Below are 72,089 nucleotides of genomic sequence, written 5' to 3' on the forward strand. Positions count from 1 at the left end.
ATTGTTGCTATTAAAAATTTAATGTCGCCACGGTTTTAACTAAAATTGGGACAGTATGGATCCTAATTTAAAATTGGACAAGTTAAGAGTGCTCTTATCAATCCTAGGAGTCCAATAGCATTATATTGCATGTATTAGACCCGACTTTAAGAGCACTATTAAAAGGGTTTCAGAACTTTTCAATATTTCTAAGGTTGTAAGAACTATTATGTGTGAAAATACGTACTTCTTCAAATTATAAACCAATAACGTTAAACTGAAAAAATGAAAAACATACCATTAAATAGTTGAATTCATGATTTCCAATCCATTAGCAAATATATTGAATATGTTAGAACTATCTTAATGATGTTTTGTCAAATGTCTTCACTGTTCCTTTCTTGGAAAGTTTCACGAAAAAGAAATTAAAAGAAAATGATAATCATCATTGTTTTCTCTTTTCTTAGTACATGTGTTTTAGCCTAACTGAACTTGTGATGGTTGGAGTCCTAGTTGAATTAGAATTGAGCTAGTGGTCTCACCCAGTAGACTGGGTGCAGTATCTCGTATTATTTGTAAATATCCAAGTGGAGAAGGATTTAAAACTCATCAATGTCCATGAAGAGAAAGAATTTCATATTTATTAATCTATTGAGTAATCTACTGTTATTTATTGGATATAATTATTATGCAAATTTCTTACGCCTTATTCTCCAAAACTTTCCGCATTCAAAATTCTCACCCCCAATAAACTGGTGATTTTCTTGTGTTGGCTATTTTGACAACGTTGTGATTAAATTTGTCTGGTATTTTGCAACTCACAACACTCCTATCTAGTTTGTCTTTTTTTTTCTCTTTTTTTTTTTCTGATGAGGAGGAACAATTGATTTTACTGCAGGGAGTAGCTGGGAGAGCTGGTAAATGTTCTTACAGAAGCTGAGTAATTTTTCCCTTCCTACTGCCCTTGTAAACTTTGCTACTCATTTCAAGGGAAAAAAAGAAAAGAAAAAGATAAGTGTGCTTTTCTTTTCTACTTATTTTTTATTTATAGGATTATAGAGGGAGGGAGGTAGCAGGATGGTTCTTTAAAGTGTCTCTGGTGTTTGATGTATAATTTCCCGAAGCTTGATGATACATAATCTTAAATCTGAAGCTGAACACAAGTCGATTATGTTGGGCCACCACCGAACATGTTTATTGGATGATCGCAAAGTTAAACTTGTCCGGAACTTTTGACTCACACTATTACAAAAATAGATAAAGATCACACTTTGATATATGAAAATATCTTACTTTTATTAGAAGTGTGATAAAAAAAATTAGATTGATATGTTAATCACACTTGATTTGATTGAGTGTGATAATATTTATTTTTTATCACACTTTTCAATTAAGTGTGATTATAGATATACATTTTTTAATCACACTTTTTAATTAACACGTGATATATTTATTTTTTATATCACTTTTCCATTAAGTGTGATTATATATATATATATATATATATTTTATCACACTTTTCAATTAAGTGTGATTATATATATACATTTTTAACCACACTTTTAAATTAACATGTGATATATTTATTTTTTATGTCACTTTTTAATTAAGTGTCATTATATATATTTTTTTAATCACACTTTCTAATTAAGTGTGATTATATATAAAAATATATATAAATGTGATTATATATATATATATATATATATATTTTTAATATATTTTTTTATTCAAAAATATATCCCAAAATTGTTGCCTTTTCCTCTTCCACTACTCCAGTAGACACGCCTTCTTCCAAAAAAGATCTAGAAGTTCCAAACATATACCAGACTCTTCCTTTTCCAATTCTGTTTTGCCTCTGTTCTTGATTCATTTTCCCTAATTCTATTTGCAGCTCCAAAATCCCCATTGTTGCTCACTCAAGTCTTCGTCTCTGTTGAATCTTGAAACTTTTGGTGAGTTCTGTTCTCTTTCTTTTTTTTATGCTCCTTTCGTATGTCATTCATAAGATATATTTGTATATGATTATGATTATTATTACTGGAATTATATAAATATAGTGTTTCATTTGGAATGAGGGTTTTGGGTGGGAATTTGATATTGTATTTGGGTTTTGTAAATCAGAGTTGGAATTTTTATTTTTTATTTTTTATACTATATGTTGATTCAGAATTTTGTATGTTGATACTCTATTTGTATCTGTATGTGTGGAAGATGTGGTCTAGGGTTGATGAAATGGTGGGGATTGTAGTGGGTTCATTTGAAGCTGGTTCTTTGTTTTTTGAAGTTGGTTCTCTGTTTTTCATCATTTGAAGCTGGTTCATTTGTTTCTGAACAAGCCCATTAGAACCTCTGCTAGTGACAATCATTTCTCAAAGGTTGGAAGTTTTTAAGTCAAACAAAATTTTGCATTTCATTGCAGTTGTGAATTTGTAATCAACATTGCATCTACCTTTTTCTAAGAAAAATTGATTTAAAGTATAGCGAAGTGGCTGGTGGGTTACTATTGTTGATTCTGATTGCAAAACTTGGAGGCTTGATTATTGAATTTAATTTCACAGAGCTACTATATAGGTATTGGGACATGGAAGAGCATCTCACCTTCAATTAATTTTCATTCAACCAGTGCTGCAGCTTAAGTAGTCTTTTGGTGCTTATTTATTTATTTTTTATTTTTTATTTTTTTGTATCTTTTACATCATGTCTATCTTGATAACAACACATTACAATGCTTTCCTTCCCTCTCTCTCTCTCTCTGTGACACCGATAACTCCAATAAACAAGTTATTGGTGTTAGTTGTAGTTTCCAATTTGTGGGTGGACTTAATCTTCTAACTATGGTGTTTGGATATTGTATTTGAGTAGGGATTTATGGATGGAAAGGAAATGAGAAGGGAAAAGTGATAAATTTAGACGTGATCTTTTGAAATTTAAAAAAGAAAAGGGAGACCAAGAAAGATTACACATTATGTTCACTAATCAAATTAGATTGATGAATTCTTAACGTAGAATTGTGTCAAAGAATGAGAACTGTTGAGGAGCATAATTTATGTGTATTTTTCTCGATAACCATGTAATGGGCTTGTGGTAAATTAAGGAATTCCCATTTCTAGAGTTTCAGATATTAGTTACCAAGTCTACCACAATGACCCAGCATAAAGACTATATGATATTTCATTTTTTCTCTCAAAATGTCACTTGATTTTGTCACGCTGATTTGATTTTGATTAGACAAATGGGACTGCTTAGCTGATTTATGAGTTGCAACGGGGCTCACTTTAAAAACTATGTAAGATGCAAACTGCAATTATAAAGGCATTGTGGTCATCTCAGTCTTTGTGCTTTTTATTTTTGTCGTATTTTTTTCCACTCTTAATAAAAGTTAGTAGATTGTTGGCATTTTAATTTTTTTAGTAACTTTTTGACTTCTAAACTAAAATATTAAGTTGCCAAACGAATCCTCCATTTATTTCCTCCAAAAATATTTTATCAATAAAAAAAACCCTTAAATATTGAATTATTTTAAAAAATAATTTTCTTATATTTAATTTTTTTTTATAAAATTAATATGCTAATAATTGTATCATTGAGGGGTAGGGTGATGGTGATAGTTGTAGTAGTGGTGGTGGAGTTTGTGGTTGTGATAATAGTGGTAGTGATGGTGGTGGCGGTGATAATGTGATGTAGTCATTACAAGGTTTGAAAGACAAAAATATAGTGAAAATTAGTTTTTAGAGATAAAATATTTTTGTTAGCAAAAGTGTCATCATTATATTTTTAACGGCAAAATTTGAACATTAGTGACGCAGCATTATACTTTTGAGATCTTTTTTTATTTTACTTTTTTTTTTGTATTTATTAACGACATTTTCAAATTTTGTTATTAAAAGTGTTTTTTTTTTTAAAAAAAAAGAAGACTTTTTGGGACATTTTAGCGATTATCATCGCTATGACAAATATCGGTCTCTAAAGATTTTTTATAACGAAATTTTCACTTTCAGGAATAAAAAGCTTTAGTTATTAAAACTCTTATATATTGTAAGGAGGGTTGATAAAGGCTTTGGTTCGATTTTATTTATTATTATTTTTTTAAACATTTCAAAAGTGTAGAACATTTGTCACACAAACAAATTTGTCTTCGGTTGATTTTTGTTTATGAAATATCAAATGTCAAAAATGCATTTTTTTATCATAACAAATCAAGCGTTAATTTTGAAAATTTTCATGTGTCAATTGAAGAATCGTGTTCTACAAGTTGATGGCCTCGAGTCGTAATTGTCTCTGGACCATGAAAATGGACTGGACAGTGCAGTTTAAATTTGTGAGCTTATTATATGATTATTTTGGTGATTCGAATAATTTATTTTGTAAAATTTTTTGAGTAAATCATTAATGTAAAAAAATCAGATTAATCAGATATTAATAACTAATTGATCGGGTCATAAAACTATACAAAAATAAATAAATATGTGCCAATAAATTCACTCAAAATGAATAATTTAAATTACCCAAACAAATCCACAAATTATGAACGGCACCCTTTCACTTCGATGGCCTCATACCGTGTATTTTTGGGCATTGTTGTTTAATAATTTCTACAGGTTTACATCGATTTGACCTTTGAAGCAAACTCCTAAAAGTCAAACATTATCCTTGGATTAAGTTTTCAAAAATAATATATGCACCAAAAATAAAAATAAAAAATAAAACTAACTTACAAATTAAATTTGTGAATCAAATTTATTATAATATTAACTGATAAGATTCTTCTGCAATATTCACCCTCTTTTAGAGTGCGTACTATATGCAAATTATCATAATTTGTGGTGTTAAACATGTTGAAAATTACGATTTTATAAGTTTATTTTGGGCCAACTTTGAGTTCAAATTTAATTAGGCCCACACGTCTTTTGGGGTGGTTCCAAGTGGTGACGTGTTCTTTACCGCATTGCAAGTCACACGGTGAAGATAGTTCGTCAAAACCATTTATGAGTGAATGGAAAGTTGATGTCGTTTTTGGGTTCGTGAAATAGAAAGTTGAAGAGTCAATTGTGGGCTTCCTTATATTGGTTATCCCACATTGAAATTTCAAGAGAGTTTGTGTAAGTATATAAGCTCTAGGTAGACATACTTGGGTCCCAACTTAAAGTTTAAATTTTTAATTCCTATTATATCTGATATGAATTTACTAATAAAGACATTACATAATAAATATTAAAATAAAATATTATTTTTTTCTCATGATACACCCTATCAATTTTATGTCTTCTTATTTAAATCTCTTCTTCTTCTTCTCCAAGTTTCAATTATTTTCTTTCATTCTTCTTTCTCACTCCAAAATTTCACTCCACCAAAACACACCATTATTATCAATATGATTATTTTTCATTATATTATTGGTTGCACTTACAAAACTTGCACAACCTTTCACAAAGCAGTTTGCTTTGTTCTCGAATAATATCGCCTCCCAAAGTGCAGTCCTTATATTCCCAGTTGCGTAGTAGATTGCTTGACAGATTATTGTTAAAAAAAAAAAAAAAATCCCTGCAGCTTTCATTGAACATTTGATTATATATATGTATATCTCAGTATATATAAATGGTCTTCAAGCAATCTATATGAGTAACGAATCTTCGGAAATTAATTCTGCTGTCACCAACATTGGAGCTTCTACATCAGAGGCTCGTGAGCTAGTTGCATACCAAGATGTTAAGGATGCCTTAGATAAGTGGACTATTCCTAAGGTAGATCCAAATACAATTTACAAACATAGAACTAAAACCTTTTTCAGCAAAACTTTAATCAAAACTTTTGAACATGCTGCTCCAGTTGATAATAATGATACACTCATGTATTTATTAAACATTCAGGATTTAATGCCTTTTTTCAAAGATTATAAATATGTTCATATAGGACTTGTCCAGATTGCCTTAAAACCTTTGACCCTCCTTGGTCAAAATACCAGCATGCAGTGTACACTCCGAGATGGTCGTTGCCTCAACTGGCGTGCATCTCTTATGGGAGCTATGGAAACTAGTCTGTCCCATGGACCAGTCTACTTTGACATTTATCCTAATTTGAGTATTGCTCTTTCAGACCAAAATTTATCTAAGGTTCTCGAATTCAGAATTCTTACAAATGGTTATGAATATATGTCTGGATCTCCTCCTTTTTCTGTCATATCTTGAATTTATCTGAAAGTTCTAACTACTTTAAATCCATATGTAAGAAGAAAAGGAACCGATGGTGAAACTGTTTTAATTGACACCAACCTTTACAGTAGCCAGGTTGCCGTACCCAAATTGTTAGAATGGGATAAAATTACTTTCCCTGAACAATGGAAAATAACAAATGTTGTTCCTTCCCGTCCTCTTATCAAACATAATTTAGATGAAATAATCCAAACTAGGCAAGGAGATGTCTTTCTTCAATTCCAGAAACCACCAGTAAAATTACATCGTAGTATGTCTAGTACCAGTTTCCGAACTGCCCCTAGCCATCAACACTACAGAGTTGATTATCCCGAATCCTCCAGAAAATCTTTTACTGAACCTCCAGAGGCTATACTTCAAGGTAATCCTTCCAGATCTTATTCTAGGCCTACTTCAGATGAACCTAACGAACCGGATCAGGATCCAATTGTTAGAGGTGTTCAATATTCTGAACAACGGATTCCACATGGAATTTATGAACCATTAATCCCTCCAGTTCAACGAGAATCTCGAAGAGGCTCATTAAGCCCTACCGCCAGTGATATGGATTTTAGAATTTAATGGATTTTACACCTGGTAGTATAAATCGAAAATTCTTAAATCAAGAATTTTTACAGGAAAAGTATTCTGATTTTCGAAAATGGTATTTTGCAAATCATAATTCAGACCAATTACAAGAATATAAATTACAGTATTATGCATACTTAGAAGAAATTCAGGTTTTATATCCCTTTCCGCTTTGGTATAAATCCATTATCCAGCAGTCTGCCGCCCATATACAGGTTCTTGAAGAATTTCAGCAAAAATGGGTTACAACTGATGGACGAACTATTGTAAATATTCATCCTCCAACCCAACCATTAGAACTCCAACCAATTAATACTCAGACTTCCACCTCTAATGGTAAGCCCATGGTGATTGCTGCCTTTTCTGACATGCCACACCGAACACAAAATAAAGATCCCGTCTTAATCCAAGATTTTACTACTATTTGAAAACAAAATAATTATACCAATTTATTCTGCCAAACTGCTGGAAAGCAGCTTACTCGTATTGAGGAAATGGTATCTCATGTTAAGAAAAGCTGCAAATTGGAACCTAAACCTCCTGTTCCTACAGATCCAGTTTTTATCAAACCATCTCCAGTTTTGCAAAATTTTAATTTAAAATCTAAAGCTGATACTGATTTTATGGAAACTATTTTATCACAAATTCGTGATCTAAAAATTTCTGATTCTTCCTCTAAATCTAAAGCCCAAATCCTTATGCTATCCAGTAACCCTTCTCATCTTCCTGAAGATCCCTATCAAAACTTGAGTCTCCCTCAAATTCTTCAAATTGAGACTAATTTTACATCTCCTGAACCATCCACTGTTAATCGTGTTTATACGCCCAACATCCAGAAAATGGTCCCTGTTGGTAGTTCTCGTCACTATTACCCTCGACCAACTCCTATGGATATCTTGTATGAAGAAGATTTCCTCCAGACTCAACGCTCTTATAATAGTACTGCTATTTATGAATGGAATATTGATGGCCTTTCAGAATATCAACTTTATGAACTCCTTCATCATATGCTCATGTTTGCTACTGTTTGTAAGCAAAACCATAATACTGACCACCAAGTTGTCCGCATGCTTGTTAGTGGTTTTACTGGTGCGCTGAAAGGATGGTGGGATAATTATCTCACTAATAATCAATGCGCTGAAATCCTTTCTGCGACCAAAACTGTCACTACAATTCCTGATAGGACACCAGCAAACCCGAATCCTGACCCTATTGAGACTGAAGAAGACGATGCTGTTTACACCCTTATTAATACAATTGTTGCTCACTTTGTTGGTAACACTATTGGTATTGCCGACCGCAATAGGGAATTACTTATGAAATTAAGATGCCCTACTTTATCTCATTTTCGTTGGTATAAGGATGTTTTTCTGATGAAAGTTATGCAGAGAACAGATGGAAGTGATGAACATTGGAAAGCCAAATTCATTGATGGCCTTCCTCATCTCTTTGCTGAACGTGTTCGTAAAAAAATACGAGACATACATCGCTCTGTTGATATTCCATACTATCAATACACTTACGGTCAGTTGATAAATATTGTGACTAGTGAAGGTCTTGCTTTATGTAATGACCTTAAACTCCAGCAACAACTCAAACAACAACATTTAATAGGAAAAAGAGAGGTAGGCGATTTATAGCGATCCCGGGTTTACCCTTGTTGTACAGTGATCCGGACATGTGTCCGTGGATGTTGGTAGTTGTTTATTTCCTAGTTTGCATCCTTTTTACTTTGTATTTTGAGTTATGGGATGTGTTGGGCAGGTTTGTTACAGGTTGGTTGTGCTTGGGAGCCTAGTGTTGCTGCCCAGATTTTTGGTCCTTCGCTCGAGCGAGGAGTCTGTCGCTCGAGCGAGAGTAGTGTTGCCCCGGTTCTGGACCTGAGAGTTGTAGTTTCTGGCTCGAGCGAGCTTTTCGTGGCTCGAGCGGTCTGGGTTTTTCTTCGCTCAATCGAGAACTTCTTAGCTCGAGCGAGAGTTTTCTGTGTCTGGTCGCTCGAGCGACCAATCCTTCGCTCAAGCGAGAGTGTTTTATATCAGCGGACAGCAGCGATTTTAAACTTAACTTTTTCACTTTCTTTTGCATCCAAAACCTAAATCCGAGACCCTCTCACTCTAAACTTACACTCTCTCTAAGATTTCATCTCCCTAGAGTGTGAATCTAGCCTAGGGCCTTTGTTAAAAAGATAGAGGGTGTTGAGAGCTTCGTTTTAATCTGAAAAAGTTTGGATTTGGAGCAAGTTGATCTTGGAGTCTTCATCTCCTTTTGGGCTGAAACTTCGAGGTAGGGATATCCTACTCCTCTCTATGGGTTTTGTCTTTAAATTTTGGTATTTTGAGATGTTGGGCTTGGTTTGGTAATTTTGTGAAAGTTTGGGGCTTTTGTGTAATTTTACAAAAGTTGGGGGTTTTATTCATAATAAACCTAGATGCATGTTTGGCATAGAAAAATAGAATGATTGTTGAATCATTGATGAAAATGGGACCTAAGGGTTGAAATGGTAATTATGGAAAATGGCCTAATTACATTGTTTAATTAATTGGGATAATTAATTGGTGAGAAATGAGGAAATGAAATGTTGATTGAATATCCATTTGTGCATTTATTTTCTGTTTTAGAAATAACTGCTTTGGGCTATCGGTGGAGGATAGTCGTGATTGTTGTAGACAATGTATGTTGATTAGGCAAACTGAAACTAATCAATGGAATGTGTTATGGAACTTGACAGTTGCTAGAATACATTAATTGTTTGTATTGTGTGATTGTATATAGAACCAATGTGTTTATATACGTTATGTGTAGAGGAGGAGATAGGGGATGTACTCCGCGGTTTAGGGGAAGATAGGGGATGGACCTCTAAACCGGATAGGTATTTGGAGGAGATAGGGGATGTACTCCGTAGACAGAGCTCATATGCTTGTCTAGAGAAGTGAAGATAGAGCTCATATGCTTATCTTTGTGAAGTGAAGTGTGGATACAGCTTGTATGCTTATCTGTGGATATTGTTGATATACATATCTGTTGTAGAGTGTGGATACAGCTTGTATGCTTATCTATGGATATTGTCGATATACATATCTGTTGAGAATGTGGATATAGCTTTTATGCTTATCTGAATGTGAGATATAGTTTTTTTATACATATCTGTGGAAATGATAATAGAGCTAGCATGCTTATCTATTGAAAAGGGAAAATGAAAAGTAATTGGGACTTGTAAGTCGTTGACATAAATATGTAATTTATGTGATTGTATCAGTGTTGACCAACTATCAATTGCTAATGTTTTAGTCATTGTCCATGGTTGGTTTAGTGTATTTCTACTGGGCTGTGGCTCACCCTATATGGGAATATCATTTTCAGGTACAGGAAGCATGCCACCTCCAAGGACATAGCTGGGAGGCTAGTGGCGGGCATAGTTTTGTCGTTTTACTTTTGATGTATTACATGTAATTTCAAGCCAAGGGCTTAATGTGTAAACGAGTTAGAACTCTTTGTTGTAACCAAGTGTTAACTTGGAAAGCTGTAAGCCCGTAGGGCATTTCGTTATGAGGTTAACATGTAATACTTATGTCTTGGAATTCTAATGAATGAAAGGAATGCGGTTAGTTTATATGTAAATGCATGTCTTATCTGATGGGTTTAATGTTATTATTTTGAGGGCGTTACAACTTGGTATCAGAGCGTACCGGGTTCGAATACTTTGGGTACGTGGGAAGTGATTAGGATCACAATGGGTTTGTCTCGCTTGATAGAGACTTAGATGTGGTATCATATGCTATGTGCTTAAGTGATAACATGCTTATGTGACTATGTGGGTATGGGATTTAATTTCTAGGATATTGATTGGATCCTTGAGTTTCTGGGAGTCTTGTTGGAAAAGCACTTGATCAATGCTGTTTCTAACCGGAACTCTAGTAACGCCTTGGGACTATCATTATCCGGAAATGAAATTCGTAAGTGCTTATGTGTTTATGTGCTTATGTGGAGTGAATTACAGTTGTCCACGCATTAGGACGTGAGTGTTTAGTTTCGGCACACCTATGAATGTGCTAACGTTCTGTGTTACCTTTATTAGGATGTCAGGACGAGGAAGAGGTGCTAGGCGTGGTAGACCTGCGAGGCAGGAAGTACCGTTACAGGGTGAGATTCCGGCAGTGCAGGAGGGAGTTGGGCAGGCCAATGTGGCCGAGCCAGTGGGTCAGCAGGCTATGGGTGCCTTGGCCAGAGAGATAGCGGGAGCTTTGGGTATTCTTAGAGCTGGGAATCAGGCAGCTGAGACAGGGCCTTCCTTCTTGAAGAGGGAGTTCTTTCGGTGTAATCCGGACGAGTTTATCGGGGATCCTAAAGAGCCGCTTAAGGCAGATGAATGGCTCGAACAGACAACGAAGACGTTTGAGATGCTTGGCATCGAGGACGGAGCACTGAAAGTGACCTTGGCATCCTTCCAGCTGAAGGGAGATGCGGGTCAATGGTGGAAGTACGAGAAAGCTCGTGTTGGTGGTACTTGGGAGGCGTTTATAAATGCTTTTCAGGAGAGGTTTTTATCAGCAGCAGCTAAGGAGAAGCTGAGGGATCAGTTTAGTCGGCTTAATCAGCAGGGCTTGTCAGTGGCCGAGTTTGAGGCTACTTTTACCAGTCTGTCTAGGTTTGCACCTGAACTAGTGGCGTCTGAGGAACGCCGTTGCTATGAGTTTGAGCGGAAGTTGAGGCGGGGCCTCAAGTTGAGAGTTGGTGGGTCTTATATTCGAGAGTATAGACACCTAGTGGATGCTGCAGCTCATATGGAGCTTATGATGCAGGAGGAGGATGAGGGTCAGAGAGGCTCCAAGAGGAGCCAGGATAGTCAGAGTGATGGCAGGAGGCAGGGGGGTTCTAACCCTCAGCAGTCTCAGGGTGCAGTCTCTAGATCGACCTTTCCAGTGCCTAGTGTAGGCTCGGGGAGAGGCAGTCAAGGAGAATTCACTTGTTACAAGTGTGGCCAGCTGGGTCACAAGGTTTCTGTTTGCCCGCAGAAGGGTGGGGGTCAGAAAGCTGCTTCTTCTTCAGCTAGACCGCCGAGTCAGAGTTTGGGCAGGGGGCAGCTCTTGATTTGTTATCAGTGTGGACAACCTGGGCACATGAAGAGGTTTTGCCCACAGTTGAGTGCCACTTCGGGAGCGTCTGGTTCTAGGCAGACGCAGGGTTTCCAGCCAGCTCAGTCTGTGCAGGCCTCGAGGGCCAATCCGGGAGCTTCGTCATCCCAGTCTGTGCAGCAGTCTTTTGCTCCGAGAGGTGAGCAGGTAGACCAGGGGCCTACGGGGCGCGTGTATGCTGTTACCGCGCAGGATTTAGTACCGGCTCCATCAGTAGTGAGAGGTACTTTTCTGTTTTGCAACTCGGTTGCTAATGTGTTGATAGACACGGGTGCATCTCATTCTTTTGTATCTGCTGCATTTGCATCTGTTTTGGAATTGGAGTTAGCACAGTTAGCATCTCCTATTTGTGTGGTATCGCCTTTGGGCGGTGAGTTGATCCTGAAACAGGGTGTTAGAGGATGTGATATTGAGGTCGCCGATTATAGGCTTCCTTTTCCGTTTGTTGTCATGCCCATGAAGGGTTTTGATGTTATTTTGGGTATGGACTGGCTATCGTCATACCGGGCTGTTATTGATTGCTACCGCCAGAGGGTCACGTTATGTACCTTGAGCGGGGAGTGGTTCCATTTCTTGGGAGACCGGGTTGGTAGTGTTTTGCCACCGGGGTATGACTCGCGAGGGCGAAGTGAGCTTAGTAGTCTACTTGCCAGCTTTGAGAGTGGTGAGAGTGGTGAGACCCAGGTTGTGTTACCGAGGGTGGTTTGTGAGTATTCGGATGTCTTTCCCGAAGATCTTGTTAGTTTGCCACCTCACCGAGAGATAGAGTTCTCTATTGATTTAGTGCCTGGTACGGCCCCGATTTCTATGGCACCTTACCGTTTTGCCCCAGCAGAGTTGGTTGAGTTGAAAGTTCAGCTCCAGGAATTGCTCGATAAGGGCTTTGTTCGCCCTAGTGTTTCACCGTGGGGAGCACCGGCACTCTTTGTTAAAAAGAAAGATGGTGCCTTGAGATTGTGTATAGACTACCGGAAGTTGAATCGGGCTACGGTTAAGAATAAGTATCCTATGCCCCGTATAGATGATTTGTTTGACCAGTTGAAGGGTTCCCGTTGTTTCTCTAAGATAGACTTGAGATCGGGTTACCATCAGTTGAGGGTCAGGGAGGAAGATATTCCGAAGACGGCATTCCGTACGCGGTATGGCCATTATGAGTTTCTGGTGATGCCATTTGGGCTTACCAATGCACCGGCAGTCTTTATGGACTTGATGAACCGGATTTTCCGGGAGTTCTTAGACCGCTTTGTGGTTGTTTTTGTGGACGATATCCTTATCTATTCGTCATCTAAGGAGGAGCACGAGGAACACTTGAGAGTGGTGCTTGAGTTACTTAGAGCCCATAGGCTGTATGCCAAGTTTGGGAAGTGTGAGTTCTGGCTGGGGGAAGTCAAATTCTTAGGCCACGTGGTATCCGGGGAAGGGGTGTCTGTTGATACGTCCAAGGTTGAGGCAGTGCAAGATTGGGCACAGCCTAAGAGTGTGTTTGAGATCCGCAGTTTTCTGGGATTAGCTGGGTATTACCGTCGGTTTGTGAAAGATTTCTCCAGGTTAGCGTCACCGTTGACTAGACTGACTCGGAAGGGAGTCAAGTTTGTGTGGAGTGAGACTTGTGAAAAGTCGTTCCAAGAGCTGAAAGTTAGATTGACCACCACTCCGGTATTGATTATTCCGGAGAGAGGGTTGGGTTATGCGGTTTATTGTGATGCCTCACGAGAGGGTTTGGGTTGTGTGTTGATGCAAGAGGGGAAAGTGGTAGCTTATGGCTCACGTCAGTTGAAAATACACGAGAAGAATTACCCTACACACGACCTAGAGTTAGCAGCTGTGATCTTTGCCTTGAAAATCTGGAGGCACTACCTTTATGGTGAGAGGTTCGAGGTATTCTCGGATCATAAGAGTTTGAAGTATCTGTTTACACAGAGAGACTTGAATCTGAGGCAGAGGAGGTGGATGGAGTTCATCGAGGACTATGATTTTGAGTTACATTATCATCCGGGAAAGGCCAATGTTGTGGCCGATGCCCTTAGTAGGAAGACCATTAGTGATGTTGCTAGTATAGCCATCCGGGAATGGGTGATGTTGGGAGCACTTGGCGAGTTTGATTTGCTACTGGGCGAATCTGTTGAGGCTGCGGCCTTGTTTTCTGTTGTTGCGCAGCCTACACTTGTGATTAGAGTGTTAGAGGCACAGAGAGGTGACCTTGAGGTAGAATCCCTCCGAGAGAAGATCTCCAGTGGGAAAGTTGAGAAGGGTTTGACGGTGTATCCCGACCTGAGTGTGAGATACCGAGACCGTTTGTTTGTACCGGAGGCTTGCCGAGAGGAAGTACTCCGAGAGTTTCACCATTCGCGCCTTGCGGTGCATCCGGGAGGTACTAAGATGTATCAGGATTTGGGTCGCCAGTTTTGGTGGCGGGGTATGAAGAGAGATGTTGCTGTTTTCGTATCGAAATGCCTTACTTGCCAGCAAGTGAAGGCCGAGCATCAGAGGCCAGCGGGTTTGTTGCAACCCTTGCCTATAGCCGAGTGGAAATGGGAGCATGTCACTATGGACTTCGTTGTAGGTCTTCCGAGGACTCAACGGGGTAGTGATGCTATTTGGGTGGTTGTAGACCGGTTGACTAAGTCGGCGCACTTTATGCCTATGCGTGTGAGAGATTCGGTAGATCATCTTGCCGACTTGTATATTCGGGACGTAGTGAGATTGCACGGGGTCCCAGTGACGATTGTCTCAGATAGAGATCCTCGTTTTACTGCTAGGTTGTGGCAGAGTTTGCAGAGTGCACTGGGCACTAAGTTGACCTTTAGTACGGCTTATCATCCTCAGACTGACGGGCAGTCCGAGCGTACTATTCAGATCCTCGAGGATATGCTTCGGGGTTGTGTCCTGGACTTCAGTGGGACGTGGGAGAGGCACTTGCCATTGGTAGAGTTTGCCTACAACAACAGTTTTCAGTCTAGCATCGGTATGGCACCGTTTGAGGCCTTGTATGGCCGACCGTGTAGGTCTCCAGTTTGTTGGGCCGAGGTGGGTGATGCACCTTTGTTGGGTCCGGAGTTGGTTAGGGAGACGACGGAGAAAGTTGAACTTATCCGTAGGAGGCTTGTTACAGCCCAGAGTCGACAAAAGAGTTATGCCGACCGTAGGAGGAGACCTTTGGCGTTTGAGGTAGGTGACCATGTCTTTCTGAAGATATCACCTAGGCGAGGCTTGATGAGATTTGGGAAGAGTGGGAAGTTATCCCCTCGGTTTATAGGTCCTTTTGAGATCCTTGAGAGGATAGGTGAGGTTGCTTATCGGTTAGCCTTACCGCCGCAGTTGTCCGGAGTGCATGACGTGTTTCATGTGAGTATGCTTCGGAAGTATGAGCCAGATCCATCACATGTGTTGGATTGGACTGATTTAGAGGTAGATGAGGATGCCTCGTATGAGGAGAGACCGGTTCGGGTCTTGGATAGGCGGGATCAGGTCCTGCGTGGTAAAACCATTCCTTTGGTGAAAGTCTTGTGGAAACATCACGGAGTGGAGGAAGCCACTTGGGAACGTGAGTTGGAAGTCCGAGAGAAATATCCGGACTTGTTTATTGATATGTAATTTTGTATTTAAATTTTGCATTTTGTTGAACTTAAGAGCTTTTATATATGTCTTAAGTTGTGAAACATTGAAAATGTTTTAGTTATTGGAAGTATGTTTTGGAACTTGCCTCATATGGAAGTTGAATGTAACATTATAGGTGTTAAGTATATTGTTGACATTGGAAAGTTAGTGCATAATGTTGATGCATGTTGATAATACATATGTTGTTTACATATTGTGATATGTCTCTTGTTAAAGGGATGGGATGACCGGTAATGGGTCGAATTGTTAATAAATTGTAACATTGTTTAAAATGGAGGAAAATCTGTTTTTGAAAACTTGTGCTTAATTTCGGGGGCGAAATTCTTTAAGGGGGGGAGGTTATAGCGATCCCGGGTTTACCCTTGTTGTACAGTGATCCGGACATGTGTCCGTGGATGTTAGTAGTTGTTTATTTCCTAGTTTGCATCCTTTTTACTTTGTATTTTGAGTTATGGGATGTGTTGGGCAGGTTTGTTACAGGTTGGTTGTGCTTGGGAGCCTAGTGTTGCTGCCCAGATTTTTGGTCCTTCGCTCGAGCGAGGAGTCTGTCGCTCGAGCGAGAGTAGTGTTGCCCCGGTTCTGGACCTGAGAGTTGTAGTTTCTGGCTCGAGCGAGCTTTTCGTGGCTCGAGCGGTCTGGGTTTTTCTTCGCTCGATCGAGAACTTCTTAGCTCGAGCGAGAGTTTTCTGTGTCTGGTCGCTCGAGCGACCAATCCTTCGCTCGAGCGAGAGTGTTTTATATCAGCGGACAGCAGCGATTTTAAACTTAACTTTTTCACTTTCTTTTGCATCCAAAACCTAAATCCGAGACCCTCTCACTCTAAACTTACACTCTCTCTAAGATTTCATCTCCCTAGAGTGTGAATCTAGCCTAGGGCCTTTGTTAAAAAGATAGAGGGTGTTGAGAGCTTCGTTTTAATCTGAAAAAGTTTGGATTTGGAGCAAGTTGATCTTGGAGTCTTCATCTCCTTTTGGGCTGAAACTTCGAGGTAGGGATATCCTACTCCTCTCTATGGGTTTTGTCTTTAAATTTTGGTATTTTGAGATGTTGGGCTTGGTTTGGTAATTTTGTGAAAGTTTGGGGCTTTTGTGTAATTTTACAAAAGTTGGGGGTTTTATTCATAATAAACCTAGATGCATGTTTGGCATAGAAAAATAGAATGATTGTTGAATCATTGATGAAAATGGGACCTAAGGGTTGAAATGGTAATTATGGAAAATGGCCTAATTACATTGTTTAATTAATTGGGATAATTAATTGGTGAGAAATGAGGAAATGAAATGTTGATTGAATATCCATTTGTGCATTTATTTTCTGTTTTAGAAATAACTGCTTTGGGCTATCGGTGGAGGATAGTCGTGATTGTTGTAGACAATGTATGTTGATTAGGCAAACTGAAACTAATCAATGGAATGTGTTATGGAACTTGACAGTTGCTAGAATACATTAATTGTTTGTATTGTGTGATTGTATATAGAACCAATGTGTTTATATACGTTATGTGTAGAGGAGGAGATAGGGGATGTACTCCGCGGTTTAGGGGAAGATAGGGGATGGACCTCTAAACCGGATAGGTATTTGGAGGAGATAGGGGATGTACTCCGTAGACAGAGCTCATATGCTTGTCTAGAGAAGTGAAGATAGAGCTCATATGCTTATCTTTGTGAAGTGAAGTGTGGATACAGCTTGTATGCTTATCTGTGGATATTGTTGATATACATATCTGTTGTAGAGTGTGGATACAGCTTGTATGCTTATCTATGGATATTGTCGATATACATATCTGTTGAGAATGTGGATATAGCTTTTATGCTTATCTGAATGTGAGATATAGTTTTTTTATACATATCTGTGGAAATGATAATAGAGCTAGCATGCTTATCTATTGAAAAGGGAAAATGAAAAGTAATTGGGACTTGTAAGTCGTTGACATAAATATGTAATTTATGTGATTGTATCAGTGTTGACCAACTATCAATTGCTAATGTTTTAGTCATTGTCCATGGTTGGTTTAGTGTATTTCTACTGGGCTGTGGCTCACCCTATATGGGAATATCATTTTCAGGTACAGGAAGCATGCCACCTCCAAGGACATAGCTGGGAGGCTAGTGGCGGGCATAGTTTTGTCGTTTTACTTTTGATGTATTACATGTAATTTCAAGCCAAGGGCTTAATGTGTAAACGAGTTAGAACTCTTTGTTGTAACCAAGTGTTAACTTGGAAAGCTGTAAGCCCGTAGGGCATTTCGTTATGAGGTTAACATGTAATACTTATGTCTTGGAATTCTAATGAATGAAAGGAATGCGGTTAGTTTATATGTAAATGCATGTCTTATCTGATGGGTTTAATGTTATTATTTTGAGGGCGTTACACGATTTTTGTGAACAATTTGCTTATGACCCCCAAATTCAATATCCTTACAAAGTTCATAAGCAAAGAAAACATAAGAATCATTCCAAGCCATACAAAAAATCCAGAAAATTTTCCAAATATTCTAAATCTCAACCCCAGACATCTAAATTCAGGACTAAATCTAAAGGAAAATCATTTCAGAAAAACAAATCTAGTATTAAATGTTACAAATGCGGACAAATAGGACACTATGCTAACAAATGTAGAGCTAAAGTTCAGGCGAAATTAAATGAGTTAGCATTAGATGAAGAAATACAGCAAAAAATTTTACAGTTAATTTCTGACTCTGATTCCTATTCAGATGAACCATCTGATAATGAATTAGCAGCAATTTATTCATCCTCCTCTGATACTGAAAATGAATGTCCAGAAAATGAACCTTGTCCTTGTAAAACTTCTGTTAATCAAGTTTCTGATGAAGCCAATTACTGGAAATCAATTGTGGAAATGAATGGTTTAAATATTAATGGTCCTAGTATAAATGTTTTGACTGATTCTGAACAAAATCTTTTAACAATTACTGACAGTATAAAAGATCCAGAAATTAAATTAAAGTTTCTTGAAATGTGTTATAAACAGCACAAGGAAGAAGTTTTAACTCCTACAATTTATAACATGAAAGAAGTTTTTTCCCGTCAACAAAATCCCTCACCTTCTAAAACAGACAAAATGGTATCTGTACAGGATTTAAAAATGGAGGTTAATGCTTTAAAAATTGAAATCAAGCATTTACAAACTTCTAACCTTGCAATCAATTCTGAAATCAAAAAGATTAATAAAAAAATTTTAGACAGAGAAAAAGAACAAGACAATCCAGACTATTTGTTATCTCTTAATAGAGTAACTTTTCAAAAATGGTATATTCGCATCACATTTATGATACAACCTGATTTTATTATGCGCGATGCGATTGCTTTGGTTGATAGTGGTGCTGACATGAATTGTATTCAGGAAGGATTGGTTCCTACTAAATATTTCCAGAAGACCAGCCAATCCCTTACTAGTGCTAGTGGTAACAGTTTATATATTGATTATAAACTTCCTGATGTTTTGATTTGTAATCAAGGATTATGTTTGCCTACTTCTTTTGTTCTCATTAAAAATATGGCTCAGAATATAATTCTTGGTACACCTTTCTTGAATCTCTTAATGCCGATTACCAAAATAGACACTATAGGGATTCATACAGAACTTGATAATCAAAAAATTATTTTTGAATTCATTACTGCTCCATACACAAAAGAATTAGACCAAGTTTCTGACTTAATGTACTTAAAACAAAATCAAATTAATTTTTTGCAAAAAGAAATTAGTTTCCTTACTACAGAACAACGAATCCAGCAATCTACTTTTCAACAAAAAATTAAATTACTTGAAAAAGAATTCCAGGACGAGATTTGCAGTGATGTTCCAAATGCTTTCTGGGATCGCAAAAAGCATATGGTATCACTCCCTTATGAGCCTAATTTTGATGAAAGAAGAATACCCACAAAGGCTCGTCCCAGTCAAATGAAAAAAGAGTATATGGAACTTTGCAAAAATGAAATTAATACTCTTCTCCAGAAAAAATTAATTAGACCTAGTCGATCTCCTTGGAGTTGTACTGCTTTTTATGTAAATAAAAATGCTGAAATTGAAAGAGGGCTTCCTAGATTAGTAATCAATTATAAACCTCTAAATGAAGTCTTACAGTGGATTAGATATCCTGTCCCTAACAAAAAGGATCTCTTAGATCGTTTACAGGATGCAGTTATATTTTCTAAATTTGACATGAAGTCAGGATATTGACAAGTTCAAATTACAGAAAATGATCGGTATAAAACTGCTTTTACTGTACCCTTTGGGCATTTTGAATGGAATGTTATGCCTTTTGGCTTAAAAAATGCTCCTTCGGAATTTCAACATATTATGAATGATATTTTTAATCCCTATTCAGACTTCTCCATATGCTACATCGATGATGTTCTTATATTTTCCTCTTCAATAGACCAGCATATGAAACATCTTAATATTTTTAAGCATGTTATTTCCAGGAATGGTCTTGTTGTTTCAGCTCCTAAAATGAAACTTTTCCAAACCCAAGTTCGATTTTTAGGACATAATATCCAAAATGGAACTATTATTCCTATTGATCGAAGTATGGAATTTGCCTCTAAATTTCCAGATGAAATAAAAGATAAAACTCAATTGCAAAGATTTTTAGGAAGCCTTAATTATATTCATGATTATTATCCTAATCTTGCTACTGACGCTGCTATCCTTTATACTCGTCTCCGTAAAAATCCACCTGTATGGAGTCCAGAACATACAGCTGCTGTCAAAAAGATTAAGGCTCGTGTTAAAACCTTACCCTGTTTATGTCTCCCTTCTCCTGATTATAAAAAAATTGTCGAGACTGATGCTTCTGATGTCGGTTTTGGTGGTATCTTAAAACAACTCAATCCCAAAACCAATAAAGAAGAACTTCTCCGTTTTCATTCGGGAATTTGGCATGATGCTGCTAAAAGATATCCGACCATTAAAAAAGAATGTTTAGCAATTGTTAAATGTGTCTTAAAATTCCAGGATGATTTATTAAATCAAGAATTTTTAATTAGAGTTGATTGTTCTGCTGCCAAACAAGTTTTCAAAAAAGATGTTGAAAATTTAGCTCAAAAACAAATATTTGCTTCCTGGCAAGCTGCCCTTTCTGCTTTTGATTATAATATTGAATATATCAAAGGCGAAACTAATTCTCTTCCTGATTTTCTGACGCGTGAATATTTACAGACTTCTCATGCAAAATCGGGGTAGAGGTCCAGGCCGTCGTGGCCGTGGACGTGGATTCCCGCCTCCACCTACAGACTTTCCTTCCCTCCTGGGAAGTTACAGTAATAAAGGGGAATCTAGCCAATCGGTTAAAGATGTCCTCCTTACTCCAGACACTTATTTCCAGAATTCTATTATTGAAGAAACTGTTCTTTATATTGATACAGCCGATATTCAATGGGTTTCTGATCCTTGGGAGGTTAAGAAACGCTATCTTGCTACCCAAAATAGCCCACCACATTTGGATACTTACAGATATGTTTATGAACAAATTCTAACTGAATTAGCTTCTGTCCAATTCCAACATCATTATGCCGATTCTAATCGTACTGCCAGTCCCATTAATTACCGTAAAGCTACAATCCAGTCTATTATGCCTATCCAAGCTTGGGGCATTCATCCTCATGTTACCCGTAGTCTTGATATCCGGACTAAAGAGGTCCGTTACAGCTATTGGGATTATATTACTGCCTTTACCCAGACTTTTTATTATATGAACCCTCCTCGTTCTCACTCTTGGTTTTTTCGGGTTCTTCCTGATGTTCTCAAAAATGATCTCCCCTCCTGGTTTCTCATTTGGTGGGATACCTTTGGGTTACAGCTTGACGCTTTTCCAGATTATGTTCGCTTGGCCTTTAATGAATGGCAAGCTGGTTTCAGTCTCCTTCCTGTTAATAAAACCATTTCCATTTCTAAATGTCTCATACATTTTGTCATTCGATTCAGTATTCCTTGGATATGGAAATGGGATTTCCAGTGCGACTTCCAGAATAAAGTTCCCCGTTTAAAACGAGTTTTCTTTTATAAATGGTGGAAACAGATGGATGATCCTAAGAATAAGCAAGACTTGCTCCAGCGCATTAAAGAACATACTCAGGCTTGTCTTGACACTTGCCCTAAAGCAGCTCCTGTCATTCCTGTCAATCCTTTCATTCAGATCCAACAAGAGCTTCGCCGCAAATATCCAGAAATAACAGAGGAAGAACTTGTTGCCAAAAGTATGGATTTTATGAAGCAACAGTTCCTTGAGTCCATGGTTCCTCGAGACTCCAGTATGAAGTCAGCTTCCAGTGAAGGAGAGACAACCCAACCTGACCCGTTTTTCAGATGATGACAATGCATTCACACCTCTTGCAGGCGAATCGCAAGATCCGAATAAAGACCCATCCGACCCAGATTTTGGAGATATTTGGGATTCTGTCACAGAGCTAATTACCGACAAACTGGTACGGGCCAAAGGAAAAGGAAAAAGAAATGACAAATGATGCTTCTGGCCCACCAGTCCTCTTCTGTCTGCCATCTACTTTCTGTCTGCCATCTACTTTCCAGCATCACTAGTGGCCAAAAACCTTTCGGTGCATAATGGAGTCACTTTATCTACTTTTCTTAAAGTAGATTCCTTGCCGACACAACCAAAGATAAGAGGATAAGGATGATCGACTGCAAACTAATTAGCACACGCCACCTGTCCTCATTACCCGTCCAGTTTGTATTATAAATAGGTAGCCCTTGCTTTGTAAGAGGCACCACTAGAAAAATTTTATTTTTCTCGTTTAAACTCTGTACTCTCTCTCTCTCTCTCTTATTTTCAGTGTGAAGTATTGAAGCATAGTAATAATATTGCTGCTGGTTTAAGTAAGTTATTTCTCTCTATGCATGTCTGTATATGATCTTGTTCTTCTGCATGATATTTTAGCATTTCATATAGAAAGAAAAAATAATTTTATAAATAACTATGTTGTACTTTGGCCTAATGATCCTTGGGTACATCAAGAATTAAAAGAAATAAATAAATTGATTGCTCAAACGGAAATTCAGATACAGGAAGCTATAATAGCTGCTGCTAGGGCTAATCGCCCTCCTCCTACAGATTAATCTCTTCATGGACCATATATGATGTAATTAAATCTAAATAACACAAGATTATTTTATGTATTATTCCTGGATTTGTGCCATGTAAGGGTTAGACAATTGTGTTACAGGTTAGTGGGACGTCACCCAAGTCGCGTAGCCTTGTTTGTCCAAGATAGCAGTGTGCTGGTTAGGACTAGTTGGCATAAGTCGTTGACAGACGTGCTAATCTGTAACCCTGTGTGAAGCACTCTTGGAGCATGGAAGAGCATCTCACCTTCAATTAATTTTCATTCAACCAGTGCTGCAGCTTAAGTAGTCTTTTGGTGCTTATTTATTTATTTTTTATTTTTTATTTTTTATTTTTTTGTATCTTTTACATCATGTCTATCTTGATAACAACACATTACAATGCTTTCCTTCCCTCTCTCTCTCTCTCTCTCTCTCTCTCTCTCTGTGACACCGATAACTCCAATAAACAAGTTATTGGTGTTAGTTGTAGTTTCCAATTTGTGGGTGGACTTAATCTTCTAACTATGGTGTTTGGATATTGGATTTGAGTAGGGATTTATGGATGGAAAGGAAATGAGAAGGGAAAAGTGATAAATTTAGACGTGATCTTTTGAAATTTAAAAAAGAAAAGGGAGACCAAGAAAGATTACACATTATGTTCACTAATCAAATTAGATTGATGAATTCTTAACGTAGAATTGTGTCAAAGAATGAGAACTGTTGAGGAGCATAATTTATGTGTATTTTTCTCGATAACCATGTAATGGGCTTGTGGTAAATTAAGGAATTCCCATTTCTAGAGTTTCAGATATTAGTTACCAAGTCTACCACAATGACCCAGCATAAAGACTATATGATATTTCATTTTTTCTCTCAAAATGTCACTTGATTTTGTCACGCTGATTTGATTTTGATTAGACAAATGGGACTGCTTAGCTGATTTATGAGTTGCAACGGGGCTCACTTTAAAAACTATGTAAGATGCAAACTGCAATTATAAAGGCATTGTGGTCATCTCAGTCTTTGTGCTTTTTATTTTTGTCGTATTTTTTTCCACTCTTAATAAAAGTTAGGTTTTTATAAATATAAATATTTTTTTATCATGTTATTGTTTGTTGAAACATATTGATATTCATGCTCAAACTATGGTTTTTATGTGTTTTCTTGTTCTCCAGGTTGAGGATGCTACCAAAGCTCTTGGAGCAACAAACGGGGCAACTCTAGAAAAGAACGGACAGATTCTGCGAGTACCATATGCAAAAAGCATTCTTGGACCGGGATCAGGGCCATTAGGATCTTCTCAGTCAAGCAGTCTTGCGGCTGCCGCAATTGAGGCAGCAGCATTTGCTCAACAGGTAGGCATGTATTGTTTCATTTTTATTATAAATGTATAATGGTCTATTCTATACTAAATATGTTAGTGTGGCAATTTTGGATGTTCACTTCTTCGTTATATGTATATACACTGCCATCATGTTGCAACCTGCTCTTTTCTGCTCTCTAGTGCTAGTTAACTTGATCTTATGATGTGTAGCACCAGGGGCGGAGGGAGGGAGGGGGGTTTGTGGCCCCTTCAAGGTTCTGAAAATTTTCATTTGTACATATGTATGCTATTTCTAATTTTTATTTTATTTTTCATATTACATGATAGCCCACCAAATTCAATGTAGCACTCCCAAAAAATTTGTGAAGTCTACATTGTATTAGAGTTGGCTTTCAAAATTTAGTAACTCATATAGTGGTCTCAAACATTTACAATAATATTATGATAGGCATATTTTCTTACAATGTTTTGTTTACCATCTTATGTATCAATTCTACGTTGGTATTAAGCATGAATGGCTAAGGTGATAAACAAATTATGGTAAAAAAAAAATATGATCATCCTAACATTAAGATCCCCTCAACTATTAGCAAATATTACCTTACCGCTTATCTATAAATTCATACATTTTGATCCCTTCAACTATAAAAACTATACAAATAATGCTTAATTGAGATTAATCTCTTATAATTTTATTGGTTCAATTGGCCTCTATTAAGTAATATTCAATAATGATTTAATCAAATAAAATTCATGCCGATCCATTAACAGCTCGGTGAGATCTGCCGTATGACTTCCTATGGAGAAATCCTGGCTCTGCCCCTACGTAGCATCATATACGTTGCAGGATACACTTTGTGCTTGTTCTTGGATTTTTCATAGTTTATTCATCACATTCTTTATCCCTGCTATCTAGAAAACCACTGTGGTCCTTTTGCTGACCTGAAGCTTTTTTTAGTGTTATGTAATTTAAGGAGAGGATTCATTGCAATGGTAACTCAGGAAGCAAACACTTTGAATGCTCATGATTGCTTCCAAAGACACTTACACGTGTATGCACACATGCACACATTCTACCTGGCTGATCTCTTCTTATTTTCTTGTATTGGTTAGATGCAATTAGTCTATATTGTTGACGAACCTGATTGAATAAATACATTCCCTCCTTTCAATCCTTGTAGTATGATGCTGTTGGATGGGCACCAAAGGAATATAATCCAGACAATAAGCAGCCCTCTGGTGGGCAGGAGCCAAGTGGTGGAGAGGTTGCAAGTCCAAAGGATGCTTATTCATTACAATCCGGCTTTGTTTGGGATGAAGCATCTGGCTATTATTATGACGGAAATATAGGTATTTATTTATTTGGAAGCTACATTTTAGTTTTTGTTTTCCTCATTGTTACTATAAAAGCTGTCTTCATTTTATGTTTATGCATAATATAGGCAAATGTTGCAAGTGTTGTATCATGTGAGCCATAGACCCCGTGATATCAATGTTGTCTTCTATAAGTGAAAGTTCTGATATGTGTTTCTCATGCAATTGGACTGGTGCACTAGTGTGGCATCCTAAATCTTTAACAATCTTATTCAGTGTGCATCAAATAATTAGTTTCATTAATCATTGGTCTTGTGGTGGCGTTCAATTTTTAAAGGGCCTCTGGTTTGGATTTCTGCTGTCAACTGACCATTACATTGTGACAGCATTTCTATTTTGGAGTTTATGGTTGGCTTGGATTGCTCTGCATTTGTTGATGGTTTTCAGTATGGATTATTCTAAGAAAATATAATTTTAGTAATTGTTACAAGGTTTTTTATATTTGAAATTTTGAGCAGAGCCCCGATATTTCTACACTATTCAGAGAGATGAGAGGAGAGACATCACTCAATAGAATTGTACAACTTTGAGAGCAGTATTTGTTGGGTGCTGCTAACAAACCTATCCAATATACTGATGGGGGATCTTTCTTCCAAATTTTGAGGTTTACAGAGGGTTAATTTGTGGAGATATACAAAAGTCTTCATGAGGAATATTTCTTGAAAATAATTAATATTTTTGTTTTATAAAAAATATTTACTCCTACCAATTTCTTCTTGTGTATTTATTGTCGGTTCATTCACAGATGTCATTTCTCATGAACATATGGAGTCATGGCCACAAGAAGCCTTAAACCCCCCAACTCCATGATATTGTCATAAACAGAGTGAAATGATGATATTTTATATTGACATTCGCAACTTCTCAGATAGAAAATGTCATTATTGTTTTGATTTCAACATCTTCTTGTTGTTTTATAATTGTGAGAAAACTTGTGAAATATTCGTATATCTTCATATTCTGTTTTATACTCTGAAAATTCAAAACAATACTAATCAATGAAGGCATGGTTTGTTAGTTAAAATTGGGTTAGTGGTAAACAAATATGTAACATAAAGTATTAATATATATATATATTTTTTTAATGCCATGATCAGGTGAAGCATATCTATGATAATATGTATTCTATTTTTATGCAAGCATGCTTTATTTTGCTGCTAATGAACTGGACGGGTACTAGTGCTAGTGGAGTAGACCAAATAGAATTTGGTCTAGTTTCTGATGAAGATCAATGTTTTATTTATTTATTTATTCTTGTGTTTTGCAAGATTATATTATTATTATTTTTTTTTTATTTTTTTTATAAATGTGCAGGATTATATTATGATGGTAACAATGGGGTTTGGTATTCTTATGATCACCAAACTCAGCAATATGTCCCCTACTCTGATCAGAATGACAATAAAACAGCTGGAAAACAAAATGTGAGATAAATTCTATACTTTTATTACTGTTATATTCATGATACTTGTACATCTTCTTCATATTATCTAATTGTTTGTAAATAACCTCTTGTAATTCAATGGAAAAAAGACTTACACGGAAACCGAACTTGATGAAGTGCGAGTTGAATGGATTAATTTCGTACTAAAGAATATGAGTTGAAATCCAATGTAAGTATGATATAACTTCCGTTATTTAAATTGCTAATCAACAATTTCTTTAGTTGGTAAGGAATATATAATCACTTCAAGATTTCATTTTAGATTTGTTGATTCTATGTATATTTGGTTTTATGACTTTAAAATATCTGCTCATACATTGAAGATTTTCATTTTGGATTTATTGATTCTATGTATATGTCATATTTATATATGGTAATCCAAACATTTTATACTAATAATAATCAAAGTTGTTATTCATTTTCTATTGATGCAGTAGATGACGAGTCAGTGTGATGAGAAAATGTTCGATTTTGTCTTTTGTAAGACAAGAACAATCTCTACAAAAAATATTACGTTTATTCATATGCTTCTAGTGGTTTCTGAATTAATTTGTGTTTTTTATTTTTCAAGTCAGAAATTTCTTGGAGAAATGCAAAATATGGTCAAAGAATTCAACAATTTCATTTTTTCAAGTTTTTTTATTTTTTAATATATGTAAGCACAGTTAAAAACTTTTTATTAATTCCTTTGTATATACTTTTAAACATTTAACTTTCATTTATGAAATATATGACGTTATTCCATTCAATATATGGTTGTGATTCAAAATATAGTATATAGTGCGCATTACATTCTTCAAATACATATAACGTGTGATCTTATCTGATTATTAATCACATGTTTTATTAGATATTAATCACACTTAAAATCTGTAAAAGATGTGATCTAAATATTTTTAATCACACTTAAAATGTGTGATCTAAATGTTATTAATCTCACTTAAAATGTGTGATCTAAATATTATTAATCACACTTAAAAGATGCGATCTAAATATTTTTAATCACACTTAAAAGGTGTGATCTAAATGTTATTAATCACACTTAAAATGTGTGATCTAAATATTTTTAATCACACTTAAAAGCTATGATCTAAATATTTTTAATCACACTTAAAATATGTGATCTAAATATTTTTAATCATACTTAAAAGGTGTGATCTAAATGTTATTAATCACACTTAAAATATGTGATTAAAAATGACCCCTTTTAATCACACTCCCAAAGATCACATTTTAACAAAACTAAAAGGTGTGATTAAATAACATACATCACACAAAAAAATTGTGATTTTTATATGTTTTTGTAGTAGTGTCATTTTACTTTTGTGTATATTTTGTGATGAGGCCTCTCAGAAAGCATTGAGGTAGAAGATCAACAGAGAGCTATTAATTTGGATGAATTGTAGCAACTTCATATTCTTTTGCTTGTAACTTAGATAAAATTTGATTAGAATAGGGAGAGATTTCAAAAAAACTAGAAAGAACACAATCAATTTGCTGTGAAATTCCATGTGTTCTTTTTTCCTTATCCTCTAAGCATGTAAGTGAAACATAATAAAAACCAAATAAGTGGCAAAATGAGAAAGGGAAACTATTAAACATGGATTGGAAGGCTCACATAATAGGAGATTAATTTATGATTCCTTAAAATGCATCTTTCACATCATAGAATAAAGAACTAAGATTTCAGTTTCTATGATTGTATTTTCTGTTTGTTCTTGAGTTTGGTCTGAAGTTTCATGATAATGGTAAGCAACTACCTGAGTAACTAATACAGGGTATTAAGACAGAACTTTAGATTTGATATAGTTGTGGAAGAAAGAAAGGGATATAAGTTTGGTATAAGTAATTGTTCCATATCTTGTGAAATGTAAATGGATTTTTTCACAATCCATCTTGCCCATGCTTATATGCCCCCTAATTGTGAACGGTGTAAATTACTCGTTTTTCTTTTTTCACCCAAAAAAATCATCTTATAATGAAATCTCAACAAGTCTTCTAATCTATATTTCAAAGAATTGAATGAAACTAGTGAATAATTTGAAACATCTTTTAAGTTGAAATGATATATAGGAAAAGGATAGATATGAACAATGCAATTCTTTATTATCAAGCATTAAATTTGTTTTACTAGTGATACATTTCATTGTTATATTGGTTCATTCTTCCTTACAGGAACAATCAAAAGCTAACATATTTGTCTTATTAATGATACATTTCATTATTATATTGGTCATTCTTTCTTATAGGAGCAATCAAAGGGTAACATCGCGAACAGAGAAAAGATGTATACAAAACACAGGTGTGGTTCTAGGTCAATCCCTGTTAGAGTAGAAAAACTGGTACGTATCCTTGCACTTTAAGAATTAAATGGACCAATATAAGTTATATGAACTTACGACACATTAATGGGATGCACCATTTGTGAATTAGCCTTAAAATTAATTTTTTGTTCTCATAATCTCAAAAAAAAGTCTGTTAGATGGGTAAATTGTATAATTAATCTAATTGTAAATTGATGAGTTACTAATGTTTTTAATCTTTTGTATAATTAATTATTTACTAAAGCTTTTAATTTATTTTTTTGCAGATTGGATTGGGGTGGCATTTTTGACGTGCAACAATGATCTAATTTGCTTGAATGTTCATTTTTGTTTGATAAGGATACACATACTTTGTGGAGTTGCACTAGTTATTGTTGGATTTTTGGTAAAATTGAACAAGTTATAACTTTTGGATATTTTGTGGATATTTCACTATTTTATTGTATTAGGATGAAATTATTTGTGATGATGAATGGATATTTTCGTTTTGTTAATTCGTAAATGTGTTGATAACAGGTTAGGTTAAGTTGTGATGGAATTGTTATATTCAACAGGTTTCAACATGAACAGGGTTATATTTGTTGAACTAAAATTTAGATTTTGATAAAATAGGTATATAATATGGAAAAAAATATTATGAAATTATTGACAAAATTTTTCATCCCTAAAGAAGGTTCTTTTGTCTCTTATTTCGCTTAGGTGGATGATTAATTTTGTCATGAATTTTTTATTTCGTCACTAAATGCATTTGTCGTGACAAAAAATATTGTCACATTTTGTCACTATTATCCTCAATGTGTGACGAATTTTTTTTGACATTATTTTATCATTTTTAATGATGAATTTGTTTTTGTCTCTATTGGTAGCTTCTTTGACAAAAAAATTTCGTCTTCGTTTATATTAAACGTGACAAAATTATTTTGTCTCCATTTCTTATATTTATGACAAAATAATTGTGTCTCTAATTTCTTCTTTAATGACAAAATATTTTGTCGCTAATTACTTACAAGTATGTTTCCAACAGAGTGTATTAGAGACAAAAAAATTGGTCACAAATTTATCATTTTTAATGATGAATTTGTTTTTATCTCTATTGGTAGCTTCTTTGACAAAAAAATTTCGTCTTCGTTTATATTAAGCGTGACAAAATTATTTCGTCTCTATTTCTTATATTTATGACGAAATACTTTTGTCTCTAATTTCTTCCTTTAATGACAAAATATTTTGTCGCTAATTACTTACAAGTATGTTCCCAACAGAGCGTATTGGAGACAAAAAAATTCGTCACAAATTTATCATTTTCAATGACGAAATTGTTTTTTCGTCTCTACGACCCTTTAGCGACGAGGCTTTGGCGACAAAACGGGTGACGAAAAATTTTTGTCGTAATTAGTTTGGGTGACGAAATATATATATTTTGGGACAAATTTGTTTCGTCTTTAAATCCCAAATTTGTTGTAGTGCAACCGTCAAATTCCATGACACATTCCATTGATTAGTTTCCGTTTGCCTAATCATCATGCATTGTCTACAACAATCCCGACTATCCTCCACCGATAGCCCAAAGCAGTTATCTCTAAACAGAAAATAAATGCACAATGGATATTCAATCAACATTTCATTCCGGTGAGTGACAAATAATTCAACTACACCCTTTAACCCCATACATTCCCACTCTCAACAATTTCATTTTATTTCCTCATTTCTCACAATTAATTATCCCAATTAATCAAACAATGTAATTAGGTCATTTTCCATAATTAACATTTCAACCCTTAGGTCCCATTTTCATCAATGATTCAACATTTATTCCATTTCTCTATGCCAAACATGCATCTAGGTTTATTATGAATAAAACCCCAACTTTTGTGAAATAACACAAAAGCCCCAAACTTTCACCAAATTACCAAACCAACCCCAACATCTCAAAATACTAAAATTTAAAGACAAAATCCATAGAGAGGAGTAGGATATCCCTACCTCGAAGTTTGAGCCAAAAAGGAGATGAAGACTCGAAGATCAACGTGCTCCAAATCCAAACTTTTTCAGATTAAGTCGAAGCTCTCAACGCCCTCTATCTTTTTAACAAAGGCCCTGGGCTAGATTCACACTCTAGGGAGATCAAATCTTAGAGAGAGTGTAAGTGTAGAGAGAGAGAGTCTCGGATCTAGGGTTTGAAAGAAAAGGAAGTGAAAAACTGATGTTCAAAAACGCTACTGTCCGCTGATATAAAACACGCTCGCTCGAGCGAAGCCTTTGTCGCTCGAGCGACCAGACACAGAAAACTCTCGCTCGAGCCAAGAATTGCAGCTCTCAGGTCCAGAACCAGACGCAATCGCTCGCTCGAGCGAAGCCACTCTGGCTCGATCCACCAGGCACGAACTCAACTCTCGCTCGAGCGACCAACTCCTCGCTCGGGCGAAGGTCCAAAAATCTGGGCAGCAACACTAGGCTCCCAAACACAACCAACCTGTAACAAACCTGCCCAACACATCCTATAACTCAATATACAAAGTAAAAAGGATGTAAACAAGATAATAAACAACTACCAACATCCACGGACACATGTCCGGGTCACTGTACAACAAGGGTAAACCCGGGATCGCTATACAACTAGGCAGATGACCGGGAGGATGTCCAGCCAGTTGATCGGCCAATATAATTTTTTCACAAATTTTTGTAAGGTGGTGGTCATGCGAAGAACAACCAACCAGTCGTCCAATGATGAAAATGATCTCTTGCTCCACTGACTATGAATAGTAAAATAATGAATAGTTCTCGCCATCCTAAATTTGATAAAAAAATTTATCATATGCTCAATTAAATACTCATCTAATAAAATAATTGAAGCAACAAAAAAATACGTTTTTTCATCAAATTCAAATTTGATTCGAGATGGTTTTAGAGCATCTATAATGAGATAGCTAAAAAGGTGTGTTAAAGTGTTATATGACAAAAAGTGATAAAAGTGAAACCCAAAAATATATGTTAAGATATGTTAAAAGTTTGTTAATTTTAAAGAGTGAATGGTAGTTCAATGAATGTGTTAAGGTTTGTGTTAAGAATATATATATATATATATATAAACAATAAATAAAATAAATAAAAATTGAAAAGTGCAATGGGCCCCCACCCCACTGCACTGTCAGGGCCTCTCTCTCTATCTCTTCTGTTTTCTCTCTGTTTCTCCCTCCCTTGCTTGTTAACTTGCCTGTTGTAACCCAAGGGTGGTTGGCAACTTGGCAAAGGCCTAGGAATTAAGCCCCTAGGTCCCGAGTTCAAAACCTCCTTGGACCAATTCCTTGGGCTTAACACAGTTGATTAGGACGCTAGTCTCAAGCAGTTTCATCGCATTTGGTGTGGGTTCAATACTCTGACTTAAGAAGAATTTATCTTGGAAGGTCGAGACAAGTTCTCAGATTATTATTTTTTAACTCAAAATGGACAACAAGACACTCTTGTAAAGTCCTGACTTAAGAGGAACTTGTCTTGAAAGGTCGGAACAAGTTCTCAAATTATTATTTTTTAATTCAGAATGGACAACAATACACTCTGGTAATCTTTACAAGAAGCACTGTTTTGAACCTACAAGCTACTGAAAGGATTTTCCTTGTAACCAAAAAAAAAAAACTTGCTCACTACAGTTAACACATAACTTTTGACCAATAATAAGGTCTTAGCAATTTCATTATAAAGACAAAAGTGAAAATGGCTGGCTAAAATATAACATCAGACACCAACTTTCTCACTAACCTATCCACGGCAGATGCTCTTATAACCAAGTTCCTAGTCATCATCGTCTGCCTTCCTATGTAAGCACACAGACAGAGCAAACAAAAATGGATCAATTACTACCAGTCGAAATTCTCATCGACATACTCTCAAGCCTCCCCATCAAATCTCTGATTCAATGCAGGTGCGTATGCAAACCCTGGCTCCATTCAACCCTACACCCTCTAGTCTCACACACCCACCTCTCTCAACGATTACACTTTGACCAATGTACATTTCTCAGAACCCAACAACGATTTCAACGAGTTTCGATTAGTTGGGTCTTGTAATGGCTTGCTCTGTTTGGTTCATCACATGCTTAGTTATGTAATCTATGTATGTAACCCTCTTACTTGAGAGTATATGTATATTAAGCTTCCAGACCCAATTAGTCCCTCTCAGAGGCATTATGAGAGGGTAATAGGATTTGGGTTTAGCCCCAAAACCAATGAGTACAAGGTTGTATAGATTGATTGTTTATAGTTCAATTAGTATTCGAATTGGGTTTTCGGAGGTGTTTGTGTTCACTCTAGGTGATGAATCTTGGAGAGTAATAGGAGATGTGCCTTATGGTTGTCTTCATTGGGTGGGTATAACTCGTGCCGAGCTCATTGTTTTGGTTGATGTTGTTGATCAAGTGTTCAGAGTTATTCCTCATCCAGAATGTGGACCTGAGGTAGGTTGTTACTATTTGGGAGTGTTGAGTGGGTGTCTTTCATTCACATTCTTCGGTTAGTGATCGTGTTGAGATATGGGTTATGAAGGATTACGGTGTTACGGAGTCGTGGACTAATTGTTTCGCCTTAAATTTTAATGAGGTTGGGTTGAGTATCAGGATCAGTTGAACTGTATGCTTTCGAAGAGATGGCAAACTTTTGTTGTTATGGTAATCAAGCTCTACTTTTGTATGATCCCCGAACTTCAAGGTTGAGACGATTTGTATTGACAGGCTTCCTCATTGGTTTGAAGCGGTTACTCAGGTGGCGAGCCTTGTTTCGCATTTAGGCTGTTTAAGAAGAGATAGACAACTTTGAAACACAAGTGGAATGGGATAGTGAAGATTTAAGAAAAGGAGAAAATAAGAAGGTTGGATCTTGTGAGGAAGAAGAAGCACCCAATCATGAGCATCATTATGTTATTCTCCTTGAAGAAGGCATACTCATATTGTCTGAACATAACTATGGTAAAATCAAGTTCTAAGTAGTCTTGTAAACTAGTGGCATAACAGCCAAGAGCTCAAGGATGTTTATGTTAATGTCCTGAAAATGAGTGTGCTAACAGGGTCCTCAATGGGCAATTGTGTTTTTGTTTTCCTGTCTTTATGAAAGTGGAGAAAGAAAATTCGGAATAAGAAAGGATATTTAGCAGCATTTACATGAATAATTGATGTCTCTGTGGAATGAATCATTTTGAACCTGTGATTGTGTTATCTGTGCTTTGTATCTTCGTATTGGCTGATAGGCTGTCTGTTACAAAGTTTGATCATATATTTAGTCCGCACACTACCATTGTACATTGATGGATATTAGGCACATAAATGAAACGTACTTTGCTTGCTATAATTTTTAGAGTTTGCTGTTATTAATGAGGAAACATGGCTTAGAAACACATTTAGCATAGAATGACCATGAGTAGGAATGCAGGTTATTATGTGAATATCATGACCAAGCACGAGAAACAAAGCAAAGCAGATCAACCTATCTGGAATTTCTTATTGCTTGTTTCATGTAACTCATATTTGTGTTTCCCTCTAGATGTTTGAGCCAATGAATAAGAATGCATGCACCTACTTGACTATCAATCACTGATTTGAATGGGTGCAAAATCAAGAAAACAAAAAGCTGGAAACACAATTGTGCATGATTCTGCTTCTGTGCAAGGGTGTGTATCATTTTCATGTCAACTTGAATTCATTATAAGTGGACACAACATGCCCTTTCCAAAACAGAAACTCACGGGATAAAGGCTGAGGATTTGATTGGGAGTCTTATAAGCTGGCCATATCCACAAATTTGATGAACTAGGAAGGTGTGCTCCTGACGAATGAGCTTTTAGGCGGTGGTTTTTGTTCTGTGAGAATGTAATCTGATGGTTATTGGACTTACCCTTGCATTTTGTTAACCATGCAATTGACCAGGAAAACCGGCTTCCTTTAATAAGAAGGTATTATGGTCCCTATTTGCGAGGAGCTAGAGGTGTTTCTCATGAAGAAGCTGCAGATTCAGCCCTGTTTGACAAGCTAGAGGTTGTCTTCTTGAGAGAAAGCCTACATGTTGGTAGTAAGTTGATAATATCCTTTCCAATCTTTTTGCTTTCTAATCATCTTTAGAGTAAGACTTTTAATTGCTTAAATGATGCCGAAGTGACTGCATTTCCAAGTTGTTTTTGCTTTATTTTTCTTTACTTTTTGTTTTCATTCTCTCAAGTGAAGTTGATGTAAGTTGCTTTTTGAAACAATTATCAAATAAATTAATATGTTTTGGTAAGAAGAGAATTGTTAAGGACTGCAGCTTCACGCCTGTTGGAATCAGACTGCTCGTTGTCATTGAGAAAGCCTCATCCGAAATTGCAATTTAGTTTCATTTGTTACTTCAACAGATCCATTCACTGATGCTGCAAGTTATACATTGATTGATTGAGAGAGCAAAAAAAAAAAAAAAAAAAAAAAAAAAAGGAAGAAGAGGAAGAAGTGAACTGAGCTGATATGTATATGATTTGGTTCCACGTCTAAAACTTGAAATCAAAGTAATGTATAATAACTGACTTATTTTTTTTTTCATCTTTCTAATAATTCATATAAAAAAAGGAATTTCAATGGAAAAGGGGCACTAAAGGCTATAATGAAATACTATCATCTCCTCTTCACTTATTTGTAACTGCTCATCATTCAATACAAAACATAGACCTTCAATAGAATCAACACAAGTATATATCAGCGGGGAAAAGTTGTCAAATCTTATGACCTTTGAAACAAAGCACAGCATAAAAATCCTAATGAATAATTCTATTCCTATAGTGCCATGATCACACTACGTTTTCAGGCCACTGAAATGTTTTGTTCACTTACAACCTAATTGCATAACAGTTATGCCTTGTAAAAATATTAGTATGGTGGCATAAAATGTAAAAGAAAGTATTTCTCAACCTTCAGCCTACAAATCACAACCATTACCTAAATTTAGGTTTGAATGCACTGTAAGTTTAAAATCTTCATCCCTAGATCAAATGTAACGGCGATTTTGAAGCAGTTGGCCTCTTGCACTGCAAGATGAAGACTTCATAAGCTGAAGAGCTCCAGTTCTTTATAGTTATACTTGTGGCATTCTTCATTTCACTTTTATTGGCAAATGGCAATAGGAATCAGAAGTTCAAGTTCATATTGGAGGTGTGAAAGTTTCATGCCATAGTAAATTTTGATACAATGATCAGAACTGTTGTAAATCTAAGATTCGAATCTTTTTGACAAGATTTGGAAAACATTGACCTTTACGTTGCTTCTTGGTCATCAAATTTGCAGGAAATGAGCTTATTGTTTCTAAAATGGAATCAAAAACTCAATTTAAATGAAAGATGCCTACTGGGGGAAGGGAAATATTGATAACCTTGTTGAGTTTCAACAGCTTAAATGAACTAGAAAGCTGCAGGGGAGTTATTAATTATTTGGAATCACATAGAAGATGATCTCATGAATAATGTGCCACAAAGTAGTCTTGCTTAAACTATTTTTATCTTGCCTTTTCGTGTTTTTGATTGGAGCAGTGGTGGATACGGTTTTATCCATTCAAATCCTTAAGATTAAATGGAAGACAGAAATTCTTAGATTCAATCCTGATCAGTTGTAGGCATATGTCCTTGTTTCCATGTGGTCATTATCTGGTTTGAATTTGATTCCTCCATCAACAGAAGATAAGCTAATGTGGCAAGCAATAGCCAAATATTTCAACAAGAAAGAGAGTGGGCGCAGGAATGATCATCAACCTTTGAACAAACATTGGGCAAATAATTGAAAAGAGGGAAAAGTTAACATACAGCTTTAGTATTTATCAAGACTTCTGATATATTGGTGTGTCAATTCCTTGAGTGGACATTTATTAGGGTCAATTCTTCAATTAGTGGAGCTATTAGGTCAAACACCAATCTCGACTTTGACTGGGCTTAAAACCGTAAATTCAAAAGCCTTCACTCTTATGCTGTGTTTGGTTGGGGTTTTGAGGGTGGGATTTGGAAAAGGAATGAGAAATGTAATCCTATTTATGTTTGGTTATAATAAAAAATATATGGGAAAAGAAAGGGGGTGAGAAATAAATAAATAAATAGGAGACCTTTTAGGACATCAATTCTATTTTATAACCAACACAACCAAACATAGTTGGGATTTGGAATTCTATTAATTCTTTCTCCTTTTCCTTTCATTTCCATTTCCCTTTCCATTTCCCTTCCCAAATTCCCCAACCAAACACAGCGTTAAGGTAATCTGTCTTCAAGAGTGAAGAGTGGTGAATACTGAAAGACTTTCATTCAATCCCTTTCTCCATCCACTCAATATTAGATTTGGACTCATTTGAAGAGTTGAAAGTGCTTCCAGCAAGGAAATCATGTTTCAGGTTAAATTTCAATGGTCAAGTTATAAAGTTTATATGAACAAATATAAATAAAATATTGATGATTTTTTTATTGTTTTACACTCTTATCTGCACTTCATGGACTAGTAATTATGATCTGCTTGGAAAAATAATATTGCTCTTGCATATATGTTACTTTTTATTCAGGTTTCGAAAGCGGAATTCCAAAAGAAATCATAGCTTGCACCAACGTTAATATTATCAAGCTTTTATTTTGTTGTGTTCTTTGCCAAGCATGCTTAGTCAGTATCAAAACTCAATTATTTCCTTCCTTCATTGATAATCTACTTTATTCCTTCTGTCATTTTCAGCTTGTATGAAAAGATTGTGAAGGGAATCAGAGTTTAGCACTTAAACAATCTCCTTTATTAAGAAAGAGATAATGATAGGACTTCTATAAAGGTACTTTAGTTGAACTTTATTTTTTGTGTGATTATTGTTGGGTCTTGCTTTTCCAGTTACTTCCACTGTTAATATTGGCTAAAGTTTTGTTTTTCCGTAATCATTTGATGGCCAAGAAGATAAATGAAAGAAAAGATGAAATTGGAAATTTACAATGGTTTCTCAACAATTATAGAAGAATTCTATTATTCTTTTTTTATTCAGGGGAAATAATCATTTCGAGAGAAGTTGTATATAATATTTGTAAAATGACTGCAAAAACACCCAAAACATGCATTAGTTTCTTCAATTGTCATATTCTTTTATTAGTTTTTGTTTTTCTTTAATTATAAATGTTTTAATTACTCATTTTAAGGAAGGACTGTAGATTGTATTAGTGGACATGATGACAATTAATTGTCATACAAATCACAGGACACCCTACTTTCTTCTTGGATTACAGAACAGGATGCCATGACAGGGCACTAATATTCTTTAGTCCAAAAAAGCAAAAGATTTGGGTTGTGTTTGGTTAACACTTTAGAAGTACAAATTACTTTTTTGTATACATTCAAAACGCCATTAAAACAGTCTCTGACTAGATCACTATCTTGTCCCTTTCTTTTTTATAATTGACTACATACTCCTAAGGCCAATCATGATATAAAATTGAGCAGCAAAACGATACTTTCGTTTCGTATGCCAACATTGTTTTACTTTTTTATTTTGTAAACAATGTTTGGTTCCAAAACCTGCTGCAAACTTGATTTGCTTAAAACTATGGTTTCATGCAACATGAGTATTAGATGGAAATGTACCACCTGTACCAACATAGTTCTCTCAATTGTTTGGTTATTGTGAACGAAGATGCGTTGAGACCAGCACATATCAAAATTGTTTATATATATCAGAACACTCTGAAATTATTAGAGAAAATCATATGAAAAGCATTACGTTTGGAAAAAAATTGGATCACTGTGGAGAATTTATTTATTAGCTAAATTGTACAGTAATTTACTTTTGCTCTCTCTCCCCTGCAGTCGCAGATTTATTAGGGTTCCTTCAATTTGTAATTTTTTTTAAAAATTATTATAGCTGGTAAAATTGGAACTTACACAATTCACTGAATTAGAAGCCTTTGCACAATTCACTTCCAATGTCAATAAAGCTATGCAGAATCAATTGACAAGAGGTCAATAATTATGTGAATTGCTCAACAATCCCAATCAGCTTATCTTACGGTGGAAGAACAGATAATGACTATTTATACCGGAACTAGTAAAATTGGAACGTACACAATTCATTGAATTAGAAGCCTTTGCACAATTCACTTCCAATCTTAATAAAGCTATGCAGAATCAATTGACAAGAGGTCAACAATTATGTGAATTGCTCAACAATCCCAATCAGCTCATCTTACGATGGAAGAACAGATAATGACTATTTATACCGGAACAAATGGTTATCTTGATTCACTAGAAGTTGGACAGATAAGTAATTTTCTTGTTGAGTTACATACTTATATTGTCATCCATCATGTGCCCTTCCTCACCCACCCAACCTCACCCCTATCAGTTCAGTCAAGTCTAAGTCATGACTCACTTTTCAACTTCCATGATTTCACGAGGTCACTGTCCAGGACCAGTGTGACTGTGCAACGTAGAAAGGCATTCTTGGTGTTCTCTCTCTACGGTCCGTATTCTTCCACAATTCTCTCTTTGGCTTTCTTTACTTGTCTATTTCAAATAATAAATTGGGAATGGGTGCTATTGCCTAGTAGCTAGGGCTTTTGTATATTGCATTTAACTTGATTATTCTGATTAAATGACAATACAGACAAACATTGGAGAAAGACATATTGGTTCAATTGGGGGCTCTCGTTGTCTCTCACACTGTACTGCACAACACGCATTTACAAATATCCCCCTTTCTTATCCTTGATATTTTTCACTCGAATAAAAATTAGGGATATTGATTTGTGCTAAAAATAACGTGTTTTGATTTGCTTCTAGCCTCTCCTCGGCATACCTATGACAATGAGGTATGAAGAGACCTTACGGAGTAAGCTATGGTCGAGCAAGCAAGCTTGGCTCAGTCGAGTAGTGCAATGGGCCATGTATGGAGCTTTCCATACTCGTTCTATTAGTGCTCCGGCTCATCACTAGTGCACAGAGCGCGCTAATGGGCCAAGGAACCATACTTGATAGTCTATATGCCCCCATGTAGGCTAGGTATATGACCCTAACTAGTTAGCTGGGGGACATTGTGGTGTCTTGGGAGGATTGCCACATGGAGATGATGATGTCGAGGTGGCGATGATGTGTTGCATGTAGAGCTAGGCCGTAGCGAGGTCGGTATGTTTATCCACTTTGATCTTTGTGCTATTTGCAAAACTTCAACCACCTTTTTAAAAGGATGCTTCTTTGATGGTGTTGAGAAAGCTATCACTTATCACTAAAATGTGGGGGAGAGTTGACAAAACAGCAGTAAATCAATCGGTTTCTTTTTGAAAATTCATGGATGGCATTCCCCAACTATAGCACACATTAGTTCCCATTAGGACAAAACCACACAAAGTTTGAGTGGTTATCTATTCTACACGTTCCATTTTTCCTTCTAATATGGACATAAGCTCAAGCACATGATTGCACTTTTCAGGCTCTTATCTCACTGAAAAAACACTTATCTATTCCATTGGATCCCTCTTGTGTTACCAATATTTCATGAATTTTCTTTTCTCTAAAAATATTGAATTCCTAATGAACATATCCAATATGGTTTTGTTATAGGATTTAGTGTATTGGCAATTTTTGTAGACAACAGGGTGCTAGATGTCTAGTCAGGTTTAAAGTTGAGTGTGTTCAAGATTGAAAATGTTTAGAGACAATACAAAGCGTGCTCTGATCCAATATTCGGCATAACTATATGAACATACTACGCAAGTCTTGGACACGAGTTCTTTTTATATCACAAATTTGGCTTAAAATGTCATGTTCGCTTTGTAATTTAAAATAGTTTAAAACATGGTTATTTGGGCAAGACTATTATGTCTGGCTTGAAGCATGCTCGAATGGGGTGGTGCTAGAGAGGCACACTCAAAGCCTGCTTGAAGTGAGCTCAAGCAGACACATCTTTTGTACTCGTAAAAAATTCAGAATCTCAAGCTCAAGGTGCCCACGAGCGAGCATGTGGATTTTTTAATCCCTATATAACCCTGTTTAAAAAAATAAATAAAAAAATTTAATAGGGTTTTTGTTTTTTAGACACAAGGAAAACAGAGATATTCCTAGGGCAACCGTAGTCCCTCCAACGGCCTCTAATGCCTAAGAAACCTAATCTTTATATACCGCGAAGAAAACCTGATTTCATATTTGCATAAGAACTAATCTGCAAAATTCTTCTCTGGTTGTTTTAGAAAACCACGTATGGTGCATCACACTTTGAGGTGTGTGAGAGGTCATGACATGGCCTTTTGGTAAACTGGACTGTGCAAGAGAATGTACCGTTCAAAACTCTTTAAATCTTCATTGATCAGTTTTAGCATAAAGAACTTCTCCCACTCCTTCCCAACTGAGAAAATAAGTAGATGAATTAATTCTTGTATCTAATCAATTGAAAGTTATAAATAAATAAATAAATAAAAACCATCTTTACAAGATTGAATTTCAGGCAGGTATTAGGCTTGTGTGGCTTGTATTTTGATGCTCTGCCCACACAAATTGTTGTCAAGGTGCCTTGCAGATTGTCAACGGTCACATCCACAGCTCAATTCACTTGAGGAAAAAGAAGATGCCCACCTGGAGGGGTGCTAATTGGCTCACAGCTCATGATAAATTTTTTCAAAACTTTGGACCAATGACTTCTGGTATGTTTCATGTTTTGGATTTTCTATTTTATTGAGCAGAGATAATTGCATTTCCATTGATTTATTTTGCTTTTGTGTATTTTTCACTATGATTCATACTTGGGGATGAGAAAAATCTTGGCCTTTTGTTTTTGTTGAGATTATATGATTGTGAATAAATTTGTCACTTCAAATTAATGATGCTTATAAGTTATAACAAAATGAAACGTTAAAAGGTCTTGCTAACACATGCCACTAGGACACAAGAAAAAGACAGAAAGGAGAAGAACATGAGACACTTTTTACTGAATTCAAAACATTTTTTACTAAAAGTTTCTAATTTTTTCACCTTATTAGCATTTGCCAATGTTAGGTGTACTATGTACCATATATCATGTATTGATGCATTTGTACACATGCATTCATATTTTTGGACCGAACCATCTCTTATTGAGTGAGTTGCATAATTAAATAAAAAAACACAATAGATGAATGTTTACAGAGACGGATTTAGGATTTGAGGTTTGAGGGTGTAAAAACACATGTAACTTTTCATCAAAAAAGAATTATTATAAAATTTTAAATTTTGGTTTATACCCGCACAAAAAAAAAAAAAAAAAAAAAAAAGAATAATATTACTATTATTCGGGCATTCTTTGTCAACATAATTGAGAACAAAAATATAATTGGACATATTGCTAGTCTGCATTAACTTAACAAATATTATTTATTACTATGTCTCCGTCTAGTAAAATTAACTATTTGATAATGTTGTAATTGCCAATTTTTATAATATATATAAAAACATCTATGATAAACTTGATATCAAAACTTTAATTAATATCTTTTTCAATAAATTTGATCAAATAATTTGTTATAAAATCATCTTCCATCTTATTACGCAGTTTAGTTTTGAAAAAAAATTATAATTGAAAATGTATGTTTTTGTGTGTATAATGATAATCTATTTCAATAAGCGATATTAAATTTATTTTCTTATGCATCTTATTTTGCATTCATTTGTGTTTGTTCATTCTCTAGAAAATAAAATCACACTACAACAAAGACAAACTTTAGTGGCATGTTTTTAAAAAATATTACAAAAATAATATTTGGTGGCACGTTTTTTAAAAACGTCACAAAGCCATAAACATAAAAAGTTCTAGTGACATTTTAATAAACAAGTACAACATATAAATAACATATAAGCAGAAAATAAAAATAGTAACAAATAGAAACAAATAAAAGTATACAAGTAACTTTAAACAATATAGAAATATAACAAATAATACATATAACAAATTGAATAGATCAATATTTAATGAAACTCAATTTAGAAATTATTTTTAAAATTTCGAAATGTAAATAATTTGGAGGGTGCGAACTACTGAAATTTTGGAGTGCGAAGTATTCTAGTTTAAAATTTTCTTACTAATTACTACTATAATATACATAATTTTTAAAAAATTTGGAAGTGCGACCGCCCTGCAACCCTAGATCCATACTTGAATGTTTAGGATCGGTAATTCCATTATAGAAAGTAAAAGTAAAACTCTAACCAAGAAGGATCCAACTTAGCCAACTTGAAACCTATTCTTGAATTACAGAGAACTCTATTAATCTATTGACATACATATATTTTTACTTTCTATTAGGTAAGAAAATGGAAATACATATATCAAAATGGATCTCATCCGAACACACACGGGCTATATTATTCTCTAATCCATGCATTTTACCTCACTAAGAACTAACCTCTTTTCTCTCTCCCAGAATCTCTAGCGAAGAACACACGACCATAAGAGTGATGATGAGTTCCTACATCAAGATAGCATAGCGCATGCTATCGTTAACCATGAGATGGTTCATCTCCGATAGGCGAGCCAACTCGCTCGACACCCACACTCCATCAGCACCATTGACGTGAGGATGAGAAAGGCAGGAGAAGAGCGAGAGAGGAGCCCGAACAGCGCTGCAAATGACCGAAAACACACTCCAACCTGACCGTCTTCTATCCATCCCGCGTCCAAACATTGGCAATTCAGCTCCATTCCCGTCACCAAACATGGTCTCATCAGCCACCCGGGGACTCTTCCTTATGTTCTGGACGTTTCGCTTCATCAACTCCAGCATACGACGCATATCTATCTCTGGAAGAGGAAGATGAGAGTGTGCTTGCAGCTTGCACTTGGGTTAGTATTTTGAAGAGATGGGTTGGGAGGCTTAGCTTGATATATGGGTTGTTGTGATAAATGGGGATGTTTGTTGTTGATGGTGTTGATAGTGCTAGTGCTTATCGCAAAGGTTTATGGGTGGTGCTTTTTCTCAGGACTTTCACTTGTGCATTTTTTTTTAAAAAAAAATTGATTTAAATTTTTTTTTTTCTTCTATATTTGTGGGGTCTTTCAAAGGCCAACTTGCGACAAAGCTGCCTAATTTTGCACAAAGAGCTTTGTGTATTGGAATATTTGAGCCATCTCTTTCACTAGATTTAGCAAAATACTCGAGAAATTTATGGTACTAGTGTAACCCATCTGAGTACAAATTAATGGAAGACAATACGGTTTTGTGTGGATTCAACAATAGAGTGGGCCTCATTTGCTGGGACTGTGGGACTCATCCCATGTGAGGGGTGGTAATAGTTTGGGTAAATTGGTTACCGATGATAAACGAATCAAATAGTTCGAATTTGATTCATATTCAACTTGTTAAAATTGTGTTTGAGTTTAGTTTGTTAAATAAATAAATCAATTTTAAACTTATTTTGGAGTTCATTAAAATTTTCAAATTAAGTTTAAATAGTCAATTGTTCATTTGACTCAATTTAATAAGTTTAAAATTATATAAAAATATTAAACTACTCAAATTGAACTTGCCAAAAATTCGTTCGAGATTAGCTCAAAAAATTAACAAATTAAGTTTGAACAAAATTTGAAACTCATTAAAATTGTTTGGCACGTTTGGTATTGATTCTCCTTTTTTGATTAAATTTAAAGTCAATTCTTTTCATTTAAAATTTATTTGTCTAAATAGAGCCTAAGTTGGAAAAATTATTAGTTGGTAGCAGGTATCATGTAGTCATACCCTAGGCCAATCACTAACTCCCACATCTCCTCATGTTCCTTAATCACTTAATACGAAATTGTAAATTTCACTCTTTTCACCCATCACAATTCATGTGGAGTGCCACGTGGCCAACCCTGGGTGAACTAATAACTTCTCACTAAGTTGGTTTGAAGATCTTCAAGCTGGAGTGACTAGAACAAATCAACTTGATCATCTCTTGTATTACCAGAAAACGCTAATTCTCTAGTGAATTACGTATTGGTACGTCCATTCCGAAATAAGATACACTTTCGTTTCAAAATGATAAATTTAGTAGTCTGAAACGATCCCAAAAGTTTTTCTCAATATATTTCCTTAAATATTACCTTAGGAGGAAAAATATCAAATACAATAACTAAAATCTAAGATAAATTAAGTTTTAACAAGACAAAATATATATATATATATATATATATTTTTTTTATTAGATGCCGAATAGTTAAAACAAAATTATTTTTAAAATATTTTAAATTTTGTAATGTAATACATATAACTTTACTTATATCATATCACATTTTAAAACATATAATATCCCACATTCTTATTTCACATACCAAAACAATGCACATTCCAACATAAATCATCCCTGGAATCCAAATCGTTTGATTAGGATTCTTCTCCCTGACATGTTTCGCTCTCTATAACAAATTGAATCACCTTTTAAGTGCGTTACTTTATCCTGTGTAATGGTTTTGTATATGATTTTTATTTTATTTTATTGTTATTTAAAAAAAAAAATCAACACAACAACAAGTTATGATAACTGGAGTTTATAATTAAAGTAAAATAATATTAAAATATTAGATATTTTGTGAATCGCATATTTTAAAATAACATGACATGACATGACTTTGTTTTAATTTTAACCACAAACAAATAAATTGCCATAATGGGAAATTTTGATCCAATGTGATTTTTAAGTAAAAAATTATCACACATATTTTGAACACCACGTGATTATTATTTATTATGTACCTAAATAATGAAAAATACAGTAATGATGTATTCTCGTAATTTTAAAATTTTAATGATGTGATAAGAAAAAAAAAGTCAAAAATTACCATCACTGTAGGCTCTACACACTTGTTTGGACGAACTAGATAAGGGGGGATTGCAATCCATCGGACAGTTAGTCTTGAGATACATTGTCCCTGGCCTATTTAGTTGGATTGGATTTTGTTTAGTTATAGGATTAGATGTCTGGATTGTAAGGGTGGGCGCGGGTCGGTTGCGGTCACGGAACCTTCGATTCGCCATCCGTCCGTCAAATTGGCGAATTGGAGAAAATCAATCCGCATTCGTCCGCCAATCCGGCGGATATGAATTAAGCGGATTGATGGTTTGGTAGATGGATGCGAATCGGTTTGGTGGTTTAAAATTTTATAAATTTTCAACATAATTCAACTTGTTCACTTTCTCAAAAAAAGAAGAAGAAAGTATTACAGTCAATGACTTAAAAAAAATATTACAATCATTACATGCCTCATCCAAAGTAAGAAAGTTTGAAATTTTAGAATATCACAATCACTTCATGCCTCATCTACATACTACAATCACAGCATGCCTCATCCATATAAAATATTACAATCTGTGGTTCTTAAAATATAAAAATAATTCAAACCACCAAAACCATGAACAGAGCACTATATCTGTTTTTGAAAACAAAAATCAATCAACATATATCATATTTTCTATTTATTATTTTTAGAGATAGATTTAAAAATAAAAAATATAGATAAATAATACGTTTATTTTTTTCAATTTAAAAAAGATATTCAAGTTGAAATTTTTTTTTCAACAGAATATTTAAATTCTTTTTTAATTGAAAACACAAACAGAATATTTAAACAAACTGAAAACACAAAATCTTATAAATTATTAGGGGTGCTCGCGGTTTGGCGGTTCGGTTGCGGCCAAAGGAATCTCAAATCTGCCATCTGTCCGCCAGATTGGCGGATTGGAGAAAATCAATCTGCAACCGTCCGCTCGTCATCATGTATCCGTCCAAAATGAGGCGGATCGGTTCGGTTCGGTTCGGTCAGTTTTGGCAGATCGATATATCCGCTGCTCACCCCTTGGATTAGACTATTCTATTGAATCTCATGTTTGTTTGGAATATTATAGAGAATGATAAAAGCTCAAAAGACTATTTTGCCCTTTTGAATTATTTACTAAATAATAGGAATATTAAATTTGAATTATAAATTTTATTTAATTTTTTTACTAGAACTTTTAAAAAATTAAATAAATAGAATATTAATAAAAATTACATAAATTTATTTTAATTTGTAGCTGAGATTTTTAAATTTTATGACTATTTTAATTACACTCAACAGATGTTTACAATCCACAAAAAAAAATATTTTCAATTTCTATCATTTTTTTTTAAAACAAATTAAAAGTATTTGATTAAATTGAGTACATACAACACAACATAGATTGATTTTCAATTTGAGTACATACAACATAAATTGATCTTGATTAGTTATCAGGATACATGTAAAGATGAGGCTAGTCAGATTTTGTTTCTGTAAACAGAGCATAAATTTTTTCTTTTTGGAAAAAAAAAAACAGAGCATAGATTTTTCTGTAAGGAAAAAAAAAAGATATTAAATACCAGAGGTCAAAAATGTAATTTCATTAACTAATCCCATGGGATAAGTTATCCCATGGTTTCTATCTCACTCCCCTCCATGAGATACAACAGTCCCACAAATATGAGACTAATAATAGTCCGGAGCAAAACTTTTGAACCAAACAACGGACTATTAGTCCATCCGAACCAATAGTCCAATCTCATGCCCAATCCTTCAAAACAAACACTACCTTAGGGTGTGTTTGTTTGGACGGACTGGATGATGGGAGATTGTAATCTATCGGACTGTTAGTCCGATGATGTATTGTTCCCAGCCTATTTGATTGAATTGAATTTGTATCCTATATTTGTTTAGTCATGTGATTAGATATCTGGATTAGACTATTTTATTAAATACTATTTTTGTTTAGTCATGGGATTACATGTTTGGATTGAACTATTCTATTGAATCCAATATGTATCATATTTTATTTAACTTTTTTACTAAAACTTTTAAAAAATTAATAAATAGACCATTAATAAAAATTATATAAATTTATTTTAATTTTTAGTTGAGGTGTTTTTAATTTTATTTTAATTTGAACTTTTAAATAAATAAATTGAATTTTTAAAAGGGGATTATAATCTATTGGAGTGTTTAATTTAAATTTTAGTTGAAATTTTTAAATTTTATTTTACTTTACTAAGTATATTTAAAAATAATATAAATAAAAAATTGAAAACAAAAAATGAGAGCCAAAAATGTTATTTTAACCTTTAAATTCTGGGGAGTTATCCCCATCCCCCCGTGGGACAAAATAATCCCGCAAATAAACGATTAATAGTCCAATCGGACTATTAGTCCAACTTATATTTTTTTAACCAAACGTCGGACTATCACATGCAATGGACATGGAGTCTTATTCCACACTCTAATCCTTCCAAACAAACGCCCCTTAGAGCTCCTAAACATTTTTCTTCTAAAAAATACTAGATGGAGAACCTAGAGACAGTAGGAATTGATAGGAGAATCAATACCTATATTTTTTTGAATACAAGTATGCTTTGGAAAATGAATTTATGAACAATACACATAATCAAATTGATCTACAATGGTAGATTTCAAATTTAAAAAATATATTAATTCAATTCAAATTACGAACTCTGTTATTTTAAACTTTAGAAAATATATATATATATTTATTATTAGTACATTTTGAAAATATGTGAGTAAAATCTGACTCACATTCAATGTCTTCCATTGGTCTATACTCTCTATCTGTGTGTATATATATTATGCAATATATGCATGTATTTAAACATATACAAATGGAAATGAGTATGAAACTTGAACTAAGACAAAGACACCAAGTAAGGACTATTTTGGGAAGATAATTAAAAGTCATCTTTTAATTTTTATCTTATTTTGAGTCATATCACCTCTTTATCTTTTTACACGTTTTTCAAAAAAAATCAAAAAAATCAAAAAATTAATTTTTAAACATCTTTTGAAAATAATCATAAATTATCAATCTCACAAAAGGGTATGAACCTCATATGATTTATTGGGTAATTTGATTGATGTCTTAATTTTTTTTGTTTTTTGTTTTTTTTTTTTGGTTAGTGATACAGTCCCCAAAAGTGAAATTCATGTCAAATAGTAGACATAAAGAAGAAAAAAGATACTGATAAAAATAAAAATAGAAAGAAAACAAAATTCGCACTCTCCTTTTAGCATCTCACACCCCATTAAAAGAATAAAAAATATAAAAGTAAATAAAAATAAAAAAGAGTGGAAGAGGTTAAAAGGGATAGTATTGTTTATGTTAGAGTTTCGCAATTGCTTTTTGGGTGCTCATGCCACAAATTTAAATTTGAATTTTCTTTGTCGGTAAGTTCAAGCACTAAAATACTTTATCATAAGGATAAATTAGTATAAAAAGATCAAACTATCCATTTATATATATATATATATATATATATATATGGGAGATTTGATTAAAACTTCTTCTTAATAAAACTTTAATACATTAAAGACAAATATGAAAAAAAAAAATTGAAAAGTCCAACACATACTATTATTATTAAAATATTAAACTTTAAAATAATATAACTTTTGATGTAAATGTCGGTTTTTAATAAAATTAGTATTTTTAGAATCCTCTCATCAAAATCTATCAAATATGATTCATATTGACTATGAAATTCTTAAGAAAAAAAAAATTATTGCTGTCAAAATTGATGTAAACAGTAACAGTAACATATTACTCAGCCTCACAATAGCATGTTACTCTGATTCACAGTAACATATTACTCTAGTAATATTATCCAAGAAAAATATATATATCTATATTTTTTTTTTATTTTGTCCTCACTCAATTATGTGTTTTCTCCTTAGGGGTTTATGAAGCAGGATAAATTGGACTATCATTTTTACCAAACAAAGGTCCAATGGAGGGGTCTTGGCTAAAATTTCCTATATAATGTTATACGGTCATCCACACCCTACTTTTTAGCCACCTCTCTTTCTACTCTCTCTATCTACCTCACTATTACAACAGAGCGCCTCCGCTGCTCACCTCTCTTCCCCTCCCTCTCTCACGGCCACTCTACCACTGCCTTCGTTGCTTGTCTTTCCTCATCCCTCTCTCGCTGCTCACCTCGCCGCCACTCGTTTCTCCTAATTCTCTCATGGCCGCTCCACCACCGCTTGTCTCTCATTTTCCCTCTCTGACCGCCACCAGAACCACTATCTCTCCTCCTTCTCCTATATTAGGGAGCTTTCTTAGCAGCGGAGATTTCACTGTCGCCCTTTCTCCCTCTCTCGCCGCTTGCCTTCCTTCCTCCCTCTATCACCACCGCGGAGATTTCATTCTCACCGCCACAAATGGAGCCTTCTTTATATGGGCGGAGATGCAGATCTGAAATATGCTAAGGTTAGGGTTTTGAATTCCATGCATACATGTATATATATATCTATGTGAATAGATAAATACATACAAACATAGACATACATTCTGTATGTAAGTATGTACGTATGTATGTGTATGTATGTATGTTAGTATTTGTTGTCTAGTTGTATTTAGACTTATATGCCTCATACCTATATATATATATATATATATATCTTTTGAGTGTATGTATATCTGTGAATATATATATGTATATCCGTGAGTGTGTGTATGTATAAGATAGATTTGGAAAAAAAATTGATGTTGATGATGATGATTGCAATAGATAAACAAAAATGTTGACATAGATTTTCAACAAATAAAAGAAAAAAAATTGAACAAGTAGATAGAATTGAGAGGAAAAAATTGAATAGGTAGATATAAAATTGAACAGATAAATAGAATTTAGGAGAAAAATTGAACAGATAGTCAAAAAGTTTGAAAAAATATATATAAATTTGAACAGATAAACAAAAATTTTGAACATATAAATATAAATTTGAACAAATAGTCAACGAAAAGTTAAACAGATAAAAAAGAAGTCAATGGGTAAAATAAAAAACAAAATGTCTTATAGGATTTCTCACCAGACTATTTCACAAAGCGTGAACTTCTCATCAATAAAAAATAGAATGAAGCACCAATAAATCCCAAAATATGATATTGTGAACTGTTTACTCCTTTATTTTTTTTTTATGAATCCAAAGGTCTCATTAAAGTGAAAATTATACAAAAGAGTAGTCACTTACATGTTTGGTTTTAATTTTTTAGAAATAAAAGTAGGTTTCTCTAAATGTAAAATTACACATTTTGACAATCTACACTATAGAGGATTTAGATTTTCCCTCCTAGAACAAATCTCATATTATGAACAAAAATGTGACAATCCAATAACGTAAAAAACTCATTGGTGCACTTTTTCCAACCATAACTATGTAACACTTAAAAAAACTTATTAGTGTACTTTTTCTAAACGTAACACTTCAATATAACACAAAAAAATTCCTTAGTATACTTTTTTCGAACATAACACTCCAATTAATGTTATCCCAAACGTAACACTCTAATGTAACACATACAAAAATACTAAAAAAATTCTTAATGTAATTTTTCCAAACATAACACTCATAATTTGAAATTATACATTTGCTCAAAGCTGACTAAGGAATTTTTGTACTTTTTTTGGAATGGTTTGAAGAATCTCACATCCTTTTGGAATAATTTGAAGAATTTCATATCCTTTTTTTGGAGTATTAATTGGAGTGTTATATTTGAAAAAAGTACACCAATGATTTTTTTTTTTTTGGCGTTACATTTGAGTGTTACACTAAGAATTTTTTTGGAGTGTTATATTAGAGTGTTATGTTTGGAAAAAGTAAACTAATTTTTTTTTTTTAAAATGTTACATTTGAGTGTTATGTTTGAGTGTTATATTGGAGTGTTAAGATTTGAAATTATACATTTGCCCAAAATTTGTTAAGGGGTTTTTGTACTCATTTTGAAATGTTTGAAGAATCCGACATCATTTTGAAATGTTTGAGGAATCTCATATTTCAAGTTATTTTTGTACTCTTTTTGAAATGTTATCCAAATAAAAAAAAATTCCCACATAAAAATTCATACCAAATTTGATTCTCATAGATTATGTACATTACCTTTCTAGCACAAAAGAAGGAAAAGAGAAGGAAACATAATAGAAATAAGGACATAACTGTAAATTTATTTCTACATAATATATTAAATCTACCTTTTCAAAATTAATAGAACTAATTGGTCTATAAGAAAATCTTTAGGATTAAATGGATCATAATTCCTCAAAATGGAATTTATAGGTAAATTTATTAAAAAATATTCACTGCACTTAATGCCTTACACCTTCCTTAGATTAGATTTATCACTAATTTCTCTTACTTTTTTTTGTATTTTTTTAATCTAAAAAAGATGATGTATTTGGTAATACTAAAATATTTTAATTAAATTATGTATAATATGTGTTTTACCCTAGTATTCTAGAGGCCTTGTTAATATAACCAAAAGACATGGTGTAATTTCTCAATTTATTGAAAATAAAATCATCTTTACATAAATACACACAGATTTTTCAAAAAATTACTCTTTTATTTATTTATTTAATGAAAAAGTTATCTATTTATCCAATCAAATATATTTTTTACTTGTTTTTATTCAAAATTTAACTTATTTGGAGATTGGTCGAAAAGACCTTAAGGCCTCGTTTGGGAACAATTTATTTTAATAATTTTTTAATTTTTTACAAAAATATGTATAAAAAAATAGAGAGAGTGATGTGATAATTTGCAGTGACTTTTTAATTAAAAGGTATAGTTAACAAATGACACCTAAGTGTACTATTAATCTATGGCAACAAGCTCATGGTTCAATGGAAAGGGCAATTTTTCTTTTTCACAATTCATTTTTTTCAATTCATTATAACGTTTATAAAACTAGGGAAGCGGTTTAAAACTAGGGAAGCCGTTGACCTTAAAGTAACCAAGTTTATATTAATAAATATGTATTGAAGTAAGGAATTAGTGTGCTTACATTATTTATTTCAATTTTTTTTTAATGCCAAAGAGAATTTAATTAAATGATCAAAAGGGGCCATGGCACAGTGAATCATATTATATTTACATATGAGTGGTGTTTTAGAAAGTTAATAAAAAATTAATTTTTTAGTTTTTTTTAGTCTATTTTGTTTTTTTGTGAGTAAAAAATGTGAGAGATGATATGATTCAAAATAGGGCTGTCAATGGATCGGATTTAATCCGAATTTAATCCGATAATTTGAATCCGTTTACAAAAAAATCCAACCCAATAATCCAATAATCCAATAATCCGAATCCGTTTAATCCGTTTATTAAACGGATTGAATATGCAAAAATCCGATCCGATCCGATAATCCGATAATCCGACTATTCTCAATTTGAATGAAAAAACATAAAATGAAAAAAAAACTCAAATTATATAAAATTGTAGCTCAGTAAATAAATAAATGGATCGGATCGGATTATCGGATCGGATATCCGAAATCATCGGATTCGGATTCAGATATCTATAATCGTATATATACTAAACGGATTTGGATCAAATTCGGGTTTGCCTTAATCGGATTCGGATTCGGATTCGGATTTTGACAGATCCGATCCAAATCCGATCCATTTACAGGTCTAATTCAAAATGAATAAAAAATTAAAAGCTAGCTTTTTGTATCTAGTTATGATGATGGTAGAATAAATGATGAAATGATATTATTGACATATGTATGATTATTGTATAGAGAAAGTGAGATAATGTGAGAGTTGAAATTTATTTAAGTTAAAGAGGCGATACGATTGAACTACTAATTCTCTTACCTTAACGATTAATAATGACATGAGAATTAGGGCAACACAACAAGCAACTGAATAGGAGTGCTCGTAGATCGGGTTGAGTCGAGGGATTTCTCATCCGTCATCCGTTTGAACCTAAGTAGATTGGGAAAAATCAATTCAAATCTATCCGCTTAGCGGATGTGATTGAGCAGGTCGTGTAGGTTGGTGAGTAGTTGCATGAGTTTGGCGGTTATTTTTTGAACTATTTTTCAATATTTTTTGACAATTTTGGTCTCAAAATCTTTGGTTCTTCATTTTTTATAATAAAAATAAAAGTTTAATTTTTATATTTCATATATAGTAAAATATAATTAGAAATAAAAGATCTTTTTAATACACAAAACATAAAAACGTAATATCATTTTCTTATTAAGGGTGTAAGCGGATCGGGTTTGGTTGGGTGATCTCCCATCCACCATCTGTTCAAATTTAGACAGATTAAAAAAAAATGCATCTGTATCTGTCTATTCGGATCATTGAAATTGTCAATTTCAGAACGAATTGATTCGGGTCATTCAATTTTGATGAATCAAATGGATGCTTGGCCAACCCTATAGCTGAACTCCACGCCCTAGTCCCATTTCTTTATCCTCATCTCCTTATCTTTTTTTTTTAATTAATATTTGGAAAGATGATTTTAGAATAATATAAAAGGTAAATCGCTTTTGTTTTAATTTTTAATCAATTTAATTGGTCTATATTATCCACTTGCAATTATTTATGAGCATGAATTGCATTTAAAATGTTCTGCTTCTAAGAAGACACTAGAATGCTTAGTGCACCACCATGATTAGAGTTCAAAATATGAACATATATTTTTTACGTTATCTCCTGATATCATTTTATATTATCCACACATTAATGAGTCTCTCTTGCAATAATTTTTAATCAATTGTTGTAGGTCAACGTTGGTCTAGTGGAGGTCAAGAACTAACTAGGGCTTGATATGTGCAAAGAGCATGAAATTTTATTTTTAAAATGATAGGATTGAAAATTATCATGTTATTTTAGATCAAAATTCTATACGAGCTAAATGAAAGCACTTAAAATTGTCACATCATTTCAAAAAAATTCTATATATACAAGTAGGAAAATGTTTGAGGGCCACAATTTTTGTGGCCACAATGGCTCAAAACTGCCAAAACGACGTCGTTAAAGTTTTGAGCTATTGTGGCCACAAAAATTGTGGCCCTCTAGCATTGTTGATACAAGTAAAGATTTCAATTCAAAAAAGTTTAAGATGATTATTTTGGCAACTAGGTTAAAAACCAATTTATTAGCTTTTTAGCTTTTTTGAATCACATCACTTCTCTATTTTTTTTTTGTTTTTTTTTTTTTTGCATATTTAAAAAAAAACCAAAAAAAATTAAAAATCTGACTTTTAACCTACTTAAAAAATAGGTAATTGCATAAGAAAAAAAAATAGAAAAAATTGCCACCTCTTTCATGCATGCCACACTTGGCTCGATTATAACTCAGTTAGAATTCTCCTCTTGTGATTGATTTTGAGGAAGTCAATTGTCACATATTCTAGTATAGAATTTTGTATTAATTTTCAGTTTGATTGCTAATTTTTTATTTTTATAGATTTTTTATTTATTTTTTTATTTTATTTTATGTGCAAAAGGATGAATATGTGAAGATGATCAACCAAATGTGGATACACATGAGGAATTGCATAACCAACGAATTTCTAAAGTGAGCCCATTTCGTTTTGGTTCAATTTTGAAATAACTCCAAAATTAAATCACTAGTTACAGTTTCATAAAAGTTGGGAATAAAAAATTTGTTTGAAATCTCAATTTTTATAAACTTTATTATCATTCACAACATACTCAAATATCAAGTAATATGTCATTATTTTACAAACACAATTATTTAAATAATTGTTTAAGATTCTACATTTATACAAGAATACACTTCCAAGAGTAAAGATTAATAATTTATAAATTAAGGTATTCAAAATGTCTATCACAAATAATAAATTATATATATATATATATATTTAAAAAATTCGGTTTGTTTCAAATTGAAACTATACCTATAAAATTATAAATCGGATTGTATTAAAAAAATTAAACTAAAATCAATCATTTTGATCTTAATTAAATCAATTCACAATTTTTTTTGATTTTTTTCTCTAATCCTACTCCTTTCCATTCCTAGGCACCCATCAATGGATAAGAACAACCTTTGTTAAAGTTTTTGTTTTGTGGATGAAATGTGCTGTTGTTGGTGTAAATGATGACTTTCAGAGTCTCATGCTTGATCAACCAAGTCAAATTTAGTATGTAGGTGAGTCAATATCCTTGTCATCAAACGTCATCACCCTTACATTCCCAATGAAAGAATTTTGTTCTAATTGTTTGGCATTTCTCCTGTATATTTATTGTATTTACATACAAATTACGACAAACTTCACTTTTTCCCCTTATGGTTTAGGTCATGTGCACATTACTCCCATTCACTTTCAAATATAACCACATAATTCCCATATAGTTGATGGAGTAATATGCACCATTAACTTTTCTGTGTTTTCTAATCGGCTGTGTAGTGCCACGAGAGTGGTACGAGTGGGCATGAACTGATGAAGTTCCTTCACAATAAAAAGACAAAAATACCCCTAGGGTTAAACATAAAAGCTTACCTTACTTTTTATATTACTTCGTTGCTTTATACGTTGAGTTGCAGGTAGTCTATCTAGAAAAAATCACATCATCAAGCATTGGAGGTGGAGAAGGACAAATGTTGAGGTTTATGAGCAAGAAATGTTGTTGTGGGAGAAAAGCAGCCAATAGAATCATGAAGTCTGAGAAGCCTTCAAAAGGTCGGTTGTACTATGTTTGTGAAAATGCGGGTTTAGGGGGTTGTGATTTCTGGGCTTGGTGCAACCCAGTTGGATATGCTCCTATCTATGGAAGAGATGAGATTGATGATGAGAAGCCAAGAGTTGAGGAAAGTGTGCAATTTAATGAAAGACTGATGAAGCTGGAGATGAAGATGGAGGCATTGACCATGATGATGAAGACATCGATGGTGGTTTTTCTTGTGTGTTTCATTTCCACCATGTTAATGTTCAGTATGAAATGAATTTGTAAGAATTTGTAAGGTGTTTTATGTACTTGATGTATGTTTGAAAGAAATGAAATAATGTTTATGAAACTTGTAATTTTTGTATGTTTTTTTTTTTTTTTTTACTACAACATGAAAATAAATTCAATTTTTTTTTACTACAACATGATTTTTGTATGAATTTTTTACTGCAACATTGAAAATTATTCCAACATATTCATAATTTGTTTTACTGGAAAAAAATTCGTACAAATTCTTAATTGGAAAAAAATCAACCTTGCTGGGTTTAATTGGAAAAAAATCAACAAACAAAAGTATGCTGGCAATGCTATTTAACCCTGCTGAGCTTAATTTCTTTTACTGCATTCTAATGCAAAATATACAACCAACATTTCCAATACAAACAATGCTATTCAATACAAAAACAAAAAAAAAAAGAAATTGAGATTCACAATGCTATTCAATACCAATCCATTTACAGAAGTATGTTGACAATGCTATTCAATGCCAATCCATTTACAGAAGCATGCTGCATTTGAAAACCATTCTCAAAAACCATAACTCTAAATACAAAACATAACTTTATATACAAAAACCATAACTATAAGTATTGTTTCATTACAAAAACCATAACTATAAGTATAGTCTACTTTGACCCAGTTGCCAGTTCTTTGTGCAGTCTCCTTGCTTTGATTGTCTCTAATACAAAAGTTACTGAAACAGCATGCCCTCTGACATTAGCATTCGTTCTAGCATTCACTCCAGTTCTTCCAACATTGACTCCGGATGCAGATGCATTAATTGGTCCTCTACCTCTACCCCTCCCACCAACTATGATTTCAGGTCCTTTGCAGGGACCACTTGATGCCTTTCCACCATGGGTTGGTAGTTTTATAGGCTGCAACAACATTTTCAATTAACAAACTGAAAAGTTACAAAATTAAAAAGTTAGTTATATAAACAAGTAAGTTACTTGAGTGGATGACCTAGTACTCCTTCTCTTCAGTCCAATAGAAGTAGTACTCATTGGTGGCTGAGATGTTGCTTGGCCTCCTCTTCTAGTTTGGATGTTACTGGACATCTGAGGCAAAAAAATTTCCAGTTAGTTTCCTACTTGAAGTTACAAGTCAACATTGAAAATTGGTTACCTCATTTGATGGAATGTTTGTTGATGGAGTAGGAGTAGAAGTAGGTGTAGGAGCAGGAGTAGGAGTTAATGCAGGTTGAGATGATTGCCCAGTAGTACATCTCTGCTGCAACAAACAAATTACGTATACAATAAATTAAGTATATAACAAACAAATAACAACATGTGTACAATAAATGAATGCATAAGTATACACTAACCTTCACCAATTTGGACTTAGGATGCAGTTTGTTCTTACATGACCTCTGATTGTGCCCCTTCTGTAGACACTTAGCACATGTGACATTGATGTTCTTCCTTGATGCCTTGTGTGGATTTCTTGGCTCATCTACTTGTCTATTTCTTAACTTCTTTGGTCTGCTTGCTAATTTCTTTGCTTCTGGTGGATTCAATTTCTGGCCACCTTCCTCGTACTCATGCATGTCTGGAACTAGGTGTATCATGAATGCATAAGTATCCAAGTACCTAGACTTGCTGTAATACTCATGAACATAGGCTTCTGGCTGCTCATGATTGATTTGAATTGCACTAATGGCATGATTACAAGGCAAACCAGACAAATCTCATCTTTTACAACTGCATATCCTAGTACTTAGGTCCACTATGTACCTCCTCTAAAAATGATCAACCTCAAATTCCAATTGCCACACCAGGTTGCAAAGCAGTTCCTTGATTCCACCTTCAACTTCTCAAGTTTGTCATGAATATTTGGACAAATTTCACCATTATATTTTGCCATTCCAGCATTTTTAACTTGAATCCTTTGCATCAATTTCCTTTTGATCCATTCAAATATCGAGATTATTGGTAGCTGTCTAGCTTATAGAATATAAGAATTGAATGACTCACTCCAATTGTTTGCAAGGATGTCACACTTGCTCCTTGGAGAAAAATGTGACCTTGCCCACAAAGTAGGGTCAGTCTCCCTCAACCATTCCACAACTATCTTCCTATTTCCAGTCTTAGGATCAGCTTCTTCAATCTTCTTCATCCAATAATTGAATTCATACACATTTCCAAGTTGATGCAGCTTTCCAGAATAGGTCTTTCAATATACAACCACTGTATTTTGTCTTGAAGTTACTATACATATGTCTCAAGCAGTATCTGTGATCTGCAATAGGGTATAACTCTGCAAATGTTTCAACCAACCCCTTCTGTCTATCTGATATAAACACCCATCTCCTTAACACTCCCAATATCACTCATCAATTCCTGAAAAAATCAAGACCAAGAGGCTTTACATTCTATCTTAACCAAAGCCACTATAATAGGATACATGTTATCATTTCTATCTCTACCAATAGCACTGAGTAGCTGCCCTCCAAAAATCCCTTTCAAATGACAACCATCTAGTCCTATTATTAGTCTACACCTTGCTAGAAATCCATCTTTCTGTGCACCAAGTCTGAAATACATTATTTCAAATGTAGGCTCTGTCTTTTCAAGATTAGTTGTCATTGAAATGTGTGAGGTTGGATTTTTCCTAACAACTGTAGCTGCATAATCCCTAATCCTGTGATATTACTTTGCCAAATCCCCTACAATTATCTCCCTTACCTTTCTCTTTGCCCTATATATTTGAAACCTACTTGCATCCACAATTATCTATTTTCTAATTTTTTTCTTGAAAGAGGCTATGTTAATGGAGGGGTCATCTCTCGCCACATCTACGAACTTCTTCCCCAAGTACTTAGAGTTGGCTTGTTTGTTACTGTAATTCCTCTCACATGTGTGTTTCCCCTCTAGAGTTTTGATCTGAAAAGTTGGGGTTCCTCCAAATAGAGAGGCATGTATCCTCCAAGTACAGCCATGCCTACAAACAGCAGCGATCCTAGCATTCTCATTTCTGATGTACCTTATATCATAACCATACACTACATTAAACTCCCTCAAATACTCTCTGAAAACTTGGGGATTGGGTAATTTCATTCCAACTACAAGTTTGGGATTCTTCATCATACATTCTTTGTATTCTGGGTATCTAGCATCATCTGCCTCATCTGATGACCCTTTAAGACTATTCAATTTATCATCATCATCAACATCTGAATACCAACCAACATCATCTGGTAGATTAACTTTAGGTGGTGGTCCTTCAGTTCTTCTATGTGAGGTTTCATCAAAAATGTCATCATTTGGACCCTTTAGGTCTTTATACAACCAACTTTGGTCATCACTTTCCTTTGCACTATCCTCAGAAGTCTCAGTGTCACAATATTCTTCACTAACTATATAGTCCAAGTCCTTAGAATCATCACTATCAATTCTGTCTTCATCAGCTAAAAATTCAGTCTCACTCTGTGCACTGTCACTCTCATCAGCCTCATTACCTTCTACAGACTCAGTGTCAGTAGTATGCTGCAACCCCTCCTCATATTGTGTATCATTACCCACATGTTGTGTATCACTACCCTCACACCCCTTACCCACATCCCCACTCTCAGCTACCTCTGCACTATCATCTGAGTCATTCCCAATGTCATCAACTATGATGTCAATATCAGACAAGTTTATATCAATAATATCTGTGTCAGTACCACATATGACATTACCACCCTGTTCTGTGTTACCACCACCTATGGCATTACCACCCCCTATGGCATTACCGCCCTGTTCTGCACCATTGAGATCTGACAACAACTTACCATTGGATGACAAAACCATAATAGGATCTACCACCTTCTCTACATAAACTACTACATAATCCAAACCTTTATAAGCCTTAAGAATTTTCATCACATCAGCATCACTGTACATTGCTTTCAACCCAACATCTACACTATAACCAGGCCATGTATAGTACATATCTATGTTTGCTCCTTTTCCACGAACTAGGTCATAATAAAGATCTCTTAACTCAAATATAGACATTTTGTCAAGGTCACAATTAATTATTTCATTCATCCTACCACCCTCATAAACAACATGTGAATGAAAGACAAAATGGCCCCCATGGTGCATTTGAACAGTTATGAATTTGTCTGACATTTTCAACATTCACTCCTAAAGTAGAAAAGACTTTCATCAATACATTTTGAGACCACAACCCACAACCCTAAACAAAGATATAGTCATGTATGTAACCAACATAAACTAAAATAATAAATAATCCCTAATCCTCGAACAGATCACACAAAATAGAAACAGAATATAAAAGCATAAAGTAATAGAATTAAAAAAATCTATTCTTTAGGCATAAAGTTAAAAGTTAATTGAAGAAGGAAACAAACAAAGTAATATACTGAGGATTAGGGATAAACTTCACATTTTCAGTGCATACCCCACACAAAACACAATGACAATAAACAAACAAAGTAATACACTCACATCATTCACTACAAATAAACAAATAACCATAGAGGACCACAGTATATGAACTTTATATATACAAAAAAACCACCACAACAACACGATATGAATAACTGCATCGCACACAGTGCCATGACAAAAAGTTAACCATTAATGATACGAAAAAAGGAGGCACACAAACCCTGATATACAAAACATACAGGACCACAGTATATAGCAACAAAAAGTACATCGACTAACATTTTATATACATATATATATATATATATATCAGCAAAACGAACCGAATGAAACACAAAATAAAAAGCAATGATCGAAAAAATACTTTACAACTTATTCTTCGTGAACTTTTGGACTTTGTTTGCTTCGTAAATCTCCAAATCAGTGACAATCGAACAATTGAAGCCCTACTGTCTCAAATCTATACACTATTTCGTTCGATTTAAACCCTAATCTGTTCAATCGAACAACCCTAATTCTCTTCACTTTCCTCTTCTCAGATGCACAACTTTTGGAAGTGAAACTGGTGAGCAAGCTTCGATATATATATACAACGGCAAATTGATCTTTTTACGTCTGCTATTCACGGTGTTAACGGTGCACATTACTCCATCAATTACATGGGGGTTATGTGGTTATATTTGAAAGTGAGGGAGTTGATCCGCACATGGCTTAAACCATAGAGGGAAAAAGTGAAATTTGCCCTATAAATTAATCACAAAATTATACATAATTTTTAATTTATTTTAAATGAATTGTTTTTAATTGTACAATTGATTTATATGTTTCTAAATTTTTTCTTCTCTCATAGTCACATTCAAGTCATTTTATATTTTATGAGAATCTAAGGGAACAAAAAGTCAACAGTTGGACTTATATCAATTGTTTTTTTTGGAAACAGAACTTATATCAATTTAATCTCCAAAATATTATACATTAAAAATTAAATTGACACAATTTAAATATTACTGACTAAATTAAAACACTTTCATACATTAAAGACCAAATTAAAATACTTTTAAACATTTGGGGCTAAATTGACATAATTACACTAGACTCTATTAAATTTTAATTTACATAATATTTAAATACCTTTACATCATTTGTCATATTAATGAAAAAATAATATTTATATCTTTTATACTAAAACATATATTTAACCCTTTTTTTTTTATCCATATATCTACAACTATCTTCATTAATTTTGAATATTTTAGCCTTATTATAAGAAATGACGATATAATTATGCCAAACTTAGAAATCATATGTAATTTTTCTAAACTAACAAAAGTGGCCAGTGTAAATTACCAAACAACAATATATTAAAGTATTCTAATCATGAAATATTTATTTTTGAACCATCACTGAGTCAAACTTTTAAGTAGTCGCTGGCAAAGAAAGATCAATAAATTCAAGGTCCCAGTAATTTTTTGCTTTCAAATTCCATGGCAGAGAACTAGAACCAGACAGCAAATTCATCATATTCTAACTGAAAAAAAAAACCAGCACCAATTGAAATCTATATGAAAATTGGAATGGCATCAAAAGTAAAGTGTTTCAAAAAGACAATGCAGCAAGTCTGGCTTGCTTCACTCTTTAAAGAAGCTCCAGCACAGCTATGAACAAAAGGCGACCTCCGCTTTCTGAAGCAACACTGTAAGAGCTCTGTTTATTTGTACATCTTCCCAAAATGGCCAACTCAATTTCAACATCTCAGGCTCTGCACATCTGTATCATTGGATTATAAATTTTAAAAGTCAGCAAGACAAATTAATTTAAAATTTTCAAAAACAGTTTTCTTTTTAGTCATCACATATAACTCGTTTCCAAAATCTAGGAGTTCAACACTTCACGTGTATTTATTCACAATGATTATTATTCCATAAGCAACTAATTGCGCTATTTGACCAAGTTATTGTAGAGAATTGAAACCACACTGCTTCGTAGCAAAAACAGGCCTAAGTAAATCAATAAAATCATGTCTACACTTTATAGGTTATGACATGTGAGTTTCAAAATCTGTCTCCGACTCAAAACTCCTAGTACTGCCAAAAGGAGCGGTTTCTGTAGATTAAAAGTTGGGTTTAAGTTACAGCAGCTTTCAAATGCATCAAATAAAAGAATCTATCAAACAAATGAATGTTAAAAAAAAAACATTAACCACTTGTGGCACATCAGTTGATGAATTTTCATGTTAAGACATCAGCCTTTGATCAGTGTATAAACATGAGAAATATTCACCAATCAATATTTCTTATTAGTGAGATCGAAAAGCTTATAGGACAACCAAGTACGAAACCAAGAACCTAAAGTTTTTCCCATTAAAAAAACGAATAAATGCCAATAAACCAAAAAGATGCTAGAAAAAAGAACCAAAATAACAGAAGTTGATCATCCATCATGTGGAAATTTTCCGTACTTTTGTCTGACAATAATGAACTAAGAGATTCCACCATGATATTTGAACACACATCAAATCAAATTAGTAGGCATGAAACAGCAAAGCATTAAGTAGTAGTCAGTACTAAATAAAGACTAATTAATCTAATTAACTTGCTTTTCATCTTCCCTAACAAGCACCCCATTGTAATACATTTGATAATGTAATATTGAAGGGTTCAGAGCTAGAAGTACATGAGGAGTGAGACACAGTTGCCACATATATTCTGTTCATCAGAAATAGAGTGATCAAGCACTCTACACTGCTTCAAAATTATCAACACCTACCAATCAGATTTAAAAATATGAATAATCACAAAAATGTGATTGGTTCCCAATGCTTAATTATACTACTGTTCACACATTTGCTCCACTTTTTGCATACAAATGTCAAAGCATATCCAATGCTTGGTTCCCATTGCTTTGAAAAGCATCAGATTAATCCTCAGTTATTCCACTGTTGACTCATTTGCTCCACTATCTGTATTCAAACGTCGAATTATGTCCAAGCCAAAATGCCTATATGTGGCAAGGTGACCTCAATTGTTAACATAACAACACTCTAGTTTTAGTTTGTCCTTATCTTCTGCACGTGATCATGAAGGAATGCTTAACATACTACAGGGCCACAGTCGATACTGATGCAGGCTGATACCTGCAATGAAGATAGGATAGGCCATGGGATTCACTAATGCAACCAAGCCACACACTTGATTATAGGACGAATCACTCCAAGCAAGACACAATTTGCAAACAAGTTAAGAATCAAAATCACCCTACCTGTTTTCATTTCTCATTGATATTATATAAATTTTTCGGCAGAATCAAGAACCACATTGCATAAGAAATTGTTGTGGGTGTGTATCAAATTTGACCCGGATGATGCTTATTTACCCATTGGATAGGTGATGTAAGACACGTTATGAAAGAAAGTTACATCAATTGGTATCAGAGCCTTTGCACTCAAATTCTCAATATTCAAAAGCTAAAACTACATCAATTGGTAGCAGAGCCTAAACACTCAAATTATCATTATTCAAAAGCTAAATAATACAATGTAAACCATAATATTTATGTATCAAGAAACCTAAACAAACTAGAAAATTGAATCCTAATAGAATAAGAAATCAAATATTAAAATCCTAACCAAACTTAAACTCTAATTCAATAATAATTATTTAATCTTAGGAGCACGAAGGGTAAACCTATTGTGAATTTGTGGTAGACTTGCAAAAGAAAGACGTGCAGTATGAAAGGAAGAGGAAGGCTCCAAATGGTGAACCAAACGCTAATGTTACAAGTGGAACCAGAGGGGAATCGAAAAGAAGATTGGGGGGGAACAGTGTTAGAGCAGAGAAGATTATAAGCAGATTTAACAGCAATGAATTGAGGAAGAATAAGACCAACCTATCATGAAATTCATAAAGTGATAGAGGAAGAGAAGAAATGGTCGAAACAACATAGGGCAAGCCAATGGAGGAAAGGAGGTGTAAACTCCAAGAGTTAGAATTAGGAAATACAAGCTCAGACAGTTAGGTAGGTTGTTGGGAAGAGTGAGAGTAGGAGGGGGAAATGTATTAAGTCAGGTTGTGTGGGGGCAGTTTGGAATCTAGCATTCAATCCAAATTGAGATAGAATGCCAACTACCAACTTACCAACATAGCCTTGCAAAGGACTTGTCTACCATAGAGAACACTCCTTCAAAACCACAAACAAGAGGGAGAAGGAGAAGCATGAAAAAGAGAGGAGTTGTGACAGTATTTAGGTCTAAAGAAAGAGCAGAACAATGTCTCAGGATTTGTAAAAATTCTCCAACCTAGCTTAGTAAGAAAAACCCAAGTGAATAACATCCTTAAACCCCAATACTTGGGACAGAAAGATAATGAACGAGGGATGAGCTAATAGATTTGACAAGAGTAGCTCAACACGCCTTATTTAGAAGAGAAGTCATTGAGCCCTAACATCTTAACATGACTTTGTTCAAGAGTGATTGAAAAATCTCTCAACAGCTACTACAATGTCAAGATCTATTCCTAATATTTTCCAATATGACTAGAGGGTGAGATCCCTAACTGAAAGGAGAGTCGGAGCTGAACGGAATTAGGGATGTAAGGACTAGGGGAACAGCTAAACTTATATAAGTTGATTTATTTTCCAGACCTGTGACAATAAAAGCTTTAGATATAGTTAAGTACATGATTTCAACACTTGAGGCTTAAATTAATGCTATACAATTTCCAAACAAATGCAACTTACTAAACATCCAAAACACAACTTCCAAACTATGATTACTAGGTTGTAACCTGTGGTAGAGCCAAAAAATTTATTCAGAAGGGGCAAAAATAGCTTGAAACAAGAGTTGCCAACATATATACATGATTTATTGTTATTTTAGTGATCATGGAGTTTTTAATAAGATCCAGTTAGATTCAATCAGACCCAACATATTTTTAACCTTTCTTCCCATTTTTTTTCCTTTTAAAAAATCATAATATATCTTCTAAAGATGTTTAAGATTAAAGTCACACTATGAATTATCTATTACTATTTTATTAAATTGAATATTACATGTGTGAGGTCAGTTATACTTTTTAAAATGTTTTAGGCTTTAAAATAAAAGATTCTAAATAATTCCTTCTTATTATTTGCTCACTGTTACTTAGAAAAGTATATATGCTTATTGTCAAAATATCAACATTGTTGTTAATTATTGTTACTTTGGAAATTGATAGTTTGTCTATTTGGTTACTATCTTTATTAAAAATGGCTGATAAGAAATATCTAAAAAAGAAAAAAGGCAAGATGGTGATATTACATCTTTATTAAGAATGGTTGATAAGAAATATCTAAAAAAGAAAAAAGGTAACATGGTGATCTTACATAGGAACCTTTGTTAACTTCTTACCTATTAAACTACGTGATTATTATTCAAAATAACATTTTTATTGATTTAAGTCTAAATATTTTATATTCATAAGATATATTTAACATCTAAATGTGTAGATATATGTTTTTAAGTAATTTAGAAAAAGTGACCGAATCTTTACGATTCACGATTTGCGATTCGATTCGATTCGCGATTTGGTACAAGACCATTTCGATTCACGATACGAATCCCGATTTGACAACTATGCTATTAGCTAATATAGTAAACTATTTTTCTTGAACTTTTGAATTCCACCAATTTCAATCAATTCAAAAACAACCTGTAGCAGACAATAAAAAAAATGAGAGTAGTTTGAATGGAGAGAATATATGAAAGGGGGTTTTTCAACAAAATAAACTTTTAAAGAGGCAAATTAAAGGGATTTTTTTTTTTTTAAATAAAATAAGAAATATGCCTTGAAAAACTTTACTATAACTATAACTAAAAATGTAATTTTTATAAAATTGAGAGAAACCAAGTTCTCCCCAGAGCCCTCAAGTGACTCTGCCACTAAATGTAACTATTACCAACAACTAATCAAGACTCTTGACCAAAACTAAAAAAGACTCTTGAGTTGTCCCTATCACAATTTTCTTGAAGTTCCCTATTTCAAATACCAAAGTTCCATTACTACATGCCACATCTGTGAGTAAAAAGATGCTTGGGTTGTCCCTATCACATTATTCTAATAGGTCCTATTTCAAATACCAAAGTTCCCTTACTACATGCCACATCTGTGAGTAAGAAAAGATTGTAAATTTTGTTAATTTGTATAACATTTTCCTGATTAAAATGGCATCACTTCCACATAAGCTACTACTATGCTCTTGCATGATCCTACGCCAAAAACTTGCAAAAGAAGAAGCACTCTAGAGTTGAGTTCTTGTGGCAAATAGAAAAATCAAGAGGCCCCAACTTAGAGGATAGGATGAAGCATTTGAAGACAAAATTCATTTTAGTCACAAAATCCTGCAAAAACATATTCATCTAGCAAATAAACATGTCAGCCCTGGGGCTGAATAGATGCACCACTTCCCAACACTTTTGACGACAAATGAAATATGTACTTAATGTTTTCATAGTTTCAAATATACAGCTAGAGATAGTACATAATCAAAGAAAGTAGATGAACCAATCATTTTGTAGAAAGCAAGAATACAATGTAATTAACATGCTAAGCAACAGCAGCATATATAGGAAACAAACTTGAGATGGAGCAAATTTCCATCAGATGAAACATATACAGGAACTTCATAAAACATAATTTAAACTCCAAATAACACACAATAATCTCAATTTGGAGATGCGTACCTTCAAATGTTCTCCTTTTGCAACATCCCTAAGTGAAACCAAGCTTGGAACATGAGAAATCCCATGGAAGTCTGATCCAATTCCATAGATATGAACATCCTCGAAGCATTCCAACATAGGATCATAAAGCAAAAGAGCATTTCTATTAAACAACATCAAGATTTTTCCGTTCTTCAAAATCATTATCGGTTCGTAACAGTCCCACTCCTTCCTGTCATAGATATTTTCGATGACAAGGTCTTTACTCCAAGATTCCTTAACCCCATAATCCTTCATCACCCATATCGCAACATGATCCTTTTTAGAAAAATCACATATAGATAGGCACCCTCGTAGCACTCCCACACGCATATAGCCCAACAAATGTTTCTCAAGGGGAACAAATTCGGAAGGTTCAGGAACAACCTGGAATTGCTCACTCCCAAAATCAAAACAACAAATCAACTACGGCCTAGTATGGTCAAAATCAAGCCAATGAAAAGTTCCATTGAGGAGCGAATCAAAAGAGTCATTGACAATAGTGTAAGGGATTTTTCCAATGCTTCTCCATAACCCTTCACCAATCGTGTATATCTCGGCCTCATCATAGTCTCCAGACATTTGCAAACCTGTCACAGGGTCAATAGCCACTCGATAGGAGGACCGAACCACCTTGTACTGGTTAGTGATGGAACTAAAACCAAAAGCAGAACCACCACAACCACAAATTGTGCCAGTGGAGCATTTTGGAAGGGTAATGTACTCACCCAAAATGGGATTGCATACATAAATGGGTTCATTGGTTCCGGGCTCGCACAAGCAAAGCAAGCCATTGCATGAATTGAGCATAATTGGGATGCCAGGGTTCTTGGGGAGGTTGATTTTTGGGGCCAATTTCATTCCGGCATCACGAGGATGAGTGTAGGGGGCGATTTGGAGATCGACCAAATGGAGTTTCCTTGATTCCCGTTTATCATAGACAGCTTTGGCCAAGAGGCCAACCTGTGATCTTGAGAAATGGAGTTTGGCAAAATAAGTTTCTGCAATTAGAGAGAGCCAGAGTTTGCAAACGCGGCGGCAATTGAAGAGGGCTTTGATTGGGAGTCTTGAAAGGATATCGAAGACAATGTGAGATGGGATATCTGGGATAGCATCGTGACTGATCATTTGACAATGTTGTTTATCTCTTTCTTCTTTGTGGGTTTGCTCTGCTTCATCGTCGCTGATTATCTGCGTCTCTGCTCTTCTTTTTCTGCTATTGAGAGACATTCCGGTGATATAAAAGATTGAGAAGCCGGATTTTAACTGGGCTGCATTTTAGATATATATATAAAAAGGAAGAAAAACTCCCAACAACCACGCAAAAAGGATTTTATGTGTTTTTATCTATATTTATGTAATAATTTGTAGGTTTGTGGGTCTTGATTTTTGGGTTCTTGGAATGAAGCATTTGTGTATTTTAAGTGTTTGTTCAAAGTCCTAAGAGAAACATCATTGTTGTACGGGGGCGAAATATCCTCTGCTTTCCGTACTCTTTGGACTTCAAGCTTCATGTGACGGCGTCTAACCTGGCAACACAGAGAACGGTGAGCTGCCCGGCGGTGGTGTGCCGGATAGATCCTCCGACGATCAAGTCAGATCACTTGAGGAAGAAGCAGGCTATTCGAGAGAGAGAGAGAGAGAGAGAGGGTGTTTCGGATAGCGCAAGTTGCTTACCTCTAACGTTCATCTTTCTCCCCTATTTCTAGGCTGGCCATGCAGCCTCAAGATTGTGCGCGCACTACCTCTGCTGTCCTTCCTTGGATAGGTGGCAGTGCTCGCCTCTCACCACCTCACATGTGTAAAGGCCTAGTCCTCCAACCAGTACACACGGAACTACCTAACGGTATTGACGCATGCTTGGAGCAGATGTCCTTTCCCTTACGCCATTGGCCCAAGCGGCTCACTTAACCAGAGTACCACGACCGGCCTAGCCCTTGTGGAGAGTTGCCTCCACAAGCAGCACAATCGAGCTGTATCTCGCCGACCTATCCCTCGGGGAAGAAGCGAAAGTCTGATTCTCATAGCTGAGCTACTCTTGGTTGGTCCATCCTGGTTGATCGGCCGTGAGACGTACCGGCCTCCCCCCGTCCTACCTTCATTCTCGGTTATACGAAGTCCGTCCACCTCGGCCAACCGGTTAGAGGCATGCCAGTCCTCGCCCTGTAATCAGTCTAGCCCAGGCTACTCTTAGATCGGTTGACACACGTTACCGTGTGCCCTGCCAAACGTCTGGTCACAGCTTGGTCAGACCTTAGATCGTACCTGGCCGGCCAACCTCTTTGGCCATGCAAAACAGGCCGAAGGGCCGCGACAGGAGAGAAAACATCTCGGCGTCATGCGGTTTGCCATGACCCGTGTTACTGTAGCTCGGCCGTACTAACCGGTGCAAATCTCCCCTCTCAATTGCCCCTTAATCCCAACCGAGCTAATCGTGATTGGGGTTACCACCATGACCGAGCTAACGGTCACCGAGTTGCTCCAGTACAGGCCGAGCATGATTGTCACTAGGTCCGTTGCCGAGCTATCCCATTTGGTCGGCCATTGCCTCAGTAGTCTTGTCAAGGGTCGTACAACCGTACTGACAGCCGCGCTCTCAGTGCCACGTGGCCTCACGCCATTGGGCCGTACAACCCAGCTGTCTTCCGCGCGCAGAATTCAAACGGCTGCCGCCGTTTGGGTTTTTTCCCCCTCTTTGAACATCACACGAAGGGCCACTACTGCCTCTTCACTGTTCATTTTCTCTTTGAAGCAAACCCTAGCCTCCAAGCTCCCCAATCGTCCATTCCAAGCCTCCATCTTCACATTCATCGATTCTCGCCCCTGCAGAAGCCGTACCCAAGCTCGCGAGGCCTACTTCGCTTCGTATCTGCTCCTGGTGAGTTCTCTATCTCTTCATTGCATTTCCTGTTTCCGTTTCCCGCACCTCCATACTTATTCTTCGTTTTTGTGCTTGTGTTCTTGCTTAGAAATGCTAGGCACCTACCAATACCTCTTCCATGGGGTAGTATTGGCACACCTTAGGGCAAACTGGAATTAGAGGGGTGAATGGGGCCTTCGTGCCCCTGTTTCTCCTTAGTTTGAATGGATGGACCTTGAACTTAGGATGAACTGGATGAACACTGGACAGAACCGAGCTAAATGCTCATTTAGATCCGTAAATCAGACTTAACCGAGCTGAAATTTGTTCGAGGTCTCTACTTGGGGCCTTGACCGAGCTGAACACTCAATTAGATCCGTAAATAAGACTGAACCGAGCTATAACTCGTTCGAGTTTTCTTCTTGGGCCTTGACCGAACCGGAAATAGAGAATCAGAACCGAACTAGGAAGGCCAAATCGGCTAAGTTGTCTAGCCGAGTTAGGATCGAACCGGTCGAACACCCAAAAACCCTTCATCGAGCTAAAAAATCCACATTGAAGCCGTGCAATTTATGACGTGCTAACTCTTGGACTTGTTTCTTAACAATGCAGAACAAACTAGGACCAACCAGGCCCGTCCAGAACCATCACTGGTGGAGCTCAAAGTCCGAGCAAATACACCAAAATTTTCACCGAGATACAAATTAAATCACCGAATAAAACCGAGATAGATGGGGAAGTACCGATTCATGGTGAGCTCGCCCGGTGCACTCGTCGAGTTTCGTAGGGAGTACAATATTCCAGACGATGTCATTTTAGAGCTGGCCAAGAAGAGAGATACCCCTTGGGGCGACCTAGACCGGTGCCCCTTCACGGTCGTATCTATAATCAAAGGAGGACTTCGTTTCCCAGTCCAACCCTTGATCTGCGAATTCTTGAGGCAGACAAGGCTTTGTCCAACCCAAGTGTCGAACAACACATACAAGATAATAAACGGCGTGGCCGAGCTAAACAGGAGGCTTGGTCTCAATCTCGGTCTTGCTGAAATATTCCACCAGTACAGCCTTAGTAAAAATAAAGGTGGGCTTTGCTGGTATCTAAAAGTAAAGAAGGGCCGAGCAAAACTCATCGAGGGCAACCCAGACAAGGAGACCAATGATGACGACTTCTTGTGGGTGTCCGGTAATTACGAGGACACCGAGGCGCCCATACCGGGCTGGTATATTAGGAACGATTTTGGAAGTGCTGGTGAGTAGCTCGACTAACTGCACTATTTTCTTTTTGCATGAGTCTCTCTGTGTGCCGGTCT

The 72,089-nt window shown here is 34.9% G+C and overlaps 2 protein-coding genes, 1 long non-coding RNA gene and 1 other non-coding gene across 7 annotated transcripts; 3 read left to right on the top strand and 1 right to left on the bottom strand.

Annotated features, from left to right (window-relative positions):
- The first annotated feature begins 1,529 nt into the window (after positions 1-1,529).
- LOC145795352 (SUPPRESSOR OF ABI3-5-like) lies at positions 1,530-25,372 on the top strand. 4 transcript variants are annotated; one of them, XR_014336143.1, is made up of 3 exons: positions 1,530-1,934; positions 23,767-23,950; positions 25,097-25,251. XR_014336143.1 is itself a non-coding variant. In XM_082879490.1 (3 exons), the coding sequence occupies exons 1-3, from the start codon at positions 23,535-23,537 to the stop codon at positions 25,355-25,357; spliced, it is 474 nt and encodes a 157-aa protein (XP_082735616.1). In that variant the 5' UTR covers positions 22,996-23,534; the 3' UTR covers positions 25,358-25,372. The 4 variants fall into 4 exon arrangements, 1 of the variants encoding a protein (XP_082735616.1); XR_014336141.1 differs by having other exon boundaries at positions 1,593-1,934; positions 23,767-23,946; positions 25,097-25,253; XR_014336142.1 differs by lacking the exon at positions 1,530-1,934 and adding an exon at positions 2,146-2,357 and having other exon boundaries at positions 23,767-23,946; positions 25,097-25,253.
- Positions 25,373-26,585: 1,213 nt separating this feature from the next.
- LOC145795353 (uncharacterized) lies at positions 26,586-29,530 on the top strand. Its single transcript, XR_014336144.1, has 4 exons — positions 26,586-26,713; positions 26,823-26,902; positions 28,983-29,075; positions 29,324-29,530. It is a non-coding gene; the product is annotated as an uncharacterized LOC145795353 (long non-coding RNA).
- Positions 29,531-32,754: 3,224 nt separating this feature from the next.
- LOC114264075 (uncharacterized) lies at positions 32,755-43,954 on the top strand. The gene is made up of 5 exons (XM_082881157.1): positions 32,755-33,115; positions 33,253-35,107; positions 37,762-39,523; positions 41,501-41,696; positions 43,449-43,954. Exons 1-2 carry the CDS (start codon positions 32,897-32,899, stop codon positions 33,562-33,564), a joined length of 531 nt encoding a protein of 176 aa, XP_082737283.1. The 5' UTR covers positions 32,755-32,896; the 3' UTR covers positions 33,565-35,107; positions 37,762-39,523; positions 41,501-41,696; positions 43,449-43,954.
- Positions 43,955-62,615: 18,661 nt separating this feature from the next.
- LOC114264073 (uncharacterized) lies at positions 62,616-69,371 on the bottom strand. The gene is made up of 2 exons (XR_014336145.1): positions 67,903-69,371; positions 62,616-62,954 (listed from the first exon to the last, which is right to left on the bottom strand). It is a non-coding gene; the product is annotated as an uncharacterized LOC114264073 (transcript).
- Positions 69,372-72,089: the final 2,718 nt, after the last annotated feature.

The sequence above is a fragment of the Camellia sinensis genome, chromosome 7 (assembly GCF_055761805.1).
Source record: "Camellia sinensis isolate YWXY chromosome 7, ASM5576180v1, whole genome shotgun sequence".
Taxonomy (NCBI): Eukaryota; Viridiplantae; Streptophyta; class Magnoliopsida; order Ericales; family Theaceae; genus Camellia; species Camellia sinensis.

Excerpts from the sequence above, each read along its gene's own strand:
- LOC145795352 (XM_082879490.1), top strand. The coding sequence starts at position 23,535 with ATGAGTTGCAACGGGGCTCACTTTAAAAACTAT. Across the intron at positions 23,568-23,766 it reads GGGCTCACTTTAAAAACTAT|GTTGAGGATGCTACCAAAGC; the intron begins GTAAGATGCAAA and ends CTTGTTCTCCAG. Across the intron at positions 23,947-25,096 it reads CAGCAGCATTTGCTCAACAG|TATGATGCTGTTGGATGGGC; the intron begins GTAGGCATGTAT and ends CAATCCTTGTAG.
- LOC114264075 (XM_082881157.1), top strand. The coding sequence starts at position 32,897 with ATGGATCAATTACTACCAGTCGAAATTCTCATCGACATACTCTCAAGC. Across the intron at positions 33,116-33,252 it reads TTTCGATTAGTTGGGTCTTG|GATTTGGGTTTAGCCCCAAA; the intron begins TAATGGCTTGCT and ends AGAGGGTAATAG.